Here is a 72,089-nt window from a genome sequence, read left to right as displayed (position 1 = left end):
TCTGGCCTCTAACTGTGCTGAACTGGGACTGTTAGCTCCTTGTTACCATTGATGAAATTAGGCTTAGGTAAATAACTTGCTCAAGGTCATATATCAAGGACAGGGTGGAGCCAGGATTCAAGCCCAAGTCTAACTCCAGAGTTAGTGCTCATCCCTGTCCACAGTGCTTTCTCACCAAGAGAAATGCTTTTTCTTCCCACTTTATGGGAGAGCTGAGTCTGGAAAAGCAATTTAGGAAAGTTAGGTGGCATTGGGGATGAAGGTTTTTCACCAGAGCTGGAATTTCAAGCAAGCCCTGTGTATATCTTTTTTTTTTTTTGGTGACGAAGATCAGCCCTGAGCTAACATCTGTTGCCAATCTTCCTCTTTTTGCTTGAGAAAGATTGTTGCTGAGCTGACATCTGTGCCAGTGTTCTTCTATTTTGTATGTGGGACACTGCCACAGCACAGCTTGATGAATGGTGTGTAGGTCTGCGCCCAGGATCTGATCCCACAAACCCTGGGCTGCTGAAACAGAGCATGTGAACTTAACCACTATGCCATCGGACCAACCCCTGTGTATACCATTTTTGAGACTGGCCTACGTGCACATACACATAGTCACACACACTTGCACATATTCACATCCATTCACACACACTTTCTAGCCCAGAGCCCGTCTTCAGGCTCAGCAATTATGTGTATTGTCACAGTGTTGGAGAGCGTCAATACCACAAGGAGCCCTAGGGAGGCACCAAATCTGACCATCTGATTCCTTCCTTTGGCAGATGAGAAAAGGGAGGCTCAGAGAGGGAAGAGACTTGTCTAGGTCACACACTTTACTGGTGGCAGAGCTAAAGGCCGCACGCCAGCCTCCAGATTCTTGATTCAATAATCCAGCATGAGGGAGAATTGAAGGAAGATGAGGCTACAAGAGGCATATCTGAGCAGATAGGAAGGTCGATTCTGAGGTTGCCCAGGCTTTCTTTCTCTCCTGGACGCCCTTCCTCTGCACCCCAAGCAAAACTTACCAGTCAGCATCTGAGAAATGCTTTGTTTCTGATGCTGGCTGGGCACAGAATCCCCTCGCCTCCAGATAGGTATTTATAGTAATGCTCAAGGTATTTATAGTTTTGCTCAAGGCCCCAAGACACCTGCTTTAAGGGGTCAAGCAGTTTGGATTAGGAAGGTTGAATTGTTCTTTCATTCATAAGCAAAACAAAACACAAAAGCAGAATATAAACAGGATGAGGCATGAAGGTTTAATTACCATATAGAAACAGGAGAATTTCTATGAAGGAAAAAACAAAACAAAGTACCACCATCTGCCAGGGACTGCCCTAGAGAGCAGGTGACCTGCAGCTGGGCCCAGCTCTTGACCTTCTCTGGGCAAATCTCCCAGCACCAGCCCCTGAGACCAAAGGGGCTTGAGATGGCGTCATGTGCCTAAAAGAGCAGGGTTTTGATATTGTCCAGCTTTCATTCTAAAGACACTTCTCCTCCCATGTTTCCTCCTAGACAGATCTGCGTTCAGATTTTGACTCTGTCACTTACTAAATGTGATTTGGGGCATGTTGCATGATCTCTCTAATCCTCAGTTTCCTCGTACATTTAAAGAGTACTGTTTGCCATGCATTGTGTTAGACACTGTTAAGACAAATTACAAACATTTGTAGAGCTCATTTAATAGTTACAAAACATTTTCATACCTATTATCTCATTTAACGTTTACAACAGCCCTTTAAGGGAAGTAAAACTCAATATCCCCATTTTACAGGTAAGAAAACTGGAGCTCAGAAAGATGAGTGACTTGTTTAAGGTTACGCCACTAATAGATTGCTGTGGACTGAACGTTTGTGTTCCCCCCCAAATTCATATGTTGAAGTCCTAATTCCCCTTGTGATGGTATTTGGAGGTGGGGCCTCTGGGAGGTCATTAGGCTTAGATGAGGGCATAAGGGATTAGTGCCCTTATAAGGAGAGAGCCGCGTGCGGCCCTCTCTCTCTCCCCCACGTGAGGATACCTCAAGAAAGTGGCAATCTGCAAACCAGGAAGAAGGTTCTTGCCAGACAAAATCTGCTGGCACCTTGATCTTGGACCTCGCAGCCTCGAGAACTGTGAGAAATCAGTGTTGGTGGTTTAAGCCACCCAGTCTAAGTTATTTTGTTACGGCAGCCCGACTCTGGGGAATGGGTACCGCCCATACACCACCAAGGCGACCAGTGCCAGACGCTGGGCTCTACCACTACAGCTGCTGCCTCTGCTGCCGGCCGCGGCTCACACTGATTCTGCACGGCCCCACTTCTTTGTCCTACTAGCTTCCGATTCAAAGTCTGTCTAAGGCAGGTATATCTGATTGACAGAACTTAGGTCATGTGCCATACCTTCATTGTAGGGGATGCTGGGAAAGTGAGTCTGGCGTTTTCAGCTTCTATAACAGGAGGCCAGTTCTGTCTGTCTCATAAGATGGGGAACTCTCCAAACACGGAAAGGTCCTAAAACTCGGCAGCCAAAACAGTGACAACTATTCACTAGCCCATCTCTTCTCTACTCTCTCCATACCTCTAGGTTATCCACCTCCGAACTTCAAATGTTATTTTGTCTCATTATACCTTACTAAAGGTATCCCAGGTCTTGTGGAATATCTAGCAAGAAGTTCTAAGTCCTTGAAGAATTTATGCTTTTACACAGGTGTGTTACTTGGGGTCTTCCACGAAGCAGAGCCAAGATAAGATTAAACATGCAAAGATTTTACTAGTGGAACAACGTGTGAAAAAAAATGGGAAGAGAGAGGTTGGGTGGAACATAAATCCTCCAAGCAAGTCTGACCCTAAGGAAGCAGAAGAGGAAGGGAGGTTGGGTGGAAGTGTCTAGATGAACGTACAGTCTAAGGAAGGTTGGGTTGTTGTGGAGCCAAAGTTGGCTGTCAGAGGAGACCCTTGCCTCTCAGGAATACACCTGCCTTAGTCTCCCTGCTGCACTCAGTCCTTGGCTGGGAGCAGCTCACAGGAGGTGAGGTCTCAGCACAAACTGGGCCGTGGACTTGACAGAGCAGTGTCTGGGGCTGTTGGTCTATTACGCTCCTATAGTCAGAGGACTGCAAGGCACCTTTTCATGGCCCCATAACATGCTCTTCTCTCTGCTTGCAATGCCTCTTTCCCAGCTTTTTCTTTTAGCCAACTCCTCTCGATCTTTTAAAACAGGGCTCAATTCTTCTCTGTGAAGTTCTCCTTGAACTCCCTCGTCACAGTCGTTCCACAGCATCTCCTACCCAGCAGTCTCCTAGCAGCCATCACACTCTTTGTAATTGTCTATCTAGATGCCCATCTCCTCCTCTAGACAGAGCCCCGCCAACAGGGAAACCATTTCTTTATCCCCAGCTCTTACATATCAGTATGTTGGGGCAGGAGTGGGTGAGAGAGTAGATGGGACAGATGGGTAGACGGGTTGATACCCTGTTATCAGGGTCCTTCTTTCCCTTAAGCAGCTCTGACAAGATAAGGTGTGCTACATTTTTCCTTACTCCTCCTCTCTCATATCCAACTCTGTCCCTCTCCTTGCCTCCATCCACTGCTACCATCCTAGTTCAGGGCCTCTTCTGCCATCTGACGTCTGGACTATGGCAGCAGCCCACTAACTGATCTTTTAGCCCAGTCTTTCCTCCAGTTCATCCTCTACACAGCATCAAAATGATGTTTCAAAACCAAAATATCCTTCAATACCTCTCTATTGAAAAGAGGGAAGTCCAAACTGGTCTGAGCTCCATGGCCTTCATGATCTGGCCTCCAGTGACCTCTCCAGTCTCTCACTGTGCCCCGTCCACACCCCAAGCTTCCACACCTGTGCTGCCCATCGTTTCCCCCGATGCTCTTGGTTGCTCCATGCCCCTAGCTCCTCCCTTCTGCCTAGCAAGGCACCACCCCACCTTTTAAGATTCTCCTCAAAGTCGTCTCTTCTATAAAGACTTTCTAATCTTCTCCCTAAGGAAAATTGACCAGTCCCTCCTTTGTGCCCCTATTTCACTTCTTATGCTTTTAGCCTGGGACCCATAACACTCCGTTTTTTCTCCTGCTCACCATGAGCTCCTTCAGGGCAAAGTCAGTGTTTTATTTGTTTCTGATTCTGTGGGGCTTAGCATAGAGCTGGCAAAGAGTTGTTAGGTGCTTAATAAATGCTCACAGTGATTGCAGGCATATGTGAATGAATAAGTGTTTGAAGGACACATTAATCTGAAATATTTGCATTTTAACTGAGGTTATATATATATGTATAGAGGCCAGGTCTTTTATTTTTATTTGTTGCTTGGTTGGTTGGTTTGCTCATTTGCCTCACACCTAAACTCTTCCTTATAGTTGGAGAGTTCTCCACCACACGAGTCTTGGAGGGAGGTGGATCTTGTCTCCCATCATAGAATGGAAAAGCCCAGATATTTGCTTTCGCCGCCCCCCCCCTCCCTTACAGCCAGGGCATGCACGTGTGATGTAGGCTTGATCAATCAAGTACGTTCTCCCAGAACTTAGAATGAGACACTTGTGTTGCAAAGAAGCAGGGACAGTGGAGAGTTCACTTCGGCAGTGGTGGCGGCAGTGGCGGTAACATAGGTTTCAGGGCAGCAATGCTAGCAGAGCAAGTGGTAGCTGCTGGGTCCAGTGTTCAGGGCACGGGCAGAGGTGACAGTGGTATCCTTATTGAATTGGTTCTACAGCATGATTTGGGTTGAGGTTGTACCTGCTTTGGCTCCCTTTGTTTCTGCCAATTTTTTTAACAGCTTTATTGAGATATAACTCACACACCATACAATTCACCCATTTTAAGGTATATGATTTACTTTTCAGTGTATTCATAGATATGTGCAATCATCACCATAGTCAATTTTAGAATTTTTTATCACCTCAAAAAGAGACCCTACCCTTTAACTATCACTCCCCTATCCCCCATCCCTTCCCAACCCTGAGTGATCACTAATCTACATTCTGTCTATAGATTTCCCTATTCTAGACTTTCATACGAATGGGATCATTTAGTATGTTGTCATTTGTGACTGGTTTATTTCATTTAGCATATTGTTTTCAAGGTTCATTTATGTTGCAGCATATATCAGAACTTTATTCCTTTTTATGGCTGAATAATATTCCACTGTATACCAGATTTTGTTTATCCATTTGTCTGTTGATGGACATGTGAGTGTTTTCCATGTTCTGGCTGTTATGAATAATGCCACTGTTGACATTCATGTACATATGATTTCATTGTCTGCCTATTTTTAGAACCTAATTCTCCAGGCTTTCTGGTGACTCCATGAGATACAGAAGATCATCTTAATGAATTTATTTCTTATTCAAATTAATCATGGGGTCTTTACTCCTTTATCTTGGGGCCAAGTTCTTAGCCACAGGACATAAGGCTATAATTGGCTAATGTGACACACTTCCCAATTAATCTTCAAAGTCTTGAGTTTAGCCTTTCTCATACTTTGATCTGGAAAATGAGTTCCAGAGAGGGAAAGTGACTTGCCCAAGATCACACAGCCAGTCAGTGGTACAGCTAGAACTAGAATCTAGGACTCTTCATCCCAACTTAATGTTCTTTCCTCTACACTATGCTTCCTTTTGTCAACTCGAGAAATGTTTGTCAAGCTCTGTGGACAAAGGATATATGGGAAAAGCAACGGATATAGAGTCCAAAGACATGGTTTCTATTCCTAGCTTTGCTACTTCCTAGCTTTGTGACCTTGGACAAGTTACCCAACGTCACTGGGCCTCAGCTATCTCATCAATAAAAGCAGAGGATTACAGGGGGAGTGCTGGATTAGATGGTGCAATCTCAGATGCCTACAGTCTCCTGAGGATGTTACCGTTCCACTTATTCCATTATATTTTATTCACTTACAACTTATTCCCTCTTAATTATAGAACATTTATTTGTATTCAAAAGAATAAATTTTGTTGAAATTTTAGTGCTTTCTTCCATTTTGTTGCTTTTTCATCTCACATCTTTTCTATGTTCTTCTTATTTCTTATTGTGCTTTATTTTCATAATGGCATCTTAGGTTGTATTCTTTCAACGCAGACACGCTGTACTCACTTCATTTTCACAAAGAAATGGATTCTTTCTCCTTTTTTTGAAACTCGTGGTCCTCTCAATCTAGCTTGTATTTTCTTCCTTTGGTTGAAGGTGTGGCCAAGAAATATTTCACTCATAAAGAAAAGGTTTAAGAAAAATAACAGTACAAGCACTTTGATCATGGTAAAAGACATCTGGCCTACATGCTGTGGGGGCCAGAGGGAGGGATAAGGGCTGAAGCCCACAGTAGAGCACATGCCCTGACAACAGATGGCAGCCAGACGTTTGGATTAATAAATGAAGCCTGAAATCCAGACTTAATGTGAAATTCCCTATTCTTTAAATTCAGGCAATTAATTCAGTTAAAGTTTGGGCCACAGAGTGTTTTCTAATTGGTTGTTGAGGTCCTATCTTCATTGCTATTCTTCTTTTTAGGTTGAAGTATTATATTAGTTTATATTAGTTTCAGGCGTATACCATAGTGATTCAGCATTCATATATGTTACAAAATGATCACCACAACAAGTCTAGCAACCATCTGTCACCATGCGAAGTTATTACAATATTATTGACTGTATTCCCCATGCTGTACATTACATCCCTGTGACTTATTTATTTTATAACTGGAAGTCTGTACCTCTTGATCCCCTTTACCTGTTTTACCCACCCCCCAATTCCTCTCCCCTCTGGTGACTACCAGTTTGTTTCCTGCGTCTATGAGTTCATTTCTGTTTTGTTTTGTTTGTTCATTTGTTTTATTTTTTAGATTCCCCATATAAGTGAAATCATATGGTGTCTGTCTTTCTCTGTGTTACTTATTTCACTTAGCATAAAACCCGCTGGGTCCATCCATGTTGTTGCAAATGGCAAGATTTCCATTTTTTTATGACCGAGTAATATTCTTTTGTCTGTGTGTGTGTGTGTGTATATATAAAACATCTTCTTTATCCGTTTATCTATCGATGGACACTTAGGTTCCTTCCATAGCTTGGCTATTGTAAATAATACTGCAATGAACATAGGGGCGCACATATCTTTTCAAAGTAGTGTTTTCATTTTCTTAGGATAGATACCCAGAAGTGGCATTGCTGGATTGTATGGTAGTTCTATTTTTAATTTTTTGAGGAACTTCCATATTGTTTTCTGTAGTGGCTGCGCCAATTTACATTTCTACCAACAGTGTGTGAGAGTTCCCTTTTTCCACATCCTCACCAACATTTGCTGTTTTTTGTCTTTTTGATAATAGCCATTCTGACAGGTGTGAGGTAATATGTCATTGTGGTTTTGTTTTGCATTTCCCTGATGATTAGTGACGTTGAGCATCTTTTCATGTGTCTGTTGGCCATCTGTATATCTTCTTTGGAGAACTTTCTATTCAGGTCATCTCCTGTTTTTTAATCAGATTTTTTTTTTGATATTGAGTTGTATGAGTTCTTTATATATTTTGGATACTAACCTCTTATCAGATATATCATTTGCAAATATCTCCTCTCACTCGTTAGGTTGCCTTTTTGTTTTGCTGATGGTTTCCGTTGCTGTGCAAAAGCATTTAGTTTGATATAGTCTCAGTTGTTTACTTTTGCTTTTGTTGCCTCTGGCTGAGGAGACAGATCCAAAAAAAGTATCCCCAAGACCGATGTCAAGGAGTTGACAGCCTTTGTTTTATTCTAAAGGTTTTATGGTCTCGAGTCTTACATTTAAGTCCTTAATCCATTTTCAGTTTATTTTTGTATTTGGTGTAAGAAAGTGGTCCGGTTTCATTCTTTGGCATGTAGCCGTCCAGTTTTCCCAGCACCGTTTATTGAAGAGACTGTCTTTTCCTCATTGTATAGTCGCGCCTCCTTTGTCATAGATTAATTGACCATATAAGCATGGTTTATTTCCCAGCTCCCTATCCTATTCCATTGATTTGTGTCTGTTTTTGTACCAGTACTATATAGTTTGATTACTATGGCTTTGTAGTACACTTTGAAATCAGGGAGCATGACATCTCCAGCTTTGTTCTTCTTTCTTAAGATTGCTTTGGCTTCGTTGTTACTCTTCATGTGAGAGAAGGAGCACCCACAGCTCCTAATGGGAGATGACAAAAGGAGAGGTGACTGCCATCTGCTGCTCATTGACAGTGTGTACCTGCCAGATCTTTATTAGGGATCAGGCGCCACCCTCAGAAAGCATCAGATCTGGAAGGCCTTATCATGGGCCCTCATTTTATGGATGGGGTGTCTGAGGCACATGGAAGTCTATCTTCTCAATTCCTGGAAGCCATCTAGAGAGCTCCTGGGCAAAACCCATGAGCAGCATCTGTCCCGTGGTGAGTGTCAGGGATGTGCTGGCACAGAGCCCAAAGTGTGGCTGGAGAAGGATGAGGGGAGAGGAGAAGGGATTGGAGTAGAGACACCAAAGGAAGTGGTAGGCCATTGCAGAGCTCCAGGAAAGGGACAAGGGCTAAGGTAAGAAAATGGAGAGAAAAGAGTGGTTTTGAGAAGCAGTACAGAAAGAAAACAGACTTGGGGAGACATGGGATGCAGAGAATGAAGGGATGGGACTGCCAATGCCTGCCAATGGCTTGTTCTTTGTGCTACCAGATTAATCTTTATAAAACTTCATTTTGATCATTCATTAACTCCAGCCTATTTTTATCTTCATATTGAGACTGGACACAAGGCAATCTGTCACCAGGTGGACACTTGAATGCCCCTCTGCACCCCCAGCCAATCTGCCCTACTAGTCTGTCAGGAATCCTAGACTGAGTAGGGGTCAAGAAGTCTCAGTTTGAGTCCCAAGTTCAGTCATTTTCTGGCTATGTGATCTTGGGGAAAGCCACTGAACACCTAAGAGTTTAATTTTCTCCTGTCTAGTTTACTCACCTGAACAATGGCTCCCTCTATGAGTCAGTTATGCTGAGCCAAGTGGCATCGGGCTAATGTCTGACATCTATCATCCTGTTTAATCTTTGCAACCCCAGGGGAGGGGTACTGCCATTACCCCCATGGTCGGATGAGGACACTGAAGCTCAGAAAGATGGAGTAGGTTGCCCAAGGCCACATAGCTAGTAAGTGGCAGAGCTGGAATTCAAACTCAGGCTGCTTAGCTCCAAAGTTTTATTGCTCTGACTCTCTGTGTCAGTTAGCTTTTGCCATAAAATGACTCACCATGAAACATAGTGGTTTAGAACAATGATCATTTTATTTAGCTCACAATTCTATAGGTCAGCTGGTCTTGGCCAGCTTAGTTGAAAGATGCTCGGCTCCCTCCTGGGTCTATGGTCAGCTGGCGAGTTGGGCGGTGGCTGGATGATTTAGCATGGCCTCTCTCACATGTTTTGTGATGGGCAGTCACTGGCTGACTATTAGCTGGAGCCCCTTGGTTCTCCTCCATGTGGCCTCTTGTCCTCCAGCAGTGCAGCATAGGCTTATTCACATGGCTGTTTCAGGATTCCAAGTGCAACGAGAGAAGGCAAGCCCCCACACTCAGGCATGTTTCTAGTCAAAATGGATCAAAGCCAAACCAGAGTCAGTGTGGAAGGGCACTTTCAAAAGATATAGATAGAGGGAAGAGGATAATTCCTGGCCATATTTACAATCTGCCATAGCTGCTAAACTATAATCTCTATCTCACAGAGTTGATCAAAGGGTGTGAATCATCTTTGTAAGCTTCTATAAAGCACTGTCCAGATGAGAGGTGGTGTTTAATTATTAGCACTATATTCCACTAATACCTCAAACTCAATATGTCTGATTATTATCTCCATATTACAGATGTGGAAACTAAAGTCTGGAGAGGTTAGGTGGCTTGCCCAAGGCGTACAGCCAGAATCTGAACAGAAGTCTATGTGTCCAGTGTTCTTCAGCAACTTACTTCTTTATTACTTTGTTCTCTAGTCAGTTTTCTGGAGTAGTTCTTGTTTCTCCAACTTAACTAAAAATTCCTTGAGACCTTAAAACATATCTTTTATTTCTTTTGTGGCCCTGTAGTGGCTAGCATTATACCAAACATATGGTAAACATTCGGTATAGAAATCAAATGACTGAATCATTCATTCATTTATTCACTCTTTAAGCAAACAGTTATTGAGCCCCAATTGTGTCATAGGTCCTGGACACTGGCAATACAGAAATAAGTAACACACCATCCCTTTCCTTAAGGAATTTGTTGCTTAGTAAAAGAAACAGTCAAATCAACATTTTAATCTTGTCTGAAAGAGAGAAGCTCAAAAGGTTATGAGAGCAAAGAGAAGGAGCCCTAAATTACCCTGAGAGTCAGAGAAGGCACCTGCCTTCTTAAATGCAGAAGAAACTTGGGAGGGTACTTCTGGAAGAGGGCACAGCATATGCAAAGATGTGTAAATGAGAAATAACATAGTGTCTACAAGGATTTATCAGCAATCTATGGTGCTGGAGCATAGGTAAGAAGCAACTAGGGTGAGAGGTGAGGTTGAAGAGATGAGAAGCTTAAACTTGATCTTGAAAGCACTGGGTTCTACCCAAGAGAAATGAAAACATGATCTTCCCTCTGCATGCGTACGTGTCTTAATATCCTCTTCTTATACGGACATCAGTCATACTAGATTAGCGCCCACCCTAATGACCTCATTTTACCTAATTACTTCTTTAAAGACTCTATCTCCAAATGCAACCACATTCTGAGTTACTGGGCGTTAAGACTTCAACATATGATCTAGGGGGGTGGGGACACAATTCAGCCCATAGCAGAAGCCATACACAAAAAACTACATGTTGTAGAGTTCCATTTGTATGAAATTTCTAGGAAAGACAAATTATAGAGACAGAAAGCCAATCAATGGTTGTCTAGGGTCCAGAGTTGGATCAGGGACTGATTGTATAAATGGACAATGAGGGCACAAGGGGACTTTTGGGGGGTGATGAAAGTGTTCTAAAATTGAATTTTTAAGTTTAAGTGGGGAGTAACATCAAAAGATCTCTGTTTTAGGAATATCATCCTGGAACTGGTGTTAAAGATGGACTGGGGGTGGGGGGCATGTTGGAACAGAGATGGAGCCAGAGAAGATGAGGATGAGCATGAATTTCCTTTATAAGCAGAAAAATAAGTTAAAAAAAAAAAAAGATGGATGATAAGGAAGGTCTGAAATATGGCAAGTACAAGGAGATCAGAGATGTGATGGAGGCATCTCCTCATGGAACACAGAAAGAAGAAATGGGGAGAATTTGTTTGGGAGAAGTCTACCATCTGATTTTGTCTTGGAATTCTAGAGTCTTGGAAAAAAATATTGAAAGGTAAGATACTTCAGATTAGTCAACCCAAAATGTATGGAGTGTTTACTAGATAAAACAGTGTGTAAAGACTATATATAGGAACATATGAAGCCCACCTTTGGAGTATCCAGCAAGCAGTGCTCTTTGCAGCTATCAGACCTGTTTAGGACCTGGACTTGGTCCTAACTTTTGCCCATAAAAGGCCACCCCTCTCCATGCATTTCTGATCATTGGACCTTTGAAGGAAGCTGGATTTCCCCAGTTAGCTTATCAGTAATGCTCACTCTGATAACAGACTATGAAACATTTCAGCAGTGGAAGGAAAGGTAGATAACACCTTCCACAAACAATATTCTGTAGATCCACAAAAGGAATTATAGAGCAGAACAACATTTAATTCAATTTCATCCGTCTATTCATTCAGCCATTCTGTTATCAGTCAACAAATATTTGCTAAGGGCCTACTCTATGCCAGCTACCACCATGCTGGGTGCTGGGAATCCAGGGATGAAAAGACCTTTGAAGAATTCCCATTCCGTGGGAACTGAGGATCCACTGCATGCCCTCCTCCTGCAGATTCAAGCCTGCAGTTTCTGATGCATCTCTGACTGAGGACATTCTATATGCAAAGGACCCCAGAATGCCTGTCTTACTTTTTTCTAAGACAACTGGCCACTGCCACCTCCCAAACCTGTTGCTTAGGCAGATGTGTGGTGAAGTTCATGACCACCCTCACCCCCACCCACCTCTCCATTTCCACTTAGTTAATGGCCAGAGTTGTCTCTACCCTCTATCTTCAGTTCCTCTTCTTACTCCTTACTCCTTCCTTCATTGCAATCTCGCTTTTGTGCCTCTCACTCCTCTGGCCAATGTCACCAGGGGCCTCCTGATTTCTAAATGCATTCCTCTCAATCCCTACTCAACACCACTTTGGGGAAGCATTTGACACTGTCAATAACTCCCTCCTTCCAACTCACTTCTCTTTTTGTTTCCATACTGCCCTCCCAGTGCTCCTTCTCCCTCTCAGTTCCCTTTTTAGGACTTTCCTCCTTTGCTTGTCCCTTAATTGCTGATGTTTCCTGGGGTTCTGCCTTCAGCACTGTCCCTGGGTGATCTAATCCCCTCCCATGGCCTCAGTTCCCATCTGTATGTTGTGGATACCCAATCTAACTGTGCATCTGAGCACAGACATATCCCACAGCATACTGGACATCTCCAGTGGGTGCACATTGTCCATTTCCTCTCTTATACCATGATCTTGTAAGTGTTAACTTCTCTGTTCCCAACCAGGGCCATATGTCTCTTGTATTCTACTGTATCTCACATATATAGTGAGTTCACTGAAGGAACTCAGTGGACAATTCAACAATGAATGAATGAGCACCTGTCCAAGAGGAACCTGTCCACTGGCTGCTCAGTATCCTGAAAGATATTGATAATTTGAGATTTAAAAAAACCCAAAAACCTGAGATAAGCTGAGCAAATCAGATTCAACCATTTAGGAATTACAAAATGGGGAATTGTTGAGAAAATCTGCAATGACGAGTCAAAAGCTGGAAGTGGTGGTAGAGATGAGCCACAGCAACCAACAGCTGTGCTTAAACTAAAATTATGAGGAAGTAGAAACAGTGGTTAAGCCAAAGAAGAAAACAGAAGAGTCATAGGGAGAGAAGCAGTGATGCTGGGAGAGAGACAGTGAGGCAAAGAGAGCATCCCACTCCATCAAGCCTGTGTCTGGAATGGCCTTTGCCCCTCCTTTACTCCATACTAAAGCTGAGGCCACATGGCAGATCCTCGGGAAGTCTGCCCAACCAACCAGCAGTGTTTGGGAGCTGGAGAGCAACGGTCTCTGAGAGAAGGATCATATGCTTCTTTCCAGCCCTGAATTCCACCTCCCTCCCCCAATTTTGATAATTCAGAAACAACGTGTTTGAGACAAAATTTCTCATAACCAATTTCTAATTATCTTCACCTTTATTATCACCCCTCCAAAGCACCCTTCCAGCCCCCAAGGGACTGGGAAAGGAAAGCAACATACAAAGCAACTGCAAGACAAGGGTGGGGGTGGAGGAGGAGGTGATGGTATCCCATTCTGCTCTTTTTCTGAACCTCCAGGCAGCAAAGGGAGCAATGTGGACCTCTGGTGACTGAGCTAAGGAATAAACCAGCTGGGGTGTGAGTGTGGCCTCGGGGTGCGGTGGGGAGGCCGTGGGTGTGAAACAAGGGAATCAGTGTCTGAGTGCCCTCTTGGCTCACCCACTTTGTTGTGATGACAGAGGGGTTTGACCCTGACTTTTGTAGAAGTGATAAAGAGTTTCAGAACAGCACCTGGAGGCTTACCTCACCCTCCCCTGGGCTCCTGCCTCCCTAGCTGTCAGCGAGGTTGATGTGTCCTGGCCTTGGTGGGTGTACATTCCACAAGACAGGCTACACAAGGTGCACATGTTCTCATGAAACAGCTTTTTTAAAAAAGAGGAAAGACAGGCTTGTGGTGTGCTGTAAAAGCTATAACGATGACAGCACTCTGAGTTCATTTCTTATATATTTTGCCTAAAGTGAAAGGAGAGATTACATGGTATCTAGTCTTAGATACCCAAGTCCATTTTCCCCACATTTCCTCTGATCCTCAGGCTGGGTTAGTTGCCTCCGCCGGGTTCCCACGGTCCCTCTGCTTCCCTCGTATTGTATTGCTGTTTACTCCCCATAGACTAAACTCCCAGGGGTGAAGACCATGCTGTGTTCTCATCAGTCACACTCCTGGTGGACAGGAGGCCTTTAGTAATATATGACAAATTAACGTATGAATGATCTAATGCTAAATACCTTGCTGTTAATAAGTCTTGGGCCCCTGGGACTCCGGAACAATCTTTGCACAGTTATGTGGGCCCCAAGTCCTAATTCTTAATCTTTTACTCCTTGCTTCTGACCTGTTACTCTGCCTGGAATGCTGTCCCCCTGAGATCTGTGTCAGCCCTGAAGCCCAGCTAGCTGGTGGGCTCCTGACGGCTCCTCCAGGCTCCCCTCCCCTCCTCCGAGTCTGGGGATCCCACCTGCATACGGGTTGACCACCCCTCCCCTCCCCAAATATGGAGCCCTGTCTAGATTTCCCACCCCATGCCCCTCAGAATCATTAGCCTCTCTGATGTCAGTCATTTTGGGATGAAGTGGAGATGAGGAGGAGAGGAAACTCAGCCTTCTTTTTCTGACACCAACCTTAGGTTCTCTTTTGAGACGGGGAGTTCTGGTGAGTCTTGATCCTCTGGCTCCCACTGCTGGTATCACCTGACACCACCATCCCCAAGAGCTTTGCCTGGCCTCCCTTGGTTAGCAAATACTTGGTTGATTGGTCTGGTTTCTGGAGAATGCTCTTGTTCTTAACATCGATGTCAAGCCTCATCCTTAAGGAACAGGGAGCAAGTTGTCTTTTTTTGCTTGTTTTAAAGAAGCAGCATTTCAGGTGTAGGTTGGAATCAAGGTACTATTCCTTGTTGGAGATTTGCCTTTTACATTTCACTTTTTTTTTTTTTGAGGAAGATTAGCCCTGAACTAACACCTGCCGCCCATCCTCCTCTTTTTGCTGAGGAAGACTGGCCCTGAGCTAACATCTGTGCCCATCTTCCTCTACTTTTTTATATGTGGGACGCCTACCACAGCATGGCTTGACAAGCGGTGATAGGTCCACACCTGGGACCTGAACCGGCGAACCCTGGGCCACCAAAGTAGAATGTGCAATCTTAACCTCTGTGCCACCGGGCTGGCCCCGGGATAACAGAATGTAACAGGGTTATGTGAGGATGAAATGAGTCGTTCTATGCGAGGTGCTCACAACATGGTAAGTGCCCATGGATGATAGTTATTATCATCTCAGCAATGCACACGAGCTGGAAGACTTTCACACCTAGGATCATGGAAGTGAAAGTGCAGAGGAATCCTCTTTTCTGATTTAGTTTTGACCCTAGAACTAAGCTTTCAGGCATTATCTAGAAAAAACACTAATTTTCTGGACACAGTCCTAGGCTTGTTTACTGGCATTTGCTAGCTGTGATTCCCTGCCTAAACCTAATCAAACTAACCTTCTTCCCCTGCGCCTCCAACAACTGCCCTGAAAACTTCCAAGATTAATTCCTCTTTGCCTGGATTTTATGTTCCCACATCCTGTAGATACTCAATATACCATTTATTACCTGGCTTCCACAATTCTCAGCAATTCTCACTTGACTGACGTGCACAGAGATTCTAACGTTCTGCAATAAAATGTGTTTGAGTTCACTGTATTTATTATTGGTTTTCCTATATGCCGGTATAAACTCATAATGAGACAGCAAAATACAGTGTTTAAGATCATGGATGCTGGGGACCAGCCCAGTGGCGCAGCGGTTAAGTGCACACATTCCGCCTCGGAGGCCTGGGGTTCGCCAGTTTGGATCCCGGGTGCGTACGTGGCACCGCTTGGCAAGCCACGTTGTGATAGGCGTCCCACATATAAGGTAGAGGAAGATGGGCATGGATGTTAGCTCAGGGCCAGTCTTCAGCAGAAAGAGGAGGATTGGTGGCAGATGTTAGTCCAGGGCTAATCTTCCTTGAAAAAAAAAAAACCAGATTGCCTGGGTTTTAATTCTAGCTCTGCCACTTACTCTGTGAGCTTGGGCAACTTACCTAACCTCTCTGTGCCAATGTTTACTTATGTGGAAAAAGGGGATAATAACATGCCTTCCTTTCTAGGGTTCTCTCTCTCTCTTTTTTTTTTTTTGGTGAGGAAGATTGGCCCTCAGCTAACATCCATGCCAATCTTCCTCAATTTTATATGTGGGATGCCGCCACAGTGTGACTTGATGAGCTGTGTGTAGGTCTGCACCAGCATCTGAACCCATGAACCCCAGGACACTGAAGCTGAGCACGTGAACCTAACCACTACACCACCAGGCCAGCCCCCTTTCTAGGGTTCTTACAGACATTAGATGGGTTAATATTTGTAAAGCACTTGAAACAGAGCCTGGCATATAGTTAGTGGTATATAAGTGTTTGTTATACAATAGTAATTACTACTTATAGAAAGCTTAGCTATCTGCCAGCCACAGAACGTGTTACCCTTTCATACCCTTAATCATGCAAGGTAAATGATTTATAGTGGTGTGCTAGAGCTGGTCTTTACTTGCTTAGAAGAGCCAAAAGTTGAAGATTCAGAAAGTTTGCAAGTCAGTTGTTAAACAGAGCAATTACTAAAAGTTAAATTATATAAATTTATAACTAAATAAATTATATTAAAAACAAAGACAATAAAGATACAAATCTCCTCACTTCCTAATTATTTTACTGCATTTTACTAGTATTTATGCTCTTGAGGTTATTTCTTTATTGTACTTTATGGCAGAAATGGTGCGATAGTGTGTATCTTTTCCTAACTCTGCCTTCAGTGACATCCATATTGGTAGCTTGAAGTCTGCTATGACGGGGATATTTACACCACAGAACTTGGCAACCGCTGCATATCAGGGCTTTTTTATTTCACAAATTGGTTGTTAAACATTTATCAGCACACCACTGCATATTATTGTCCCTTCTTTAAAGATGAAACTGTGGACTAGAGAAGTTAAGTGATTTGCCTAAGTCCACACAGCTAGGAAGTGGTAAAGCTGTGATTCAAGCACAGATTTTTGTTGGTTTGCTTCCTTGCTTTTTAAAAGAAAAATATATTTGCAAAACCCACATGCTTTCCATTCAGCTACCCTCCCCTGAGGTGGGAATGTTGAAGCTGGGTAGGCCTCAGATACAAATGGAAAAGCTATCCCTTCCCCTCCCACTCTGGCAACCCCGCCCTTAAGGTACAAGCCCAGCTCCCAGCCTACCCACGCCTGGGCACAGCTGGTCATCCTTTCTAGTACCATTGCTCCACCTTGGACTTGGAGATGCCTTTGTCGGTTATCTTAATTTGATAATTCCATTACTATCTTGCCTGGGTTCCATTTTTACCCATTACCCCTTCTTCCCAGAACCTCTTTTCTCTTATCCAAGGTTAAGATTAAACCCATTCTTTCCAACACCTGTACCTATTTTCTATTTTCCTAGTGTGAGAAGACTTGGCACAGTAGTTACGATTTCTCAAATAATCACTTTTCTTAAACTCTTTATTGGTGTGAACACACACAGGGAAAACTATACATATCAGAAGGGTACAGATCAAATCATTTTCACAAACTCAACACACCCATGAGACCTGCACCCAGATCCAGAACCAGAACATTACCGTTTTCTCCGAAGCCTTCCAGTTTCTACCCTCCCAAGGGTAACTGCTAATCTGGCTTCTAAAAGTCATGCAACTCTTTTAATATTGGCATATCTAGGACATGCCATGTAGGGCTAGGTGCTCTATACAGTATTTCATCTCTCCCTTTGGCATGGGGTTAGTATTAAGACTCTTCTCGGGTCAATTATCTTGACTTATTTCCCACTCCTGTGGAGCAATGACAAGAAACTTGAGTTCCAATCCCAATGCTACCACTGAACCCCGTGACCTGGAAAATCCATGTCTCCTCTCTGAAGCCTAGGCAATTTAGTCTATAAAATATGGACAAACACAACACATTTGCAGGGTTGCTATAAGGATTCAATGAAATCTCATTCTCAAAGCACCTAGTACAGTGTGCCTGGCATATAGTAATGTAACAGCCAACTGTCACTGATTTTATTGTGTGCAGACAGCACAGTGTGAGGGTTTTATGTATAGGATCTCATTTATAACTCTGGCCAAATAGAATTCTTTCATTTCCTCATCTGCTCTTTCTCTCAATCTTCCACATCTCAGTAGTCAAACGCTTTACCATTTACCTAACAATTTAGGTTCCATACCTAGGCATTTTCTTTGATTCCTGTCTTTCCCACATTCCACTCATCTAACTCATCAGCAGCTTTTGCTGACGCTAAATAGAAAACCAAAGACACTCGGTTCTCTCAATTTCCACTACTACTATCCTATTTTAATCCTATTTACCATCCTTACTTAAATATCTGCACAAGAATGTAAGCTACATGTGAACAGTTCCATGTACTATTGATCACAGCTGTATCGCCAGTACCCAGAATAGTGCCTGGTCGTTAGTAGGCTTTTGCTAACTGTGTCTGGAATGAATGCATGTTGCAACAAACTTTTGAAGTGGGTACTGTTATTATTTCCATCTTATAGATGGCCTTGCAGTGGTTAAATAACTCACTTAAGGTCACACAACAAATATCAAAACCAGGATTTCAAATCCAGCTTCTGACTCCAGATAACGGCTCGATTATCCACAACGCTGCTGCATTGAACTACACTGGCTTATGCTGAAGTCAATGATAAAGGATATTTTTTAGCGGATGTTACGAGAAATTTTAGTTGAAATTCCCCAACCTGCAAACTTTTCCTGAGAATAAAGGTCATGTGCCCCTTCACACAACCTTGTCGGCCCAGCATGATTTGGCTCCTCCCAAGTCTCTTCTCTCCTCTTTGGCCTCCTCTCTCAACATTCCAGCATAATGAACCCTTTTCTCTTACCAGCAATGCTCCTGCCGGTATCTGAAATGCTCTCTGTCTCCCATCCCCTCTGGAAGAACCTTTGCTAATGTCTCAATTCTGAGGGATTATAACAAGCAGTACTTTATCCCGGCTGGCATCACTCTACTAAAATTACTCCTTTATTTCTGTCTTTATTGTTCACTGCTGGGTCCCCAGTGCCAAAGAAGTGCCTCGATTAAATAGGTACTTGGTAAATATTTGTTGAATAAAGGTATGAAAGGGCAAGGATTATTTCATCAACTTTCATGTGAAAAGACTGTGGCTCCTTGAGGTGAGCTATTTTGCCGTGGATCAGTCATTAACTGGCAGACAGGAGATTCGAAACCTGGGCTCCACAAACAGCCCCTCCTGACCACGCCCACTCCCCCTCCCTCCTCACTTCCGCCCGCTCCCATAAGCTCCGCCCACTTCAGCCTGCGCCATCTGGGAGACTAGTTTGACCCCCGGACGGCCGCCGTAGCGCGTCGCCTCCGTTGCCGTGGGAAACGACCCGGGACCTGGGTGGGAGAAAAGACGTTTCCCGCCGGCGGGAGCTGCGGTTGTGGCGGCAAGGAGAGCTCCGAGGCGGCGGGGACCGGCGCCGCAGCACCATGGCGGACCAGCTTTATCTGGAAAATATAGACGAGTTCGTCACGGACCAGAACAAGATCGTGAGGAGCTAGGACTGGGGAAGGCGGGCGTGCGACTGGGGTCCTGGGCCCGGCGAGGGCGGCGGGGGCCTTGACCCCTCGGCGTGTGGCCTCGTGGGGACCGGCGAGGGGAGACAGGTCTCCGCGCCTCGGGGCGAGCGAGGACTCGCGGGAGAGGTCTGCTGGGCACGGCGCACGCACCAGGGGTCGTGGAGGTCACGCGCGGAGGGAGGGGCATCGGTTGATAGTATTTGTAGGGCGTCTCTACACCTATCTGATAAGGTGGTTGGTGTTTTAAGTCCCAAGTTTACAGTTGAGGAAATTACGTCTTAACTGGGTTAAGTGACAAGTTATTTCCTCTTCCTGGAAAGTTGGTGTTGATACAGGCTTGACCTGCCTCTCAGGGTGGAGTAAAGATCAAGTGAGACGATGGGTGTGAATGCCTTTTGCAAACCGTGGTGACTGAGTGCCTACTGTGAGCTTTGGATCCACATTATTGCATTTAATCTTTACAGTGACCTACCCAGAGCTAGAAAAGAAAGAGGTCAAATAATTTCTTTGGACAAATAAAGTAAGGATTTATACGAATTAGTAGGGGATAGACAGTTTTCCAACCTGGGTCCATCTCTTGCTAATGCCGTCTTCTGCATCACATTGCCTTTGCCTAACCTATCCAAGTCTTCTAATTATTGGAAACTCAACATTTAGAATTGGAAGATTTTGAGAGGAGAGTGACAGGCGTGCAAGGAAGCGACAAGTGACAGGAGAGTTCGAGAAAGGCTGGAAGGAAGATCAAGGCTTGATGCCAACAGTTCCCCTCTAACCTCTGATAAAGTATTCATCCACTTCATTCATTCCCAGGCCGCTGCACCACCAGTGCCCTTTGATGTTTGTTTGTATGGCTGCAACTTGCTTTAGAAGTTTCTGAGTCACACACTTCAAAGAAATCTAGCTTCTGGGTGAATTTGAGGATAATTTTTGGTGGTGGCCCCAAAAAAGGATAGGATGTGATAAAAGAGCCTTAGTAAAACAAGGAATGTGAAGAAAATGAGAGCCTTTTTCTTTCTGTGTATATTCAGCCTTTCTTTTTAGACTCTTTTGCATTAATTGGTCTGTGAAACAAACTTCTTAGTATTTGTAAGATAAATCTCTCAGTCCTGCCTGCCCAGATGGATGGTTCTTGGCAAAACTGGGGTGGCATCTATTGTAATTTATAAGATGTAATCATCTAAGAGTAGGAATCTTTAGAACCCCTTGGGACTGTCCTGCACTCTGGAGTCATCTAATTAAACGTTTAAAAAATTTCTTCTTCTTGCAGGTGACATACAAATGGCTGAGCTATACGCTAGGGGTTCATGTTAACCAGGCCAAACAGTAAGTCCAATTTTTTACTAATTTTAATCACATTGGAGTTTTTTGTTTTGCTTTGTTTTTCAGCTTTACAGATAACCTCTAGGTTAGAACTTTTTTTTTTTCTTGGGGAAATGGGAAAGCATACTATTTGTACTACCTTTTACTACTTTTGTTTATTATTTAGGAGATAAGTGGACTTCTGTTCAAATGTGTGGTGATACACTTACTGGATTTATTTGTAGCCTTGCTCTCTGGTTAACATCACTTTGTTATTTAAAATTTTGTAAATAGGCTAGCCAGTTCTGTTTATATCTGAGATGTTTATGTGTTATCTTATGTCTTCATTACATTTTCATACATACTCCTTAGGCCTGTCTCTGGGTGTTGTTGACATACTTCCATAATGAGGTCAACAGGTGTTTTAGACAGCTGTATAACAGATGAGACAGGGGAGAACTATTTCAGTGAAACTGAAAAGGGAGTGTTGAGGATGGCACAAAGCATTACCTTACTTGAATTTTGCCGTCTCACCTTTCCTTGCTGAAACTTGCAGGCCAACTTGAGGCTGAAAGGGAAAAACAAACTTTTGAATTAACTTCAAAATTTCTTGACCTGCAAATATGCAGATATTGTCTGTGTCCCAAAGGGAGGAATTGGTGAGCAGACTGAGGGCACGCATATTGAGTTAAATACTCATTTAATTTTTTTAAAAGGTGGTCTGATTTTTCCCTGTTCCTTGGAACTTTCTTTGAGTCATAGGAATGTTCCATAAATCTTGGAAAATCCCTGATCTTTAGAATGGATTTACTTGGCTTTATTTTGGTTGCTGTTGGACAGACCTAGGAGTCTGATTTTGACTGTGATGTTTATGCCTTCAAGAGCTGAAACTCTTGGCCCAGGGATGGGTTTGGGCTGATTTTGACTGTCTGAGATTGGTCTTGCTAAGACCAGTCCTGGCCCAAACCCAACAGGTTCAGGTAACTTTGAGAATGGACACCTATAAGAGTAGTTACTTGTTGTGGTTATGGATGTTTAAATATGAAGTGACATAACTATTATATAAGCCTGTTGGTTTTTTTTTTTTTTACTGTAGCTGCTCTTATTACCTATGATTTTTATAGAATTAATACACTGTCTAGCCCCTGCCTGTCTACCAACTTCATCGCATGCTGCTCTCTACCTCACTTATACTCTCGCCGTGTTTGCCTTTCTGTTGCTCATATAGGCCAAGCCCATTCACACCCTAGGACATTTGCACTGTTTCCTCTGGCTCAAGTGCTCTTTCCCAGTTGTCATCTTTCAGGTTTTGGCTCAAATTTCACATGTTACTTCTTGTAACAGCCCTTCCCTAATGCCCTATTTCAGGTATCCCCACCCCTCCCTAATTCTCTATCATATCTTCCTGTTAATTTCTTTCATAATTCTTTTTTTTTTAAACGGCTTTGAGATATAATTCACCTACCGTACAATTCACGCATTTAAAATGTACAATTCAGTGGCATTTAATATATTCACAGCTGTGCAGCCGTCACTACAAATAATTTTAGAACATTTTCATCACCCCAAAGAGAAACCCTGTATCCATTAAGTTCCTCACTATTTTCTGCCTACTCCTGTTCTCTTCCCCCCGCCCCCCCACCCCCCCTCCCCCTGCATCAGGCAATCACTAATATACCGTCTGTAGATTTGCCTATCCTGGACATTTTGTGTAAAGGGAATCGTACAATATGTAATCTTGGGTGTGTCTGATTTCTTTCACTTAGCATATTGTAAGCTTTGTCGATGTTATAGCATGTAGCAATACTTCACTCCTTTTTAAGGCTGAATAGTATTTCATCACATGGTCTGTTAGTTTCCTAGGGCTGCCATAACAGAATACTACAAACTCAGTGGCTTAAAACAATAGAAATTTATTGTCTCTCAATCCTGGGGGCTAGAAGTCTGAAATTAAGGTGTTGGTAGGGCCACACTCCCTCTGAAACTTGTAGAGCAGAATCTTTCCTTGCTGCTTCTTAGCTTCTGTTGGTTTGCTGACAGACTGCCTTTAGCTGCATAACCCCAGTATCTGCCTTTGTTGTCACATTGTATTCTCCCTGTGTGTCTGGATCTTCACATAGCCATTTTATAAAGATACCAGTCAGATTAGGAACCACCCTACTCCAGTATGACTTCATCTTAACTAATTACATCTGCAGTAATCCAACTCCAACTAAGGTTACACTGAGGTACGGGTGGTTAGGATTTCAACCTGTCTTTTTGGGGGGACACAAGACAACCCATAACTATGGATAAACCACATTTTGTTTATCCATTCATCAGTTGATGGACATTTGGATTGTTTCCACATTTCGAATATTATGAATAATGCTACTAAGAACATTTGTGTACAAGTTTTTGTGTGGATTTGTGTTTTCAGTTCTCTTGGGTATATACCTAGGATGGGAATTTCTGTGTCATATATAACATTTTGAGGAACTGAGGAGCTGTTTTTCAAAGTGGTGACACTATTTTACAATCCCACCAACAAGGTATGAGGTTTCTAATTTCTCTACCTTTTTGTCAGCTCTTTATTATATGTCTTTTATTTTAACCATTCTAGTGGGTGTGAAGTGGTATCATTATGGTTTCGAGTTGCATTTCTGTAATGACTAATTATGTTGATTATCTTTTCATGTGCTTATTAGCCATTTGTATATCTTTGGAGAAGATTCTGTTCACTTCCTTTGCTCATTTTTTCATTGCATTGTCTTTTTATTGTTGAGGTGTTAAAAGTTCTTGTACTTTCGGGTACAAGACCTGATCAGATATATAATTGCAAAACTTTTCTTGCATTCTCTAGGTTGTCTTTGCACTTTCTTATCTTGCACTTCACCCTTTGAAGCACAAAAGTTCTTATTGTTGATGAAGTCCAATTTCTTTTCTTTTTTCTTTTGTTGCTTGTGCTTCCTATATGGTATCTATGAAGGCTTTGCCTAACTCAAGGTCATGAAGATTTAATTCTGTTTTTCTTCTAAGAGTTTTGTGGTTGTAGCTCTTACATCAGTAATTATTACTATATTTGAAGTTTCTATGTATCGTATGCTTGCAAACGTAATAAAAATGCTTCAGTCCTCATGATAAAGAGTACACTGTAGTTTTCAAATCAGGTCTTGGCTCAAGCCAATTTTAAATGAAGCACTAAGATGTGTGAATAGTCACTTTTTCCTCCAGGAATCGTTTTGTATCTGGTGTAAGGAAAGAGTACAACTTCATTCTTTTGCATGTAGATATCCAGTTGTTCCAACATTTATAATTCTTACTACTACCTGACATTTTCTTGCTTATTGTATGTCCCACCCAGTAGAATATAAGCTTCATGAGGGCAGGGAACATGTTTATCAAGTTCATCACTCTTCCAGTAGCTATCGCTATGTAACAAATTACCCCCAAATTTAACAGCTTGAAACAGCCATTTTATTATGCTCATGAATTCTTTTGGTTTGGAATTTAGGCAAGGCTCAGTGAGAATGGTTTATCTCCATAATGTCTGGTGCCTCAGCTGGAAAGCCTCAATGGCTGGAGCCCAATCTTCTGTAGGCATCTTTATGCACATGTCTGGCAGTTGATGCTGGCCACCAGCTGGGATTTCAGCTGGGGTTGTTGACCAGTTATTGCATATGGTCTGTTTATGTGGTCTGGGCTTCCTAAGAACATAGCTTCTCCAGTTAGTCGGATTTCTTACACAGCAGCTCAGGACTCCAAAAGCAGTGCTCCAGCATAAGGCAGAAGCTGATTGCTTTTTCTGACTAGCCTCAGAAGTCAAGCCTGCTTCATTCTTTTGGTTAAGATGAATCACTAGCCCTCCCAGATTTAAGGGAAGGGGAGGGCTTCCCCCTCTCTGTGGGAAGATGTAGAAGGGCATGCAGGATGGGAGGTGTTGCAGCCCTCTTCGTGAAATGCGGCATGCCACAATTGTTATGTCTTCAGTGCCTGATTCATAATAGGTGCCAATAAACATTTGTTGAATGAGTACTAAGCCTTATGGTAGATACTTTCACAAACATTTCTCTCACATAGTCTTTATAACAATCCAGTGTGATGGATGTTATCAACTTCTTTTAACACATGAAAAAATTGAGACTTAGAGGGTCCTGTCACCTTTTTTCTTTTACCTGTAGTAGAAGCATTTAAAGTATCACTGTGACTGAGCATGGTTGTTACTGATTTGCTTGGATTCATTAAAGAAGTTTTTGTTCAGTTCTTACTGTATTTTTAGTGTTATTTTAGGCTTTGTCGTAAAACAACAAATCTGACCAAGTCTTTCCCAACATTGACTTAAACAAGTAATTTTAGGTTGTAAAAATGCTGTGAAAGAATTAAACTAGGTTAGGGAAGGCAGTGTAAACTATACTCTGTTTTCATCCTGGGGAAAATTATGAGTAAACCTGATTAGGAGGGAAAAATAATGAGTTAAAATAAGAATAGTTAATTATGTGTGTAGGAAGTGCATCTGGTAAGAAGTCATATGTCGTCACTCATATTTAAGAAGATTTTGTGTGTTTTGTTGGTAAAAATAAAATATTTAGTGTAATCAAATTAGATAAACATGTCTTAGAGACTCAACAGATATGCAGAAATTATTTTTTACAAAAAGGGTTTGTGCAGTTTGGACCTTCTTCTTACTATAAAAGAGAACTGGATTGATTTGGGGAGACAAGTGCACAGAGGACAATGACTGTGATGATATAGGCGAGAAGACGAGTTGTGGATAAAAGACAACGCATTTAGCCAGCAAGCTTGAGATCATCTTGGGCATGGTACCTGCCAATCATTTCTTCTGCCAGCATGGTCCTAAATAGCATAAATAAACCAAGATGTTTGTGAATCTGTGCTACCTCATCTTTCCTAATGTAGTTGCTACATGGAAGAAAACACTAAAGAGAACGAGATGCAGGAATCAACAAAAATGCTGAATATGGCAAATTTTTGTCCTCAAGGAGCTTATAGACTAGTGGGGATGGCAGATATATAAACTAAGTAGTTAGAACGCAGCGTGGTAAGTGCTGTAATAACAGATAAGGGATAACTTAGAAGGCAGGAGTACCCTCCTGGCCTGATGGTGGTAGGGAAGGCTTCACATAGGAGGTGATAACTGAGCTGCTAACTTGATGAGGAATTAGGTGGATGATATCTAAGAAGAACATTCCAGGCAGAAGGAAGGGCATACAAAGGAGCGAGGGGAACTGCAGAATGTTTCATAAGGCTGGAAATTGTGTGAGAGTGGGAGAATGGTGAGAGATACAGGGGCCAGAACAAGAAGAGTCTTAGATGTCATTGCTAGGGACTTGCAGTTGATCCTTAGGGGCTGGGGAGCTATTGAAAACTTGAAGAAGGAGTAATACTTCAGACAAGAATATCGGGCTACCTTTTTAGCATCACTTAATGACTAATAGGCATCTCAGATTTAACATGCCCCCAAACCTAACTCCTAATTTCTCCCCGCAACGCCTGCTCCTCTTGCTTTTCCCCATCTCCCTGAATGACACCTTCATTCTTTAAGTTGTTTAGTCTAGTCATCCTTGACTCCTCTTTCTCTCGTACGCCACAATCAATCCACTGGCAAATCCTCTTGTTTCTTCCTTTATAACATACCCAGAATTCATCCCCTAATTACTACCTCCATTGCTGCCATCCTAATGTGAGCCAGCCTGGATTACTGCAGTAGCCTCCTGACTTGTCTCCCTGCTTCGTCGCTTGCCCCTCGACAGTACATTCTCCACACAGCAGTCAAGAATCTTTCTAAAAGGTGCGATCATGTTATTCTGCTCTAAACCTTTAATGATTTCCTTGCTTAAAGTCCTACATAGGCCATTAAGCCCTATATGTCTGGCACTGGGCTCTCTCTCTCCTACCACTCCTCCTTATTCAACACGCTTGCCTCTTTTCTTTTCCTTGGACCTTGCTTACATTCTTGTTTCAGAACCTTTGCATTTGCTGTTTTCTCTGCTTAGAACATTTTTCCCCAAGATAGCCACATTGGTGGCTCTGTCGCTTCCTGCAGGCCTGTGCTCATGAGGCCTTCCCTAATCACCTTATATAAAATAGCAAAACTTCTCAGGTGCTCTCTATTCTTCTTACTTTTATTTTTTTCCTGTAGATTTACTACCATCTAACATATATTTACTTGTTTGTTTATTTTTTGTCTCTCTCTTCTACAATGTAAGCTCTAAAAGGGGAGGAAGTCTGACTGCTTTGTTTACTGCTCTATCCCCAAAGCCCAGAATGGAAAGTAGCCACTCAGCAAAGTTTTGTTGACAGAATGACTTGATTTGCATTTTTAAAACTTCATCAAGGAAGCCTTGTGGATAATGAATGGGAAGGGGGAGGGGTGGGAGGGAATTGACACTTGAAATTGAAACAGTCCGGTCAAGAGATTTGGAGGGCAAGGAATCAAAAATTACTTGGGAGGGAAAACTGATGAGACTTGGCAACTCACTGGATAAGGAGATGTGAAGGATAATGACTCCCAGATTTCTGGCTTGGGTGGTTTGAGCAGATGATGTTGTCAGGAATAAATGAAGCCATGAGGATGAATGAAATAGACCAAGGAGAATATGTGGTAAGGTGACCAGCCATCTTGCTGTGTCCAGGACTGTCGGTTTTAGCACTTAAAGTCCATGTCTCAGGAAATCCCTCAGATGCAGGCAAACCAGACGGTTGGCCACTCTGAAATGTAGAGTGAAAAGGTAGCTGAAGAGAGAATCCGAACAGTACAGAAAAGGAGGAGGCAGTCAAGTCTGTGCAGGAATGGGAGCAGAGGCAGTTAGAGTCGTCGCAGGAGGCCCAATGGGGATGGGATCATGGAAGCTAAGAGAGGGCACGCTTCAAAAAGAGAGTGCTCAACAGTGTAGGCTGAGTTTCTGTGAATTTTTGAGTTTCTAACTGTTCTTGGCAGAAATATGACATGTCATAGAGACTCAGTAAATATTTTTTGAAATAAAAGACACAAATGGTATATCTCTTCTGTTGTTGTTTTGTTAAACTGTCAGTTATTGAGGGAAGCCAACTTCTGATACTTGCTGGATCTTGAGGATAAAAAGATGTTTAGAGATGTTACTAAAAGCAGCATTATTTTTACAGTGAGTGTTTGGGAATCTCAGGTTAATGAATGCTCTGAATACTGGGCATTGTGAATAAGTGTTACATTCTACATTTCTGGAACAGCATTGAATCTGAATAATTGTAAAATTGGAATTTCAGAGCTGGACACTTGTGATCATCTACATAGTAGTTCTTAATGTTTTTGGAATAATCCTTTTGAGAATCTACTGAAAACCCTGAACTGTCTCTGCCCCAAAAAACACATTTTGCTTACAGTTTTGGGGCTGGAGGGTTATAGATGGCCACACGAATCCCAGATTAAGAGAATCACTGATCTAGTACAGGCCTTCCATTTTGTATCTCAGGATATTAAGAGGCCTAGAAAAATTAACTTATCCAGGATCACGTAGGTAGAGAGTGACTGAACTTATTCTTAATTCATTGTTCCATCCATTATATGTCATTGCCATTGTTTTAATGCAGGTTCAGTCCCTCTTGATCTATTATTAGATTTCTTTTATTTCAGTTGCTTGGTCTCTTTGCCAGTTCAATACAAGTTGACCCCAACTCCCCTGTCCCATCTAAAATCCATCTTTTTTTTAACTCTGTCCATAGACTGAGCAAAAATATACTGTAGAAAATTTGGACTGTTATATTTAATATATCTAACTTTGTTTTTTTTTTAGAGAGTTTATTTTTCTTTTTTTCCTCCCCAAAGCCCCCTGGTACATAGTTGTGTATTTTTAGTTGTGGGTCCTTCTAGTTGTGGCATGTGGGATGCCACCTCAGCGTGGCCTGTTGAGCGGTGCCGTGTCCTCACCCAGGATCCGAACTGAGGAAACCCTGGGCCGCCGAAACAGAGTGCAAGAACGTAACCACTTGGCCACAGGGCCAGCCCCCAATATATCTAACTTTAAGTCATGAATTAAGAGTTGATGAGGTAAACTGTTAGTAATGACTGACATGTCCTTTTGTTTGGAACAGGATGCTGTATGATTATGTTGAAAGGAAGCGAAAGGAAAATTCTGGAGCCCAACTTCATGTCACCTATTTAGTGTCCGGCAGTCTCATTCAGAATGGACATTCTGTAAGTTCTCAGAACCTTATAAAGAGCTTAAATGTGTTTGAGCTGTAAACAGTGTGATATAACATAACATTGGGAAAAAACCAACAAAATTTAGTATTATGGAAGTTCCAAAAAGTTACTTGAAGATGATGATGATTTTGGATTTTTAAAGTAAACCTATCACTGAGAAGTTTGGGTACTATCTTGGCTGTGATGCAGACACTATATCATTATTATGTAATTTTCCTAGGCAATGAAACATTGGGAGACTGCTTCTGTTATTCCTTCTTCCTCTTGCAGGTATATTGGGGACAATGGTGGTTAATTTCCAGCCTGTCTAAATGTCAAGCCGCAAACTCATGTGTTCAGAAAGTACAATTTTATTTTTTTTAACTGAACTTGATTTTAATTTGAGCTCTCATTTTGGTAGGCTTATGTCTAAGTGGCTGAAGGATGGGGGTGTTGGCAGGGGGCTGAGCTAATGCAGTGCAGAGACGTGATCTGGGAACACCGTTATCCTCCAGTGTTTTGTTGTGGTCCCATCTGGTATCTGGTCGTTCATCAACACACGTCACTGCTGCATTGTCATCATCCTAACTGCAAAGCTTTCTCAGGTCTGCTGACTTTCTCTTAGCTGGTTCCATCTCCTTCCCAGGAGCACAGGGATCATTTTACTACTCCCATGCCTTGGTGGGCACCAGAAGCTCTGCACAGATAACTCATTCCTTCTGCTGCACCAGACTGATCCTTGGGAACTTTGATAATTCCTCCTCTCTGGCTTCTTCCTAAAAGTAAGGCGCACCTCCTCTGTTCTCACATCCCCAAACCTCTTACCTCCCGCTACCTCCACAACCAGCCCTGTAGAACTTAGCCCAGGGATCAGGGCTTCTTCTCAGAGATGCACTAATATATAAGTTTTCCTCTTCCCTTTAGACTTTCCCTCAGACTCAGAAGTTCAGAAGCCTGATTTATCAGAATACTCACTGGATTTGTCTTGTAGCAGTAGAGTCCCAAGTATGAGAGATTTACAACTGGAATGGCAAATTAATAATTTACATGGAGAAATAAAACAAGGGATCAGATCCTTATATTTTCTGACCAACATATTCTTTCTTTGTTGGTAAGCTATTTGGCCAGCCAGATAATAATCAAGATATTTGCATGTGTAGGTAGAATCAGATGCCATTATACATCTGAAACACAAAATTAAGCAGACTGGATTCATTTGCTCTTGGACATAAACCTGCCATCAGAATCATCTCCATACAGGCTCTTGAATGGATACTGCTGAAGTTTGCATCTGAATGTCTTCTTTCCTTTGTTTCCAGTTAACCAGCCCTCTTCAGTCTTTTTCTTTAGTTTCACCAATACCTTCAGTCTAATCATAGTCACTTCTTTACCTGGGATTCATTGTGTTCCTCTGAAGCAGTGTTTTTAATTCTTTTTTTGGTCACCGATTCCTTTGAGAATCTGGAGGAAAAATATTGACATATTCATAAAATTTTGAGTGTTAACACATCTTCTGGAACAGGGTGCAAGGTTAAGGATTTATGTTTTAAGATAAAGTTGTAGATTTTTATTTGACCCGTATGACATAAGTTCTTAATTTCAGATCCTTGCGTGGTCTTTGGGGTTGGTCTTCAGGGTGTAGGGGATTCTTGGATGAACTCCTGAAAGGCATTCAAATTGTGTTCCTCAGGGCATTCTTTTGAAACTCTTTTTCAAAATGATGTGTAGTCCATAATCACTTAAAAATTTCTATGCTGTGGCTTGCTCAAAATGATGTGTAGTCCATAATCACTTAAAAATTTCTATGCTGTGGCTGTTTCTAAATTTGAGGGCATTTAAATTCCGCCCACCTTTTTTAAAACAGCAGAATGCTTTTTCAAATGACATCTTAATCAGAATCCTAATATATAAAATCTATTGAATAGGGTGACTGTGGTTGAAGTGGTTGTGAGAAGTTTGGAGCTCTGTACTCTCCCTTATGGCAGCCCCATAGGGCAGCTCTGTGGAAGCCTGTAGAATTACTGACCAGTGTAGATGCTTACCCGTGCCTTTTGTCTCAAAGAGAGCCCTTCTAAGGAAAGGCAGATGATTAAGCATAATGTCAGGTTTGGTTCTTGTTCCTTCTAATTTGTTTTTTAGATTTTAAGTGTTTCTAGAAAGAAAAAAGACATTATAGATCTTGTATGGATTTTTTTAAATTATAAGTAATTTTTATTTTTCCGATGATCATTGTTATTGTAAAAATGTTTAACAGCAGTGCATAGAAAGTGAAAGCCGCCTAATCTCATCCTGAGTCTTCAGAGAATTAGTTGAAAATTTCAAAGGACTGTTTGGTTGATTCTCTTTTTGTGATGTTAGTGGTTGTCGGCCTGATCCATTCTTTATGAAATTTCTCATTAACTTTTCATCTAGTGATTTTAGTTGAGATTGATTTTTATCATTGCCTAGATCATTAATTCACTAGGGGCTACAAAATGGTGGTGTTCTAATTCTGTCATTCTTTCAGGATTTATTGGCTGGAATTTTTCAATAAAGAAGAACTTTCTCTCATCAACTAATCATATTTCCCCTTTCTCTTTAACTGCTAAAAAACTCAGGGGGCTTATCCCCAGCCAGGCTCTGGGTTTGTGGATGCTGAACTTACTCCTGTGTCCACCTTAACAGGAACCCACTGAGTTAGAGCTCTACTCTGGTCTGTGTTGTTTTAGCACCAGCAAACTGGCATTTCCACTGTGTCATTTTTGTGCATTTTCAGTCTCCCCTGAGGCAGCATTTAACCACACAGAACTGTCTGGGCTGCCCAGATGTTTTCCTGATGGTACCAATTATTGTTTTTAGGGCTCTTGTTACAAAGTTACATAGATTTGAGTGGTTAGCTCCTAATGTTGTCTTTCTCATAAGCTCTGTAATTTTTATTGTACAGATTTGCATTGTACAAAAATGTACAGATGACATTTTTAAGAATGCCTTTTTTTTTAAGAGAAAACGCATTATGAAAACACCAATATTTTTTCTAACAATATGATTACTGAAAACAGTTTAAAATTTCTGTGCAGATCTTTTTGTCTATAGGATATATCCTATTAGGGATGCACAATTAGCCTGTGTTTTAGAATCACTTGAAATAATTCCTCTCTGTGGTTAAGCCACCAACTCAGTATCTAGTTAAATTTAAATTTTTCCCCCCACTTTCAGTTTTTAGATTCCCTCCTTTCCCTTAGAGGTAACTATTTTTATTGCTTTTGCATTCTTTCATTGTTTTTGTTGTTATATATATTTTTAATATAAGCAAATATATATTCATATTACTGCCCTTTCTTAGGTAAAAGTTTTTATATTTTACATCCTGTTTTGCACTTTGCTTTGTTTTTACATAACAGTAGATCTTTAGCATAGCATCACTCCATAGCAGATATAGAAATATTCCTCATTCCTTGTGACAGCCGCATGATACTACATGGATAGATATACCTTAGTTTATTCACCTGTTCCTTATTCATAGTCATTTGAGTTATTTACAATTTTTGGCTATTACAAATAGTGCTGTAGTGAATAACTTAATGGATATGTGTTTTGTGTATTTTTGCCAGTGTATTTTAGAGTTACATTCCTAGAAGTAGGATGCGTATGTACTTTGTTGGGTACTGCCAAATACCTTTCCATTTTTCATTCCCACCAGCAATGTATGAGAGTACCTGTCTCCACATAGCACGTGTTGCCATATGTTTCAGGGTCATTTGCATTTCTTTTTCTGTGAACCGTCTGTTCATATATCTTGGCCATTTTTCTAAAGGATTTTTAGTCTTTGTTTTCTCTGTTTTAGAAACTATACATGAACCCTTTGTGATATAAGTTGCAGATATTTTTCCTACTTTATCACTTGTCTTTGTACTTTGGTTAAAGGTTTTTTGTCAACTAAAAGTTCTTTGTTAGTTTTTATGAATTATTTCATTTATTTCTGGATTTTGAATTATAGTTAGGAAACTTTTCCTCATTCTCAGTTTATATCATTTATAGAAGGATTCAATCATATTTTCTTGCAGTGCATATATGATTTCATTCTTTATATTTAGATCTCCGATCCATTTCAAATTTATTCTGTTGTATGGCATGGGAGATCCAATTTTTATCTGATTCCGTATGATTGTACAGTAATTCTCATCACATCACTTACTAAAAAATCCTCTTTTCCTCACACTGATTTGAGGGTTTTTTTTGTATTGGTATCTATGCTCTATCATTTTCCTTACCCCGATTGAGAACCTTTAAAATAAGCAAGTTAAAAATGAGTCTGACTTTATTAAAATATAACGTATATTTTCAGGGTTACCTAATCTTCCTAATTTCACAACCAAGGGCAATTGAATTATTGTTAAGGAAACTTTAAAATTGCAAGTTGTACTACGTTCAACACTAATGAAGTGTTATTTCCTTACAGTGCCACAAGGTTGCAGTAGTGAGAGAAGATAAATTGGAAGGTAAGTGTTTCAGTGATTTAGCAAGTTTTCCTCTTATGGCATTAATGTAAGCACAATAAAAAAATCTGCCCCTAACATCTCATGTAATATATGTAGCTGTTTAACTGAAGAGCCGTATATTCCTTTTATTAGTAGTTTCTCAAACATGTTAAAATATGATACTACATCTGCCTAACTTCCCATTTTTAAGGCCAATAGCTGCTGACATAAATAAAGCACTTTTATCACAGGATTTCGAAGCTTGTGACAGACATACAAAACCTCTCATGAATACCATATGGAACACCTCATCAGCTGTAAAAAGACAGTAGTCTCTAAATATTATGTTGTGTTCCATAACAATATTTTTAGGAAGAAGATTAAAGAATGCTTTTCTAAAGTCAGAAAGACTTAATATAACTTGTAAATTAAATTTGTCCACCTGTTTCAAGACTATTAATGCTACTATTCTGGTTTTTTTTTTTTTTGTGAGGAAGATTCACCTGAACTAACATCCTTTGCCTATCCTCTTTTTTTTTTTTTTTGCTTGAGGGAGACTAGCCCTGAGCTAATGTCTTTGCCAGTCTTCCTCTACTTTGTATGTGGAATCCCTCCACAGCACCACCAAGGAGTAGAGTAGGTCCATACCCAGGATCTGAACCCCCAAACCTGGGGCTGCCAAAGCAGGGTGCACAGAAGTTTAACCACTTGGCCACAGGGCTGGCCCCTACTAATCCATTTTTTAAAAACCAATTCAAAGAAATTTTATAACATTGGGGAGTCCATGTGATCTTGGACCTATGTCTCAAGACAAAACCCTGTACTGGGGGCCGGCCCGGTGGCACAGGGCTTAAGTGCACACGTTCCGCTTCTCGGCAGCCTGGGGTTCGCTGGTTCGGATCCTGGGTGTGGACATGGCACCGCTTGGCAAAAGCCATGCTGTAGTAGGCGTCCCATGTATAAAGTAGAGGAAGATGGGCACGGATGTTAGCTCAGGGCCAGGCTTCCTCAGCAAAAAGAGGATTGGCAGCAGTTTGCTCAGGACTGATCTTCCTCAAAAAAAACCACAAAAAAACCTGTACTGTCATACTTTGTATATAAAGACTCCTGCCAGGGGAGTCATTTCTTACAAATTAACTTTGAGGTATTCAGGGTGGTGGAGAAGTCCATTGTTTTCTTTTTGAATTTCCATTGTGGTAGACAAAGCAAGATTTATTCATTCAATAGATATGTAGTGAGCATCTAATCTGAGCCAGGCACTAGAGGCTTGGAACAAGTTAGGCACAGTCCCTTCCTTCATGGAACCTAAAATTTGTTCTTGTGATGTTCTTTTGTGTTTTTCCTCTGCAGACTTACCTGGTTAGTAGTATTTTTGTTACAGAGTTGCTTTTTGTAAACTAAAATTGAATTTCATAAGTGAGTCTTCTTAGATAGAAATTACTTATTCCTTAATTATATGCTAGAGTGTAAGATTCTTTCCTAACTGAAAAAAAGAACATCATGGTCATCATCAATCATTCATTAATATTTACTGAGTGTCCACTAGATGAGTGATACCCTCACAGGTGCTGTACTTAGAACTGACTCACCACCACCTACCTTGTCATAATGTCCCCGTCGTGGACAGAAGAGTTGATGTTAGGCTGTATATGTAGCTATTTGGCCTTTTAGAACTTTTTGGACCACCACAGATTGCAAATGGCTTTAATGCAGAAGGGTTTCTTGTTAAAGTCCCCGCACGCTATGAAGTTTGTGTATTAACAGACTGCTTTTCCTGTTGACTTGTAGCAGTGAAGTCCAAGCTAGCTGTGACTGCCAGCATCCATGTGTACAGCATCCAGAAAGCCATGCTAAAGGACAGTGGGCCTCTGTTCAATACCGACTATGACATCCTTAAAAGCAACTTGCAGAACTGCAGCAAGTGAGCTCCTTAATGTTCCTTGTGGGCTTCTTTACGAATTGATTTTGTAAGATGTTTACACAGTGGCTGCCTCTTAAGAGTGAATGCCAAGTCTAGTAAAACCCCATTTATCTTGCAGTAAGACACATGCCTGGTTTTATTAGTACATCATAAGGTAAAAAATAGCAGCCACAACCCATATTGAAAACCCTAGTGGACTCCCCATAAATCTATTTCTCATGTATTTATCCTGTCACTGCCACCAGAAATGTTTGTTGTGCCCCTTGTTACTCCCTTACCCCAGTCTCTGCTTGTCTAAATCATACCCATCCTTCAAGAACCAGTTTAAATGTTGTCCTCCAAAAAACTGTCCTAATTTGATATCCCTCTACCTTGTGTCCAAAAGCAATTGAGCTTCCACAGCTGGGATCAGACCTTGCTCATTTTTTGTGTTGTTCACAGCACAGGGAGGTGATGGACTATAATGCATGTGCATTTTGGAAATTGATGTTATGGGCTTGAGTCATGGCTCTGCTGCTGGTGTGTGTGTAGGTGTGTTCATGGTGTTGAGGATGATGGCCATGTTTCTGACTTGGGCAACTCGATGAGTGCTGGTGCTATCTCTAAGAAAGGGAATATATGAGCTGGAGCAGGCTTTGGAAGAGAGGGAAAAATGATGAATTGTGTTTGGACGTGTTGAGTTTGAGAAGTCTGTGGGGAGTTCAACTGGAGCTGTCCTTTGTAATAGAGAGGTGAGTCTTGAGCTAAGGAGAGAAATCTGGAATGAGAAGAGAGACTTTGGAGTCAGAAAAAACAGGTAATTTAATTGGACCACAGCATTTGATACAGTCAGGCAGAGAGAATGTATAAAATGAAAGAAGGGCAAAAAGTAAACTCCAGGCCACAATTACTACCTGTGTAACCTTGGGTAAATGACTTAACCTCTCTGTGCTTCAGTTTCCTCATCAGTAAAATGAAGCTAACAATAGTACCAACCTCACAGGGTTGTAGAGAATTAAGTGAATTAATATGTGTGAAGCACTTAGGACAGTGCTTGGCACGTAGTAAACACTGTTTAAGTGACAGCCATTTTGTAAGGGAGGAGCAGAAAAAGAGGGGCCTAACAGGGAGCAAGCAGCCAGAGATAAGAGGAAAATCATGAGAGTGTATGGGATTCTAAAAGGTAAGGAAAGAGTTCCAAAAAGGAGGGACTGGTTGAGAATATCAAACCTTACTGAGAAGTTAAATAAAATAGGAACTGAAAAGTGTCTGTTGGATTTAGTGACAGCCTTGGTAAGAGCATTTTCAGTGGAGTAACCAGATTCTGGTCAACTGAGTAGATGGGGACATGAGGAAGTGAGACAGCAAATATGGGCAATTCTTTGCAGGAAATTTAACTGTAAGATGGAGGAAAAAGAGGCAGCTGAAGAAGAATTAAGACTAAGGGAGTATATATACATTTTTAAAGTTGAGAATGCCTTGAACTTGTATTGTTAGGGAAGAGGCATAAAAGAGGAAATGGTTGAAGATACTGGGCGAGATGGGATAACTAATAAAGCCAGGTCTATCAGGAGAAATAGGTATAGAATTGCCAAACAAGTTCCTGTAAGTTCCGTTAGAACAGGGATTGTGTCTATTTTGTTAACCGCTGTATACCCAAAGTGAGACCTGGCAAATGGTAAGCATTCAGTAAATAATTATTGAATGAATTAATGATAGACATTAGGTATTTTTTTCTTTAGCTCAAAACCTTGAGTGTAATAGGCATACAGATATTTAATAAATAAATAAATATAGCCAGAGAGTAGTAATTTATAAGTCTGATGTCTTTTAGGGAAGGATTACAAGAAAACATTAACACCCTGATATGTTTATGTAATCATATTATTAGATTTCAAAAACAATTTGTATTAAAATCTAGTTGTGGCATGTCAAGCTCTAAAAATCAGTTCTTCTGTTGTATCTAGCAAGTAAGCAAACGAATAAAAGTGACTCAAAAATTCAAAATGAAGTTTGCACAGGGATCTCTAAAATAAACATGGCAAGTAGAAATGTGCTAACAGGAAGCACTTTAATGAAACTTGACTTAAATACTTAAAGTATCCTCGGTAGAAATGTGAAGAATTTATCTCCAAGAAAGAAGTTGGTATTTGGTCCTGAGAATTGTAGGCCAGCTGAGATGTGACTCATTGTTTCGTGTGTTTTAAGAAGTGCTGTGACAGGAAGAGAGCTGAAACTTTAGGACTGAGCAGATTCTTCTCTCTTCGGATGTGTTCCCAGCCTGACTTGGTCTCTTCCTCATTGCCAGTTCCTGGTCCTGACCCTAAGGTGTGGAATGTAGACCAGATCGAGAAAGACTTGTCTTGGGGCCAACTTTAGATGCTGACAGTGAAATAAAACATTGCTCTTTTCCTTGTACATGGAGGCACTGCAAAGCCAGAGAGGAAGAGTGGTGGGTGAAAGGAAATAGTTTCCGTCTGTTCTTAACTCTGATGCACAAAATATTTGTGTTAATGTAGGGTTTTCTGATGTGGACCATAATAAATCAGTGGAAGATTTTTGGAGCTGTAGACTCTAGCTTTGGGGCTACTTAGTCTAAAGTTACTTCTGAAATTAAAGGATTTATCAGGAATTTTTTTCTTAGGCCAGTTATTCTAGCAGTTAATCTTGAAGCTTTGCCCTGTTGATCTATAATTGCTATCACCATGTAGTTTCTTAACTGCCGTCTTCTCTCATCCCAAGTTGAGGTGATACAGTGAAAAAGGGAGAGAAGCCAGAAGACTCACTTTCAGTAACTTAATCTTTTCTTTCAACATATATTTCCACGTGCCAGGTCTTGTGCTGGGTACCTGAAATACAAAAAATGAGGAACTCTCACACACCCCAATAAGCAAAAGACTTGGGGGGAGTAAAATCTTCTTTGTTAGAAAAAGTTAGGGAACTTTGCTTTAAGTGCAGCCATTTGAGAAGGCTGGATCAGTTACTCATTCACAGTGTGGGACATTATGTTATGGATTTGTGTGAAACCGTCAGATCTGCAGGGATTAGAGAAGAAGAGATGAGAATTCCCTTTAATATGCCGTGCAAACTGTTCCAAATTTCTTCACTTGCCTTTTGGCATACTTATCTGGTGCCGTTAGTTAGAATTATTAGAAATTATTAACAAATGTAAAGGACCACAAATTGTAAGAGCCAGTGGCTCTTTCCCAGCTTCTTCCATGTTTTAAGGCATGAAAGGGACAGTTGCCAGGAAATTTGTTAATACTTAAAGCTCTTAATTTTGATTCAGTTAGTATTTATTGAATATCTAGCCCTATAAGGTGAAAGTCTTTGAAAACTAGAGATAACCATTTGGTTTCCTAAGGATGGTGAAATTACTGATCTTTTGTTATTGTTTGGTATACTCCTACTTTTGCATTAGGATGCTTTTTTCAAAAAAGCAAAAATACTCAATATGGTATAGTTGAAGACAACTGAGACCAATTCTAGTTCTATTACTAACTAGTTGTATAACATAGGAAGTCATTCACTTCTCTCCAGTACTTGTTTCTTTATCTAAATGAGAGTTTTGCCCAAAATAAATTCTAAAATCCATTCTTGTTCTAAAGTTTTCTAATTTTATAGTATTAGCGTTAGAAGGTATGGTGTGAAAGAAGCAAGAGTTTGAAAATAAAGTTTGATATTGACATTAATGTAACATTTCTGTCCCCAGGTTTAGTGCCATACAGTGTGCAGCTGCAGTCCCTAGAACTCCTGCTGAATCCTCATCTTCTGAAAAGTTCGAGCAGACAAATCTTCAGATGTCAAGTGAGACACAAGCCAGTAACGAATTGACCGCCAATGGTCATGGCCCACCTACCTCCAAACAGACTTCCCAGCAGCCCAAAGGGATTATGGGAATGTTTGCCTCTAAAGCTGCTTCAAAACTCCAAGATGCCAACAAGGAAACCAAAACAGAGGCTAAAGAGGTTACAAATGTAAGTCTTCAAAGATATGCCTTCACAGCTTAGAGTGAGTAACTAGAAAAGCATTAGTAGACACAGTGGTGGTAGTTTAATTATGTATGAGGTTTGGCTATTTAGTTTTAATTTTTCTACTTTAGTTTGAATCCTTTAATTCTTGATATTCTCACCTGAAATAGTCCTTTTTTTTTTGATAATGCTTCTCACCAAGCCTCAGATTCTCCTGTAAAATGGTAATCCCTGCCTTGTGCGCATAACGAGATTGTTGTGAGAGCCAGTTGAAATAATGCATGTGAAAACACCTTGAAAATTGTAAAGTACAAAGAATTGTATATTAGAAATATGTCATTTTGGGAACATGTTATATTCTGGACTTTGCCATGCATGCATTCCTTCCTAGTATATTTAACATTCTTGTTCTATTTTATGAATTTTCTTGGTTTTTTTTCTTTATTCTCTGCCCTTAGTTTTTTTTTATTGTTCAGTCATCTGACCTAACTTAAGTGCATTGACTTAAGAAAAGTCTCATTAAGGGGGCCAGCCTGGTGGCATAGTGCTGTGCTTCGGTGGCCTGGGGTTCCCCGGTTTGGATCCTGGGCATGGACCTACACACTGCTCATCAAACCATGCTGTGGCGGCATCCCACATGGAAGAACTAGAAGGACTTACAACTAGGATATACAACTTATGTACTGGGGCTTTGGGGAGAGGGGAAAAAAAAGAGGAAGATTGGCAATAGATGTTAGCTCAGGGCCAATTTTCCTCACCAAAAAAAAGAAACAAAAGTCTCATTAAGATACTATTAAAAAATAATCCAGAAAAGCATAATTATTGTTATTACAAATATTACCGTCATTGTCATTTTAAAGCTCCACTTTGGGAAAGGAGAGGAGAGGTGGAGGGAAAACAGTAACGTTGCTAGAACTCCTACTGTGTGCCACTAGTTTTTTTTTTTTTTTAAAGATTGGTACCTGAGCTAACATCTATTGCCAATCTTTTTTATTCTTCTTCTTCTCCCCAAAGCACCCAGTACATAGTTGTATATTCTAACTGTAGGTCCTTCTGGTTGTGCTATGTGGGATGCTGCCTCAGCATGGCCTGATGAGTGGTGCCATGTCCACGCCCAGGATCCAAACCAGCGAAACCCTAGGCCGCTGAAGCAGAGCGCATGAACTTAACCGCTGTGGCCATGGTGCCGGCCCCACCAATTATTTGATCTCTGTTTAAATCCTCTTATCAATTCCGTGAGGGAGATACTATCATCTCCATTTTGTATCTGGTGAAACTGAGGCCTAGACTTAAGTAATTCGCCTTTATGTCATATTACTATTAAGTGCTGGAACCAGCATTCAAATCCACTTTTGATGATTACAAATGTAATGTTTTGGAGGTTTTTCCCCATTGTGTACCATACTGCCTCTGATCTGTTTTAATTCTGTCAAGTTAAGTAGTTTTTAAATATACTCAAGAAAAGTTTAGACACATTAATGAATAATAATTTTATAAAAACTATGAGAAACTAAGCTTTGGAGATTAACGCCAGATCTGTGTGGTCTGGATTTGTTCTTATATCTAATGCTTACACATTTCAGCATGATTATGTAGAGACGGTACCATCACAACGGTGTGCTCTGCTATTGAAGAGATTTTTTGACTGCTGTTTGAAGAGCAGCCTGAACATTAGAAAAAAATCATGTGCATTTTCTTGTTTGTGCTTTTAGGCATCTTCGGCAGGCAACAAGGCACCAGGGAAAGGGAATGCAATGAGCAATTTTTTTGGAAAAGCTGCTATGAGTAAGCATTTTTTTACCTTCTTTTGACTAATACATGACTGTTAACATTAATAACTTATTATATCTGAGGTGAAAGCTACCTTGTCCAGTTTTTACCCATCTGTACACTACCATGTAGCACTCCTGCATCCTAACATAAATTTGCAGTCTACTGACCAATATATTGATAAAAGTAACCCAACTGGAACACTTGGGTTTTAAGGGAGAGCTGGGTTCAGTTTAGATCTCTTGGAGGATAGTTTACTATTCCTATTTTTACCTCCTGCCTTGAAAAGAGAACTAAATACTTGTTTCATAGGGCTCTTGAAAAGGGGTGATTGAAATCAAAGAGAGGCTGCCTGGTTAGGCAGTGTAGTGTTGAGGTTAATATCTTGGATGCTGGGGTCAGTTTGCCTGATTTGACCACCATTACCTGTCTCCCAAGGGGCTCCAAAAGAAATCCTTTGCCTTTCTTTCGTTATTTTTGCAGATTACTCATAGGAATGAACTAGATAGCCCTCAGTGTGAATTAGAAGGGTCCAGGTAGTAATGGCTGTTTAAAAATATTTACTTCTTGGGAAAGCAAATCTCCTTTATTTAGATAAGAATTCTTTCGTATACAAGGAACCATTAGTCACATATTTTCATACTTCTCATATCAAGTACACATCCCCTGAGGGTATGTGGCAGAATACCAGGAAGAATGCAGGAGCCGCAGGATAATTATGGCACACTTTCTTGGAGCATCAGTTTTACAAAAATTTTGTGGGGAAACATTTTGTTATATGCCTATGTAAGCAAAATTAGTCAGAATTCTGCTTTTTTATGATGGTCAGATTGGTGGTTGGGGGAGGGATTTGGGCAACAGTTTCTTTGTCATAAAAGCTATCAGAGAACATTTTTATGTTTCTGAAAGTATATGGAAAATTTGCTAACTTTCCGGTTATTGGGAAACACAATTGTATTATTGCAGGCACAGTGCACAAGGGCTGCCTACTTCTGTGAAAATAGATCATGCTGATGTCATGGCCTACATGGCTGGTACTAGTCTGCTATACCCAATCAAATTGTGTGGTTTCTTTCAGCAATTTTGGTGAGGCCCACATGTTCGTTTTTTGTGTGTTCATAACCTTAAACATGAGTGAATTTTAAAATTATTATTTCTAAAATGCATAAGACATGAATATTTGCTAATTGTAAAATACAGTCAAACTATAGAAAGATACACTTATTTATTCATGTGTTTATTTAGCAAATATTTATTGAGCACCTACTATGTGCTACATAGTGATACAATGGAGAAAAGGTAGACAAAAAGGTCCCTGCCTTCATGGCCCTTATATTCTAGAGGAAGAGACAGACAAATACACAAAAAATAAAATAGTTAATGATTGTAATTGCTAGGCAGAGAATAACAGGATGTTATGATAGAATGTAATAGAGGGAGGGAGAAACCCTGCATAAAATAAAAGAATTAAATATTCACCTAATAAAAAGAATGGCTTATGAAACTCATTTATTTAACAGATGTTTTTTTCAAGGCTGAATGTTTAGAATAAAATTGTGAATGTTTTTATTATATTTGACACATGACAAGATTGTTGCAATGAAAATGAAGCTTGAGGTGGATGAATAGTTGATTGTGGGGACTTGAACCATTTAAAACTTAATGCTGGACAATAACAACTGTTGGCAAAGGTGTGGAGAAATCAAGTCCTCATACGTTGCTGTGGGGAATGTGAAATGATGTGCTCGCTTTGAAAAACAGTGTGGCAATACTTCTAAAAAGTTAGACGTAGTTACCCACTTCCACTTCCTAGATATCTACTCAAGTGAATTAAAACTGTATGTCCACACAAAAACTTGTACACAGATGTTCATAGCAACCTTATTTGTAATGGCCAAAAAGTGGAAACAACCCACAGGTCCATCATCTGATGAATGGATAAACAAAATGTGATATATCCATATAGTGGAATATTATTCAGCTATAAAGAGGAATGAAGTACTGAGACATGCTACAACATGGATGAACCTTGAAACATGCAAAATGAAGGAAGCCAGACACAAAAGGCTACATATTGTATGATTCCATTTATACAAAATATCCAGAATAGGCAAATCTATAAAGACAGAAAGTAGATTAGTGGTTATAAAGGGCTGGGTTGGGGGTGAGGAGTGACTGCTAATGGATACAGGGTTTCTTTTTGAGGTGATGAAAATGTTCTAAAATTGGATAGTGGTGATGGTTGCACAATTTAAAAAACCACTGAATTGTACACTTTAAAAGGGTGAATTTTATGGTATATGAATTATATCTCAATAACAAAAACCTTAATGTTTTCTATGTAAAAAAAATTAGAACATTGATGACAAAATTAAAAAGTCGTCATTTGTTGTCTTTCTTTGCTTGAAAAGGTATTTCATATTTTTTTGAGTATAAAAAGGAGTTGCTTTTAGTCAGATGATACATACAAGTGACTTGATCATTCAGGTAATAAGAAAACATGATTAAATTTTCCATAACAGTTGCCTGAAAATGTTGCAATAAGCCACCTCTTTCCCAGTTTTTTATCCCTTTATCCCCTGCTCCTGACATAGTGCCTTACGCTTAGTAGACTGTCAAAGGAATGATGGATTAATATTGCACGATAGGGTTATATATTGCCTGCTATACTTTATTTGTAGATAAACTTAAAGTCAATTTGGATTCAGAGCAAGCAGTGAAAGAAGAAAAAATAGTGGAGCAACCTCCAGTGTCTGTCACTGAACCAAAGCTGGCAGCCCCTGCAGGCCTCAAGAAATCCACCAAGAAAGCAGAGCCTGTTAAGATGCAACAGAAGGAAAAAAAAAGGTAGGAAAATTTTGTCGCTCATGGGGGAAGAGTGTCTCTGCTGGGGGTGAAAATGTCTGTTTGGGTTCATTGACAGCAGGCAGTTTTCAGTTCGGCACTAAATCCTGCTTACTGCCTTAGGGTGTATGAAGAGAGGAGCTCCACAGCTTATCTGGTGACGTGAAACTGTGCAGTCAGTCAAGTGATATGATTTAGAGCCCACAGCCAGTTTTTTGGGCCCCATTGATCCAAATTGATTGTCTTTTCTCCTTTACTTTGTTTTAAATTTGTGGACATGGCATCAGTGTTCCTGATTGTGTGTCTGTGTTTCACTTCAAATTGCCAAATGAAGATTACTGTTTCCAGTGAAATTTAAGAGAAAAAGTTCTTTGTTTTCTTTTTATATCAATGAGTTTATTTTTCAAGTGGTAAAATGTAATTAGAAAAGAAAATAAAAAGCACACAAGCTATTAAAAATGGATCCAGGAATTCGAGACACTACCTCATAGCTGGTAGGACTTAGTCTGTTGAAAGAAATTCTAAAGGACACTGTCAGCACTGATAGGCCCAGAAATACTTGACTTTTGTGGCAAGGTTGGGGCTACTCCAGTAGAAAACATCAACAAATTGCTGAAGTTTCAGAAGGTCAAGGCTGTGTTTAGTGAGCCTCACCTCTGAGGAACATGTGATATAGATGGATTAAAATGTCCCCAACCATGGTGCAACACTGATTGTTGATGGTTACTGCCAAGAATGCATTCAGTATTTCACCACTAGGGAAGATGTGGACTGTATGTTTTTAATAGATGCCCTTTACCAGATGGAGGAAGTGCTTTTCTATTCCTAGTTTGCTGAGAGGTTTTATGAATGGGTGTTGAATTCTGACAGGTGCTTTTTCTGCGTTTATTGAGATGATATGATGTTTCTGTTACTGTGGTGAATTACACTGATTGGTTTTCAAATGTTAAACCCAACTTGCATTCTTGGGATAAACCTCACTTGGTCATGATGTATTATCCTTTTTATATATTGCTAGATTCAATTTGTTGATACTATGTTAGGGATTTTTTGCCTTTATGCTTATGGGGGCAACAGATCAGTTATTTTCTGTCTGGTAATGTCTTTTTCAGATTTCAGTATCAAAGTGATGCTAATTTTATAAACTTAGTTGGAAGGAGTTTCCTCTTCTGTTTTCCTAAAGAGTTTGTATAAGATATATATTATTTCTTTCTTAAAAGTTTGATAAAATTCACCAGTGAATCTGGGCCTGTAGTTTTCTTTGTGGGAAACTTTTTATTATGAATTTGGTTTCTATAAATAGAGCTATTCAAATTTTCTTATGGGGGAGGTGGTCAGTTTTCTTTGTGTTTTTAAAGGAATTTATTTCATCTAAGTTGTTGAGTTTATTGGCATAAAGATCATAATATAGCCTTATTCTTTGATAAAATGTAGTGATAACATTTCATTCTTTCATTTCTAATATTGGTAATATATATTGTTCTCTTTTTTAATGAGTTTTATAAAAGTCTTATTAATTTTATTATTCCCAAAAATAACAACTTTTAGCTGTGTTAATTGTCTATTTCATTGATTTCTGCTCCTATTTTTGTTATTTCCTTCTATTTATTCTGGCTTTAATTTGTTCTTTTTCTAGCTTAAGGTAGAAAAAATAAGTTGATATTTAGTTACATAGAAATAAAGTACTTGAAAGCAAAAACTACATCTCGTACATATTTGTGTCTTTAGCACGCAGTAGGCCCTTGGTAAATTATTTGTTGATCAGATGAGTAGTGTGATGGACTATCCAAACAGAGGAGCTAAATAATGTCAAGATGGAGGCGAGGTTTTATATTATGTCGTTGGAATCACCTGAAGCTCTCATAGTCTGTGCCTTTGCTCTTATTGTTCTTTCTCTTTCAAATGTGTGTCTCCCTTTTCTCTCTGGTGAACTCCTATTTAGCTTTTAAAGTTTTCAAGTAAGACTCATGTCCCATGACATTTTATTTATTTGTCCAGTAAAATTTATCATTTTGTATTATACCTAGTGGTATTTACATCTGTTTTTCCTGCCAGACCTTCTTGAAAACAGTATTTTCTTGATCTGTGCATCTGAGTGTTTAGCAAAAAGCCTTGTCTGTAGGTAGTAGCTTCTTATTTAACGTTTGCTGAATGATTGTAAGATAAGGGATATAAGAGGAATTTAGAAAAATTCTTGATAACCTGGTAATAGCTTACAGTGGTCTTTAGAGAGCTAGAGAAATTTTTTATTCTGGTTACCCCATGAAGTGACCTAGTTGTGGTCAGTTAGCAGAGTATACTTAGAAAGAAGCCTTATTGGTCTACTTTAACTCTTCTATACTCTGGAATTAAGACTGTGAGTTATGAAGCAAGACCATAGTAGCATATGAATACTTATATTTTTATTTTGTGTAACGTGCTTAAATTATTCCTGGATGGCAACAGGGGGAAGCGAGTGGAGTTATCTGATGATGAGACAAAAGAAACTGAAAACATGAAGAAAAAGAGGAGAAGAATCAAACTTCCTGAGTCTGATAGCAGTGAGGATGAAGGTGGGCATTGCTATTAATTTTTGGCTAGGGGGATTGTCTCAGTTGGTTCAGGCTGCTATAACAAAAATACCATGGACTGGGTGGCTTAAACAACAGAATTTATTCCTCACAGTTCTGAAGGCTGAGAAGTCCAAAATCAGTCCACCAGCTGACTCAGTTCCTGCTGAGAACTTTCTTCCTGATTTGCAGAAGGATACCTTCTTGCTATATCCTCAGGTGGCAGAAAGAGAAATCATCTCTCTCGTGGCTCTTATAAGGGCACTAAACTAATGGCACTCATGAGGGCTCTACCCTCCTGACTTAATTACCTCCCAAAGGCCTCACCTCCAAATATCACACTGGGGATTAGGGCTTCAACATATGAATTTGGGGGCAACACAAACGTTCAGTTCATAGCAGGGGTCAATTCTTATTATGCTTAAGGAGCTAAAAAGTAATTTATTCTTGGTCACACTGACAGTAGTAATCCTAGCATTGAGAGACATAGCACCTATTTCTGTTTAAAATCTACTTTAACCTTTTGACCATGATCTTCTGGTAATTTGCTAAAATAACAAACACAGAGGGAAAGAGAACAAGGATTATTATTGTGTGTATTATTAAAGACCTTTTCTTTCTTAAAAATAAAATGGAGGTATTCCTTTGACTACCTTCATGTGAATGCTTTAAAGCAGGTGACATTGTAGGCATCAAGGGTGTTGGTTGTGTTTTGTACCACATAAGTAAAACCATGCTAAGATGCAGAATCTACAGTGTCTGTCATCGTTCAAAGGGAATGACACCATAGACCCATCCAGTTTTAGGTTGTGGGTACTGTTGTAAGATAAGCAAACAGAATAAGGACAAGATTCTCACCTGGAAAATTAATGTGCCTTTTAAAAGAATATCAAGTATTCTAGGAGCCAAGATCTCTTCCCAAATCATGTAAACGAAAGTGTAGAAAGAGGAGGCTAAAGAGAAAGATACCCAGGCTGAACTGATATGCCAGACAGCTTCTACCCTGAAAAGCCTACTTTGAGAATCAGTGGTGAAAGACTGGAGCTGCTGTAATCTATTCTCCATGAATTCATGGCATAATGAGTATAAAACATTTTAGTTAATGGCAGGCAGAACTCTGGGCCAAAGGGATTTCCTGTCACTTAAAGGTACACAGACAAAAGCAAGCAAACTGATGCTGAAAGAAATTAAAGAAGAGGAATGAATGCAGAAGAAGGAAGCTGCTGTGCTGCTGAAGGACAAAACTAAACTTGTTAGACTCTACTCTTAGCAGAAACTGCCGTAAGAAGAACTGAAAATGGTAGCAGAGTCTCCCCCCAAAGGGGTATTAGCTCAACCATACAAGTGAGTGAAAAACAAATTATGTGTAGAGATGACAGAAATGCAAAAGAAGTGAACTGAAAGAAGCTGTACAAGGAAGTTGAATATGTCTCTGATGGAGGTTCATCTTTGACTCTTCGGTGGATTTAGAGTTTTTAGTGACTCTCTGGAATGAGTAGGGGTAGGGCATTGGGAGCATCCCAGAGAGGTAGTTGCTGTATACTCATTCCATGTCATTTATCAAAATGCTTTGACCAGGACCACTGAAAGGAAGATTCCCACGTGTGTGGATGAAACCAGAACCATCAATGAACATTCTGATCAGTTAAGAGTTGAGGAAGTAGAGGCAACTGCATGCAAACACACAGGAAAATAATTAGGAAGTAACTCAGGACTATGTGCTAATTGGAACAGTCTTCCCTATTTCCAACCAGGAAAAGAAGTTGGGGAAGATTTTAGAAAAGTCTTTGAAGTCGTCAGCCTAATGTACATTAAAAAGGTAAACTAGATACTCTAGTATAAGTGAAGGAGTCAGCTCTAAGTCAAGGAATTACTGTGGTTGATTGAGTACTCATTACATACTTCTGAAATATTCTCTGTAGTTGTGAGCCTTAGCCCACAAAAATAATACCCGTGGGTGATTAGAAATATGAGTGGGGTTATTTAGTTTGGAAAGGAGTGAGAAGAAATGTGATAGAGGTGGACAGCCTATAATAACAGATGATATAGAGCAGAGGCTCTCAGATTTTTTCTCTGGCAAAGATAGTTTTTGGCGTCTGACTAAATTTATAAACCTTTGCCATTTTATTCCTAAATTTCTTCTTTGTCTCAAAGCCAGTGAGATTTTATTTTAAACCTTCACACAGTCTCTAACCTATTATTTTATGTCCGTTACACTGAATATGTGCTATGAGTTCAATATGCTGTCTTCAGCTAGAAGTTAGCAGATGAGCAGCAGGAGTGGAGGAAGCGGCAGGGACTGTGGAGTCAGACAGACCTGGGTTTAAGTCTTCCCTCTGTCACTTACTGTGTGACTTTAGGTGGATTACTTCTTCAGTTCCTTGTTTCCTCATCTCTAAGATGGGGATGTTACCACAAACTGTGTAGGCTTTTCCTGAACATCAAATAAGATAATGCTTCAAGTGCCAGGACAGTGCTTGACACGTAGTAGATTTTCTTGTTATTCACCTCACTTTTCCTATTGAGGTGTTCAGTAAGTGTTTAACAGTAGTAAATACACTTGCAAGTACCTTCTCTCAGAAAATTCCCTTCAACTTTGTTTCCTTCACTCTATACCCAAAGGCTATTCCTTTCTCCTCCTTTCTGGCAGAGTCATAAGCACCTTTAGCAGTTGTACATACTGTCTTTGTAAAGTAGGAAAATGCCAGACCCAGAAAGAAAGAACATTAAGAGAAATATCTTCATTGCTAGAAAGAAATAGGGTTTTTTTTTTCTATTTTATTTTTTATTGAGGTTATGATCATTTAAAACCTGGTGAAATTTCAGTTGTACATTATTATTTGTCACTCATATTATAGGTGTACCACTCCACCCTTTGTGCCCACCCCCCCACCCCTCCCCTTTCCCCTGGTAACCACTAATCTGTTCTCTTTGTCCATGTGTTTAACTTCCGCATATGAGTGCAGTCATACAGAGATTGTCTTTCTCTATCTGGCTTATTTCACTTAACATAATACCCTCAAGGTCCATCCATGTTGTGAATGGGATGATTTTATCCTTTTTTATGGCTGAATAGTATTCCATTGTGTGTGTGTGTGTATACACACACACCATATCTTCTTTATCCAGTCATCAGTCAATGGGTACTTAGGTTGCTTCCACGTCTTGGCTATTGCGAATAATGCTGCAATGAACATAGGGGTGCATGGGTCTCTTTGAATTGCTGATTTCAAGTTCTTTGGATAGATACCCAGTAGTGGGATGGCTGGGTCATATGGTATTTCTATTTTTAATTTTTTGAGAAATCCCCATACTGCTTTCCATAGTGGCTGCATCAGTTTGCATTCCCACCAGCAGTGTATGAGGGTTCTCTTTTCTCCACAACTTCTCCAACATTTGTTATTTTTTGTTTTGGTTATTTTAGCCCTTCTAACAGGTGTAAGGAGATATCCTAGTGTAGTTTTGATTTGCATTTCCTTGATGATCAGTGATGATGAGCATCTTTTCATGTACCTATTGGCCATCTATATATCTTCTTTGGAGAAATGTCTGTTCCTATCCCCTGCCCATTTTTTTTTTTTAAAGATTTTATTTTTTCCTTTTTCTCCCCAAAGCCCCCCAGTACATAGTTGTATATTCTTCGTTGTGGGTCCTTCTAGTTGTGGCATTAGGGACGCTGCCTCAGCGTGGTTTATGAGCAGTGCCATGTCCGCGCCCAGGATTCGAACCAACGAAACACTGGGCCTCCTGCAGCGGAGCACGCGAACTTAACTACTCGGCCATGGGGCCAGCCCCCCCGCCCATTTTTTGATTGGGTTTGATTTTTTGTTGTTGAGTTGTGTGAGTTCTTTATACATTATGGAGATTAACCCTTTGTCGGATATATGATTTGCAAACAATTTTTCCCAGTTGGTGGGTTGTGTTTTTGTTTCAATCCTCTTTTCCCTTACCTTGTAGAAGCTCTTTAGTCTGATGAAGTCCCATTTGTTTATTCTTTCTATGTTTCCCTTGTCTGAGAAGACATGGTGTCCAAAAAGATCCTCTTAAGACTGATGTCAAAGAGTGTACTGCCTATATTTTCTTTTAGAAGTCTTATGGTTTCAGGTCTTACCTTTAAGTCTTTGATCCATTTTGAGTTTATTTTTGTGAATGATGTAAAAGAATGGTCGATTTTCATTCTTTTGCACATGGCTGTCCAGTTTTGCCAAAACTGTTTGTTGAAGGAGACTCTTTTCTCCATTGTATGTTCTCAGCTCCTTTGTCAAAGATTAGCTGTCCGTAGATATGTGGTTTTATTTCTGGGTTTTCAGTTCTGTTCCATTGATCTGTGTGCCTGTTTTTGTACCAGCACCATGCTGTTTTGATTACTGTAGCTGTGTAGTATGTTTTGAAGTCAGGGATTGTGATTCCTCCAGCTTTGTTCTTTTTTCTCAGGATTGCTTTAGCAATTCTGAATCTTTGGTTGCCCCATGTGAATTTTAGGATTCTTTGTTCTATTAGAAAGAAAGAGTTTTAACCAATATGTTTGTCTTTGCTGACATTTTCAGACCTTGTAAATCGTTTATGAAGAATGTTAAGCACATGACCCTTGTTTCAGGTTGAGATAGGTAGTTTAAAAAAAATTCCTAGGAAGCTATGAATGATTTCCAGGAATTCTAATTACCCATCTCTGCCAGAAAACTCTCTGATAAACAGTGGTTACATTGCTGGATTCCTGAAATTAGTTTTACCACAGTTCTTATTCTGCTCCAACAAAGATCGCTTTCCTGGGATAAGTGATATTTTCACTACTTGAGTAACTTTCCTCTGAAGAGCTGCAAATTTATTACAAGTATATTTAAAATACACCAATGCATCAAACATTCCTTATGTTTATGTCACTAAAAATATATTGAGGGAGAATGCTTGGCTTGATGATAAATGGTTGGCAGACGGGCATGGATTCTAGTATATGAATGTGGGCAAGTTTTTTTTTTTTAAATCTCTGAACCTCAGTTGTATGAAACAGAAATAATAGTAATAGGGATTTTGTGTAGTTATGAGAATGAATGATTAATGTTTAGAAAGCCCAGAAAATTCTATTTGTTTTCCCTGTCCTTCCTTTCTTAAACTATTTTATGAAAAAAAAAATTCTAAACAAAGAAATACAAATACACAGTTTCAAAAATCAGATAAAATAGAAGTTTTATGATATATAGTAACCTCTCCTAACTGACTCAGCTAATTGACTGATGCTTCTCTGGTCAACTTTCTTCCATTTGCCTTCCATCTTCCAGGGATTTGTTGAAGTTTCTTATTCATTAAGAGCTCTTGGCTCCTCTTCTGTTCTCTTCCCTGTTACAGGGGGGTTACAACATTTATCCCTTTATCATCGTTATAATGTTTCTTTTTGGGGGTGTGGAAGGGAGAAGGAGGGATATGTTGAATCTTTCTTGACCTAGAAGCCCCTCATCCCAAATTTAGTTGAGAAAATGATTGTCTTCCTTTATTTAAAAAAATTATTGGTACGTGTTCACTGACAGGGAAATTGTGGTGCCTCTGCCTCTTGGAGCTTAGAGTCTGGAGGGGAATCTAGATAAACAGTTCCATACAGTGCAGTGAGAGGGGTCTTAGAGGGTGCCACTGGGATTAAGTGTTTTCCTTGGTTAAGTCAAGTGGTTACAGAACTGGAAATAGAATAAGAACTCCTAAATTTATTACTGTGAGTACTCAAAATTTCTTTTCTTTGGCTTCCTCACTATATAAACTTTCCTACTACCACTGTAACACATTGTGACACAGCTTTCTTAATGGCTATACCTTCAGAAAAATGGGTGCTTGGCTCTGTGGTTTGACTTTACTCTTGCTTGCCTGAGCTCCCATCGTGTTCTAGCCTCCAAGAACTGGGTTAATAACTGGACCACTTTCCTTTTATGTTTCTGTCTCTTGTTTCCCAGAGGTTATAAAGTTTTGGGGCCCATTTCATACTTGAAGTGTATAATTTATTTTTTCATTCTGGCTCCTGTTCTGCTTCACCTCTTTAGGTCATTTGGCCTTGAACCCTCCACTGTCATAATTTTTAACACTGACCTAATCAGTTGGGAGAATTTCAGATCCAAGACTTGTGCTAAGAATTTGAATACAGCCAGGAGATTCAGGGAGCAGGTGAGGCTAAGCAGCTACCCGGGCCCCCGACCAGCAGTTTCTTTGTTTTGATTAAGCAATAGGTCACCTGGGGATTTTCATTTCCCCTCTCATGGGTCTTATACTAAGACCACTGTTTCTGGAACTGTTCAGAAATGATGGGATCCCTCTGTGATGCTCTCTTCTCAAGTGGTACCATTTCCATAGCAGTATTTCTTTCCTAAAAGTGTTCTTTCCTGCTAATCTCAGTGTAGCAAAGCAAGCCTCGTCAGTAGGGCAATCACTAGAAATAGTTCCCATACAACATGGTAAGCAGGTCTTAATTGTTAGAGCTATAATTGTGATCATCATTTCAAAGATGATTTTTCTCACGAAATTGATGCTTTTAACATCAGCTGGAAAATTTCAGTCTAACAAATATCTCAGGTGATTGCAAATAATCCTCATATCAGTCACAAAGACTCTGGCATGGAACATTTGGTATAATCTGAGGATTATATCCACTTACTTGATCTTAAGAGGAAATTTCTGGCCCTGAGTGGTAAGGCAGCATGGAATAGTTGGAATAGTAAGGCTGTGGAATCAAACCGCCTTGGATTTAAAACCTTCCTCAGTGGCAAGCTCTGTGACCTTGGCAAGTTAATTAACCTCTCTGAACCTCTGTTTACTCAACTCCAATGTGCAAATAATAATATTTGACTCTTAGGGTTGTAGTGAGGATGAAGTGAAACAATGTAAGTGAAATATATGACCCATGGTAGATAATCAGTGGATATTTATAAAACAACTTTATACTCTGACTTATCTGTAAAATAAAAAGTTTAGCTAAGGTGATCTCTAAGGTACATTCCAGCTCTAATAATTTTTGATTCTCTGATTTTCTTTGTATAAAATTAATAAAACGTGTATTTTAAAGATATATGTATTTAAAGATATATAACTGCAGAGTCCTTGGTTGTCATGAATTACTGCTTGCAAAATCCCCTTTGCTGGACATGGAAGTTTAGAGAGCCAGTGGAGAAGGTGTTGCACCAGATAGTGCCATAGTTCTCTTCTCTAAGCTGGTTTCATTATTTTCAGTCGTACCAGACTCTCCTGGCGCTTATGAAGCTGAGTCACCATCCCCACCTCCTCCTCCTTCTCCATCTCCGGAACCAGTGCTGAAGACTGAGCCAGAGCCTTCTTCCATCAAGGTACAACTTTACTGGGATGATTGACTTTCCAAGTGTCTTTTATTGTCCAAGGACCTAGAACTACTCTGCTAAATCGGTTCACTCCTGTCTGCTTCACAAATGCCAGCAGATGGCTCATGTCTCATTCTGTTCTCCGCTAGGTAGTACAGGATGGGCCCTCTTCTCACCTGAAGTGAGAGTTCAGCTATAGGATGGCGTCTCAGGAAGGTTGCAGAGGTCAGTCCTGGGAGCTGGTTTGTTTTTCATGACCTCCAGCATCAGGGCTGCTGTGCTATATTCAGCTCCTTTTGGAATTGTGCAAAATGAGGTCTTGCCTGCATCAGAGCAAAGTGTGTGAATGATAGAACAGAACTAACAACTTATGCATATTTGTTGTTCTTCAGAAGCTCTCCTGGAAAAGGGCTAGATGAGAAAAGCTGGTAACAAGGGGGAAATGTAGTTGTGAATGATCCTCAGCTGCATCTTGTCTTTATCTGTTCGTGTAGATAATGAAGAGTTGAGAAGATGGGTGCTGACAAGTTTTTTTTCTTTATGACTGTTAGTTTTCCTTAATTCATTGTGTCAAGACTATGCTTTCAATTTTGCGCTGATTTCCCCATTAGCTGAAAAGAAAATGAGATGAAAGACCAGTGCAGATAACAGAAAATTGGTGTCAGTGATAACCTGTTTGAGACTAAATTAGATGCTTGTAATGTTGCAGTGTTAAGGCTGGAATAGCAAGGATCTACAGCAAGGGCACATGCTGTGGAAACCTCTGGGTTGGTTTAGGGGCCTTCCCTGTGTGCTCCCATAATGCCTGCTGCAGCCCTCCTTCAAAGCCCTTACCACAGCGGATTGCATTGGTCTGTTCTACTTGTCTTTCTCCTCCATTAAGGTCCTTCTCCTCTCGGTCTTTTAGCCATGGTGCCTGCACTACCCAACAAGAGTTTTTTAATTGAATGAACACAGGTCTTTGCTCAACATGCTACTTTTCTTCTCACAAACAATGAAATATTGAGCCTGCACATAGAATGAGCATACCTTGTCTGTGTGGTACTGTCGGCCCCCTAAAAGGAAGTGTGTAGAGTTCCTTGTTCAACATTTTGTCATCAGGGAATGTTGGAGGGTGATTGTTATAGATTAAAAAGCTTCTGTTATTTTTCTTTGTAGCTTCATTGGTCAGCTTAATGTTGTATCCTCTGATCTTCCTATGATCTTTCAGAGCTCAAATGGAGAAAACAAAAGAAAACGAAAGCGCGTGCTGAAATCTAAAACCTTTGTGGATGAGGATGGCAGCATAGGTAAGGAACATTTTTTGGCTCCAAATTCAGAGACAGAGTTATTACCTAAGAGAGGCACCATAATCCCTTAGAGAGCACTGTGCCTCCAGCTTTCATGTGCACGTGATTCACCCCCAGCTGATGCTGCGCCACTTGTCTGTGGCCCACACTTTGAGTAGCAGAGTATAGAGAACACTACAACTAAAGTTAGAAAACCTGGGTTCCTGTTTGGGCCATATGCTGTAAAAATAAGCTTTGAAATCTTAGATAAAAGTCACGTCACCTCTGGTGGGAAGTTTCTTCATCTGTGGAATGGAGGTAAATATCTATTTTTGCCTATATTTGGGGTTGCTGTGAAGATTCAGGTGAGGTAATTAATATGTCTAAAAACATGTTTAAGATAGAAACTACAGTACCAACTTAAAATGTTTTCATAGACGTTGAGAAACATTTATGGGTTTTTTTAGAATGGTTGTTTTATGCATTTGAACAGTGGAAAAGAAGCTCTTATAGATATTAGACTCTGAAGAGAGTGTCAAGAGTCTTCTTGGTATTTTGTCCCACTTGTTCTGCAGAGGGTGTGACTCCTCCACGTCGCCTCCTTTATGTTTCCTGTTTGTAAACCATGTTAGGTCTGTGGAGGTCTAGAGGGGCCTTAGGATTCAGGCTTCTTCTACTCTTTCCATAAGTGACCCAGACTTCTGTGGGGCTTTTAGAATTCAGCACTTGAGGCCTGCTACAGTCTTTTTGTGGTTGGAAAGAGTTGTGGGTTATGTTCTTAAACCTCTTGTTAGTTGGATAGCCTATAATTGTCGTTTTTCCTTTCCTGTGGCACCTGCCACAGCTTGGCTTTCCTAGAGAAGCATTTTTACCCTTTTTTTTTTTTGGTGAGAAAGATTCGCTCTGATCTAACATCTGTGCCAGTCCTCCTCCATCCTCTGTGTGGGTCGCCGCCACAGTCTGGCCCAGCAAGTGGTGTAGGTCCTCGCCCAGGGTCTGCACCCGTGAACCTGAGCCACAGAAATGGAGCACACCACACCCAACCACTATGCCACGGGGCCAGACCCTCCCTTTTTTGACTTTCCTTTTCTGGTCCAACTTTTTGTCTTAAAAAGATTGATTGACTCTGAAGAATCATCTTTTCCTAGGCAATGTGGTGGTTAAAATAGGTGAAGACGTCTCATGAATTGTGAGCCACTTTCCATTGTTTCCCACCTCCCACTCCTCTGAGAAGGCTTCTGCCGTTTGAATGGTAGCATAGGATTGGGGACTAAAACTCTTTGCATGTGGAAGTTCTGTCTTTACAGTGCCAAATTTCCTGTGAGCCTATGAATTCTGGACTTTAAGTGATCTCTGTCTCTCTTTTTTTTCCTTTCAGTCTTTTAGTAGTGCATTTTCAAGCCTCTTGGTTTGACTATTGGTGGTAATATATGTATTTTACTGTTGAATTTCTTATTATTTTTTTTCTTTTAAATTTAAAAGGACAAAAGCATCAGTGCCAGTTTTTTCCTCCTTCCTCTACCCCAAAAGAAAAATGTCAGATACATCTCTGTGAGAGTTTATTGGGAATTTGTGGCTAATTACCTATTTCTTTATTCAAAACAGTACTCAAATTTTGGCCAGGTATGGGCTGTGGACTTTTCTGCACTCCTGTCTCCAGACAGGACTATTAAGAGCCTTGGATGCAACAGTGAAAACTGTGCTCACATAGCACTTTTTTTTTACAGTTTTTAGTCCAAGCTCAACCTAATGAATCTTGGCTCCTGTTACCAACAAAGGAGTTCTGCTTTCCTCTCTCTGCTCAGACCATTCCAGATGTCCCGGTGCAGGGGGCTTGCCCTGTCCTGTGCTGGGTCAGAGTTGGTCTGTGGTTTAAAGGTTGATCTTTGCCTTTCTGTGAGTTTGCTACAGGGACTGGGAATTGGACCCCTGAGATAAGCTTCTGGACAAGGTGCATTTCTAAGAGTTAAATGGTTGGATGGAAAAGAATTCTGATGTTACCTGCTTAAACTGGGCCTTTTTTTATGGCAGCCCAGAAAAGTGGCATCATGTTCAGCTAAAATAAAGGTCCTGTGTTTTTAAGTTGAAATCTCCTTTTTCCTATACTTTGAAGTAGCTACAGCTTTGAATGTAGAAATGTTCCTTTTAGCTCTTAAGGTATACCAAGTGTGCTGCTTAAGAAATTTTGTTGGTGCTTCCCTGACTGGTTTTTAACTCCCCCAAGCAATGCACTCCACAAAATTGGCAGTGAGATAACCAGTGGTTTCATTAATAAGTAATGAAATAATGAGCTAATTGATGCTGGAGTTTAATATTATAGACATGTTGTCATTTGAATACAGAATATAGCTTATATAGCTTAATATCTTAATATAGCTTATAGCTTACAGAAGGAGCAAGTCATGCCACCAACTAGTAGTAAGTAGTTTTCTTTTTTATATCTGCAGATGGCTGTTCAGACTTCCCTAATTTGAGATATTGAGTAAATAACAGCACATAATTTGTTCCAATAATCCAATTACATAGTGCTTTTGAAGTTGTATATGAGATGGGGATGGTGTTCTGGGTTATTAATTGCTGAACTAATAGGTATGCCATGGAAATTCCCTAAGTATCTTACAGCAACATTTCTCAGACTTGACTGACTATGTGCGTTACTTGAAGATCTCCCTAAAATTCAAATTCTGCTTCAGTAGGCCTCAGGTAGGACCTGATATTCTGCATTTCTAATGGGCTCATGGGAGATTCCAGTGCCTCTGGTCTGTGGAGCCTTAAGGCTTTCGAGAACCCTTAATATATATTCGAAGCTTATTTGTGTTTTTTTAGCCTCTAAGTTGGCAGGAGTCAGCAAAGTGAATTCTAGGCTCTTGAAAGTAATGACAAATCTTAGGAACTCTTAGGGAGGGGCCTATTAATTATGCAATTTTAATTGGATTAGATGGTCAAGGTGAAGGAATGCTCCACTGGTAATAGCTAGTTGACCTCCAGCATGGCCCATTGTAAGGGTAAAAAATAGCACTGAAAAGTACTTGCTAAAGATTGCTAGGTGCATCCATACATTCTGGGTGGCAGTGCTATCCCCATTTTATAGGAGAAGAAAGAACAGTGATTCTCAAGGTGTGGTCCCCAGACCAGCAGCATCTTCATCACCTGGGAACATGTTAGAAAAGCAGATTCTTGGGTCCACCCCAGACCTACTGAATCCGAAACTCTGGAAATAGAGTCCGGCAGTCTGTGTTTTAACAAGCCCTCCAGGTGATTCTGACGCATGTTAAAGTTTGAGATTATAGAAACAGCAGACTAGGTATTAGAACACAGATCTATTTGATTCCAAAGCCTATGCCTCTAGAACACTTTGATAATATATTTTATTAGAAAGAAATGATCAATAAGTAAGAGCTTAAAACTGTCATTGTTCTTTAATGGGAAAAATACCTTTCAGTTTAATACCTTTCATTTATTATGCATATTAGGTTACTCTGTTCAGCTAAGAAAAGGTGTTTTCCTTTCCTGTTTCTCCGTCATTTGCTGCAACCAGGAATGCTGAGAAAGAATTTAACTGACATTGGTTACACAGCTGCTGCAGCTCTCTAAAGTCACAGGAAGGTGGCATTGTGCTGTTTCTTGTGGTTGGTGTACGCACTCCAGTAATATTGAAGAGTTCTTATCAGTTCTGTGACATCATTGTTGGAAGCCATTGTCCCTGCCCTTTGGGGCTTCCTTGTAATGACTCCTCCCTGATGTAATTATTTTCAAAGTTGCCATTGGAGAGGGTTCAGTGAATTTTATTGGTAGGAGAAAAGGTAAAATATGCCTGTGGCTTATAGGGAGTACGAGAATTGGTAACTGTTTCTCATTTTATCATCATCCTTAAAACTATCAGGTTTGTCTTCTGATTGAGTTTGCTTGGGACAGTTATCTTCATGTTGTGGACTACTACTAAATCTTGTGTCACTCAGAGCTAGGAACTGAACAATTGAGTAACTGATCTCCAATTCTCTGTACTTAGGATGTGTAGAGAGTGGGTGATGTGAGGATAGCGCTAGCCAGGAGGGTCCATGGCTGTGAGCATAGCTAGATAGCTTGGGGACTGGTAAGTAAAGCGGAGATTAAGACCAGAAAAACCAGCCATGTATATAAGCAGGCATTGTGGGTCAGGGAGGTAAGACTGAAGAAGTCAGTCAAAGCATGGAGGTAGAAGTAGGTATTTGAGATACCAATATAGAGCTCACAGGGTAAGCTAGCATAGACCAGTGCCTAAATACAGGATTTGGGCAATCAAATGATGAGGGCCCATTTAAAGGCTTGGGACACAGCAGTAGGGGAGTAAGGGTGAATGTTGATTCAGAGCCCTAGCTAGAGGCTATGTGAACTCAAGATACATACTTCCTATCTGAAGGTGGATCAGATCTCCCAGTGGGAGAAAGCTTAGGTGGTAGGTGAGCACACCTCCCTTGATCAGAGGGTCTGAGGGGTGAGTAAGGCATGTCAATTTCTTGATAGAGTAGTGTTCTGAATGACTCAATCCACTCATATTCCATTTTCCCATATTCTACCAGTGACTGAAAAAGTCTATGAGAGTGAATCCTGCACAGATAGTGAAGAGGAGCTTAAGATGAAGACATCCTCTGTACACAGACCCCCAGCCACAACTGTGAAAAAAGAACCCAAGGAGGAACGAAAGGGCGCTAAGAAAGGGACTGCTGCTCTCGGCAAGGCCAACAGACAAGCATCCATTACTGGCTTCTTCCAGAAGAAGTGACTTGCTGTCTCTGTTGGGTCAGAGACGTGGAGTGGTCAAGGGAGAAGACCAAGACATACGGACTCTCACTTACTGTGTAAGTTCATCCAGCGCCTCACCTTGCCTGTGTCAAAAGACCGTTCTTCCATCCTGTAAGGTTTATACTGCTTCTGGTTTTAACCAAAAGGAAATCACCTGGAAGCAAGAGGCAAAAGAATATTTAAAAAGCTGTTAACTTCTAATGACATTTTTTAAGCACAATCTTTGACCTGTCCAGGAGAAGAATTTACTCCAAAAATAAATTGGAACAGGTTTCAGAGTTATCACTGAAGCCGTTTAGTGGCTAATCCACTGCACCCTACCGGCCCTATGCCCTGATCTGTTATGGCTCAGGAAGTCTTCCTCCTTGTTCCTTTGTATTCTGTGGACTTGTGTGGGTATTCTTTTATCCCTGAATTTTACTGGATGTGTTTGCCACTCTCCCTATCATCTCTTCCCCGCTACCACACTTCTGTGTGAAGCCATTTTCCGTAAGTCTTTTAAATCTTGGTTGGACTAAAGGCTGAAACAAAAATCTCCCTGTAATCCTCTTTTCCTCCATTATGAAGTACACTGACACCAGGCTACAGTGTTCTACCCCTTTCACAAAAGCTCTCTCACTAGACCTTCATTCACAATTAGTGGTTAGGGAAAAGCCTCAGGCAGAGCACAAATAGAAATGTAATGATGTATTCATCTCCACCAGAAATTATTTAGAGTCAGCATTGATGATATTAGAGGACTTGTCGTGTTGCTGACACAGGGCATGCTTTATACTGCTCTTCATGATTTTGTCTCCTTCCTTGTCTCCCTTTCCCACTCTCAGTATCTAGAGAGTGAAACTCATACAGTGAAATGAAGGCTAAAAAGAAATCCCTTCCTATATCCAGTGTACCACAGTTAAGTAAAATTTCTGCTTCTCAAGGAACCGGAAAGTTCAGAAACAACAATTTTCCAGGAAGGTAATAGGAAGAGATAAAGCACACCTTTACATACAGATGTTCCTCCTCTGTATTTTTAACTCTCTCATTTGCCTAGAAGTACAGACTGTCCAAGAAGAGATGCAGAGACTGAGTTGTTGGTAATCTAAACACAAATAAAACATTTTCATTTGTTACTTATGGAAAATCATCTATTCCAGTGATAACTTTTAAGTGAGTTCTGTTATGGCCGGACAATGAACTCAGTGGATCGAGGTGGTGTGGTGGTGATCTTGCACAGTGAGCTCTGGGGAGAGGAACACAGGCTCGGATGCTGGCGTGACTCATGACTAACAGACGAGGGATGTCTGACTTGCTCCTTCCGCCTTAGCCTGGTGTATGTCGTAAGTGATGCAGTCAGCCGTCTACTGTTTAAGGTTAAGATTGTGACTGGCCTTGGATTAAGAGGAACTTCTTTAGCAAGCGTCACCCAGGGCTCTCCAGCCAGGCACCCCACGGACTTGATTAAGACCAGAGGTTTGGGAGATGAGTCCTGGCGTTACGTCTAGGCAGAGAAGGCAGAGGCTTTTTGTAGCAAGCTGAGTAAAGGTTGACATATTCCAAACCCCTTTCTTTTTAAAATGTAAAAGGCTGAAGAGAAGAATGGAAAGCGTGGACTTAAACCTTTACAAAAAAATTTCTGGAGAGGAATCCCTTTTAAATGGTTATTTTTGTCATTGCCTTTAGGACTACAAAATTAAAGAAAAAAGCAACAATCCAGTCTTTTTAAAAAAATTATTATGCTGGGATCTCTAATAAAACTGAATTTTGAATTGGAAATCTCTGGTGCCGGTGGAGTTCCATCTTTGAAAGGATAATGCAAATCCTGTGGTTAGTATGCCCAATATGCTGCCTAAATTCTGAGCTGTCTGCAAGGCTTAGGAAGTAGTAAGTGGTGGCTTTTTTTTTCTTTTTATACAAAACTCTACCATGTTATCCACATGAGTTAAATAAATTTGAGAAGCTGTTTTAATACAGTGCTTCAAACTAAATGTCTGATGAGTCTGTCATTTGACAGGATGGCAGCAGTGTGGGCAATTATTTAAACTCTCAACAGGAACAAGGCTGGTTTTCAGTTTATATTGTTAAAAGTGCATACCCATAGTCTGAGATGGACAAGTTATTTGCTGCCTTCATCATTTTTTCAGCCTTGTGGGAAATCTTAGTTTCAGCCAACCTCATTTTTTAGTTCCTTTAGAAGGAAATCTAGTCCTGATCTTGCACATTATATTAGTTTGGCTTCATCGCTTGTTAGCTGTGTGACCTTGGGCAAATTTCTAAACCTCAAGTTCTTTTTCAAAATAGAGCTAAAACGAGTTACTGTGGGTTGTCAAGACTGAAGTAATAGATATAGCATAATTTCGGTACACTTTGACAGCACATAGGTGCTCTCCAAATGGTGGCTTCCTTCCTGATGTCTTAATGATGCAGTCAGCTACCAACTTCCTGAAATGTTATCAAGGATGTGACCCAAATGTTATCCTCTCTCACAGTCATCATTCTGACTGTAAATGTGGTCAACGGGGGAAAATAGTTGTCCTCTTCTATGAAAGGCTTTAGAGAGAGTATTTTCCTATTGAAAGAAAGGGGGATTTGTAGATGGCTATATTTACTATTCACTAAAACATTTATTGTGTATGTACTATGTGTCAGGCCTCTGACCTGGGCACTCAAAGATATAATAGAATCCTAGAATTTGGCACTTGTCCTCCGGATCTAGTGGAAGAGACAAGCCAGTAAAATGAAATTATAGCGTCATACGGTGAGTACAGTGGCAAATAAGCACAGGGTCCTCTGAGAGCTCATAGTGTTACCGCACAAATGGGGTTCTCCTACCAGATGCACGTAAAAAAAGCCAGTTATTATGGCATCAGCTTTTTGGACAAGAAATGTAGCTTTATTTTGTGAGATTGATCTGCAAGGAAACAGGGGCATATATGCGCTCAGATCTGCCTCCCCGGTCCAGGGCTTGGGGTACAATTTGTGGGATGAAGGGCAGGGTAGTCTGAAGTGTGGAGATTGATGATTGAAGGTAAGGAAGAGTGAGGTAATTAATGATCTGCGCAAGCATAGTCAAGTTTCTTGCCTCTTCATAGGATGCATGTTTACAAAATGGCGGCATTACTGTGATCTGAGTGGAGTTTTTAGCTCCTTGATGTCAAAAAGGTCACTTGTCAAGCATTTTCATAGGCTCATTTGATGGGTTGGTGGGTTCTCCTGGCCTGAACTGGACAAGATGTCTTAGTTCCTGAAAAACCACTCTTAATTATTCTGTTGATAAGATGGGGTCAGTTGAACTGGTCCTGGAGGGCCCATCGTTACAATATGAGAGTGGGTGTCAAGGAAGTCTTCCTGGAGGAGAGGGGAAGCCAAGCAGTTTTTTGAAGGATGAGTAGGATTTTTACCAAGCAAGGAGGAATGGGAAGGACTTTCCAGGCAGAGGAGCATAGTTTTGGGGAGGAAATGGACTGTAGAATTTTGGAATAGGGAGGGCAGTATATTGAGAAATGAAGTTGGGGTCCTGCTAAGGAGTTTGGATTTTATTTGAAGACTGTGAGGGCCAAGTGAAGGATTTTAAGCAGAGGCGTAACATTGGAAGTCGGGTCTCATTTAAGAGTGACATCTGGCATTTTCCTTGATTTTATGTACCAAATAGTTGGTGTTTCTACCCGTACATGCACATTGTATCTTAGTTCTGGTAGTATTAAAGTGAAAATTCTAATGGGGTTAAAAAAAAATGTCATGGTTAAAATAAGGCTGCTTAATTCTGGCAGCCAGCATAGACAATTGCAGCGTTTCCCCTGTACTCCCCCATCAACATTAGATTTCTCCAGCAGAAATTATTTCAGTTTTTAAAAAGTGATTTCAAAAGCTGGTAGTTCTTCTCCGACACCCTCAATGATATGAGCCTCTACTCATCTCCCTGAAAAAGACTAAGGGTGGGGGGGATGAGTGGAACGGTTCTATTCCTTTTCTATCTTTGTTTCTCTAAGAAGACGTTAGTTATTACACAGGAGAGAGCTGAAGAGAAGGGCCATATAAGGAAATGAAATAGTTTCTCCAGGACCTGAGTAGAATGAGTGCATAATAATGTATTTGCCAAAAACGTACTCTGTGTCAAGACTCGTTTTGGTAAACTTGTCTCCTTTCATTGGTTCCGGGATCTTAGTATGCTGTAATGCAGCTTTTTACCACCATGAAACATTCTGGGGCTGCCTCGTTGTGAGAAGGCAGTATTGCTTTCTGAGTTATTGCCCTGGCGGCTCTGTAAATTAGTCCATGCTGTCACCATGCCCTTTCTGAAGGGCACATTGTACCCAAATGACTGCATGTAGGATTGACTCTTGCCACTCCCTGCTGCATGACACTTCTCACCACTTGTATCTCTGTCCAGTTTTTTTGTGTTCTTAAGTGTGGGCCACCCACAGATTGCCACCCAGGCTCTTTAGCTAGAGAAACTTGGTAACGCTTCTGATCCAAACCCACCTTAACTCTAGAATTCCCCTTTCATTTCAGACCCTGAATGTTGTCTGACTCCTCTATGCCTCTCCCCCTCTTTTTTCTCATTTGCTTTTGCCAGATTCCTTGTTTCTTGAGGCTTCTCCTTGGCTTCTCCCCCTCTTATTTTTAATACTCAAAGTTCTTCATGGCTAGTCCTTCTTTAACTGCTGTCTTTTGGTCTTTTAGGTTTTCTTAAAGTTCTTATTTCATGTCTTTTACTGGACTGCTTTTGAAGAATGGAAAAACCACGTTTAATATCTGCTTTGGATCATTCAAATCCAAAGCGTCAAGCAGTTGTTGAATGCTAGTTATGTTTAGTCCTGGATGAGATACTTCAGAGATTGCAAGAGCTCAGAGGTTACCACTTTAGAGTGGCAGGACGTACACACTGAACAGCATTGCAGAGCAGTTGAGACAATGTTTAGATGAGTGGTAGACAAGTGACTTAATTCAGAAAAGAACTGGGATAATCATAATGGACAAAATGTTATAGTCCTGTGCAAAGAACAAAAAAGGATTTAAAACAAGAAACAGGCTGAGGAAGGTTGACCATTTTAGCGGGTTTTATTTAGCTGTTTGAACGTCACTCACCATTTACACAATCGTGATGTAAGTAAACCGTGATTAAGTGAACCCTCAATGGATTTATTTCTGTCCTACCTTAAGAATATTGACAACATAGCAAGCAGGGACCAACAGTTATTCCAAAAGGCAGCTTATAGGATATATATTGGATCAGCATAAATTCAGCTCAGTTTTGTACACACTCAACAGTTTTGGTGTACTGGGGAAGTAGGGTGCTGTGATGGAAACAAACCAGGCTTGGGACGGAGTCAGACCCTACCTAAGGCACTGACCTTAGGTAAGGTACTCATCCTCTGAGAACTTCAATTTCTGCATCTTTACAGTGAGCTTCCACCTACCTTAAATGATTGTTTTAAGGCTTTCATGAAATACTACATGGGCAGCCCTTAGTATTCTGACGTATATTAAACTAACACAAAGCAAAATAACCCACATTTTTTGAGCACTTACTATGTGCCAGGCACTGTTCCAAGTATGTGAGTGTATTAATTCTTAATCCTCATAGCAACCCTATGAGATAGATACTTTTATTCCCATTTTTCACATGAGGAAACTGAGGCAGAGAAGTTAAGTAACTTGTTCAAGGTCACGGAGTTAGCAAGTGACAGAGCCAGGATATAAATTTTGACAATTTGGCTCCAGTGCCTGCAGTCTTAACCATGATGCTATACTGCTCTTGGCTACAGATTAGTTCACACTTCCATACAGCGCAATGATGATTGATGTTCGTTTTTATAAGTGAAAGTACAACTAGTTTTTCAGATCCTAGCTTGTCAGGTTTGAAGGCGATCTTAATGTTTATCTAACTCAACCACTCATCTGCTGCTTGAGTCTTCTCTACAGCATCCCAGCCAAGTGGTCTGAATCTATAAACAAAGATTCACTTATGTTCAGTATACCATACTTACTAACTTACAGTTACATAAGTAGACTAATAAATGTTAAGAAGAGTTTAAAGAGAGGCTAGACTAAAATTAAGTTTTCTGATTAATTTTAGATCACTAGGAAACTCTTCTAAATAGAGCATAGTTCCCTAAGCAATCCATTTAATTGGCCCCAGTTTCTATCAAGAACGCTGTTTTTCCTTGAAAAAGACTGTCCAATTTTTGGCCTTGCTTTTGACGTAACCTTCATGAGAAAATCAAGAGGAAAGTTGGCATTTTTTGCCCTATTTGCACCACGCTGCAGGTTCATAGGTAGAAAAGTGGCCCCAGAGCACTGGTTGCCCACTGATTGCACTGGGTTAGCCAAGGCAGTGTTTTGCATTTTGATTATCAAAACCAGTTTTTCCTAAAAGATGTGTGAAGGTTACATAAACATAGCATAATCATGATATTGTGCTTTTTTATTCTATCCTGGAATGGGATGTACAGGAAGCAGAACCATTTTCCTGCAAACCGTAAAGCCTGCTGTGAGTGTTCCCCTTGTCCCTCTTAGTTATATTCTACCTTTATTTATGCGGTGCTTTACTTTATCTTATTTCATCCTTGTGATAACCCACAAGGTTTTTCTCTCCCCTATTTTGCAGAAAACAAGCCCAGGTTATTTAGCTGGTATGCCCAATATCTCACAGTAAGGGAGTGAACCAGGCTAGAACCTGGGTCTTCAGACTTCACATCACGTGACTTTTCCACTGGAAGCAACCCCTAAGAAGAAGGATGTGTTTGTCGACTCCTAAGTGTACCCTGAATGAATGCTTGCTGATTTGCTCAACAACCATAGTGGCTGCTGTGAAAGATATAAGAGAAGCACATGACAGATTCTCTGCCTTTCTTGGCAAGACACGTGCATGTTTGCATTTCAGACTTTTGTTAAAAGTTTCCTTTGTGCCCAGCACTGTTGTGCTAGATGCTGGGGATACAAAGATGAATTTCTTGCCCCTGAGGAATTTACTACCTAGTGGAGGGTGAGACATAGACAAATAATTATAATGTGCTATAATAATAATATATTTATGAGTGCTTGTCACATGCCAAAATTTATGCTTGGTATCTAAATATATTTTCTGTAATCCTTACAACACTTTTCATTTATATATGAAGATAAGGAGGGTAAGAGAGTTTAAATGATTTGCCCAATAAGTGACAAAGGTGAGGTGTGTTATTTTTATTTTTATTTTTTTGAGGAGGATTAGCCCTGAGCTAACTACTGCCAATCCTCCTCTTTTTGCTGAGGAAAACTGGCCCTGAGCTAACATCTGTGCCCATCTTCCTCTACTTTATATCTGGGATGCCTACCACAGCATGGCTTGCCAAGCGGTGCCATGTCCGTACCTGGGATCCGAACCAGCGAACCCTGGGCCACCGAAGCAGAATGTGGGCACTTAACTGCTGAGCCACCAGGCTGGCCCCAAGAGATGTGTTTTTTTAATAACAAATTTATAATGAAAAATTGGAGGAACTAGAATACTTGAATGGTTGCAATTAGCAAACCTGTATAGGAAGCTGACTCCCTGTCAGATGAGTGTAACATGGAGGTTAGAACAAAAGGAGCAGCGTGAATTATACCTTTAAAATTGTCAGTCCCAGATGGGGATGATCTTGCCAGTGATTCAGGTCACCGAATCTTTTGGCTACAATCCCCTGCATCTATCTTTACATATGGGAAACCACACCAGTGCACTATACATTAGGCTAGAGACGGAGGCTTTCTCTTCTAGTTGGTGTCTGGCTGGCCTAGAGGGAGGGCCAGAATTTGAACTCTAGGCTTTCTGACTTGAAGCCTGTATTCTTTCCGCTGTACCATGTCGTTTCTCCTCTCCGTAAAGGGGATACATGCCCACAAGTCGGTGTGGGCCTAGGGAATGGTTGTCTGTGACTGTGACTGCCTTAGAGGTTAAGGATTCACAGAAGAGGAAGTGCTTATCTGAGGTCTTGAGAATAGGAGTTTGCCAAATGGGAAAGTGAAGGGCATCTCGGGCAGGAGGAACACATATGCAAGATAGGAGGCACAGGTACAAGAGAAAGCATGGGGTGTTTAGAGAGTTCTAAGTGGTTTGGTGAGAAGGGGTGATGGTGGGTTATGAGGCCAAGTAAGTAGGCAAGGGACAGATCACAGAGGTCTTTGCTAAGTAGTTGAGATCACTCTACAGGCAATAGGAAGCCATTGAAGAATTTTTAACGTGTCAAATTTGTACATTCAAAAAATCGCCAGAAGAGAAAATTACCGGTATGAAGTAGGCCATACGTAAGAGCCAGATTGCACCTGCATCTTGAGATAGAGCAAGCAGGGGAAGGTAATATGCAGCTGGATTCAGTTCAGTTTTAGGCAAATGACTCCTTTGATCCCCTTGGAAACTCAGGACAGGAGAGAATTGGGAGTGACTTCAAATGTGGAATGATTTGCCTTTTGCTGGGTCATCTCATGCTTGGAAATCCTCTGGCTCTTGTCTGAGCCATGGGCCGAGTTAAACCATGGAGATGGGATTGGTTCCACGGTTCCACTAAGGATACATGTAGGCCATTCTCTGACGCACAAACACGCAGTCTGATTTAGACCTGGAACTGACCGCATCTCCCTGGAATTCTTTGGGCCAGAATGACCCATAGTCCCAGACTGGGCAACTAAATTCCTCCTAAGTCATATTTATTGTGCACCTATTCCATGCCAGGTGCTTCGGTATACTTTATGTCATTTAATCCTAACAATTCTGTGAGGTGTAGATATCAGCCCAATTTCGTGAATTAGGAAATTGAGTGGCAGAGAGGCTGCCCCACTAGCACATGGAAAGCTGGGATTTGAGGGGCAGACTGAGTGTCCTGTCGTCTCCCATTCTTGACGTGAGTTCTTTTCCGGGGGCAGGGAGTGCAGCAAGCCTTCTTGCATATCGTAATTAAGGTGCACATCAGGCAGTCACTGAACAGCCGTTATACTTGGGACTGTACAGTGATATGCTTCTACTCTAGCAGTAAGTTTTTTGCTGTGAACCCCAAAGCTCACCCCTAAAATGAGGGAACAGCTACCCTGAAGCTCGCCCTCCCCTTTCTTAGAATCGTGCGTAGCTCACAGTGTGAGTTATGTGGCTTCCCAGCCCGTAAAATGTTAGAAGCAGCAGAGCAGCTAGCGACAGTTGCTTTTTGCTATCAGGCAAGTGCTTGTCACATCTTGGTTTTGTAGAAAGTACTTGGACTTTAGAGTCGGACAGACTGGAACTCAGTGCCCGTTTCCTACCAGTGTGACTACCAGAAAGTCACTTAACTTCTCTGAGCCTCAGTTTCCTCATCTGTAAGGTGAAGGTAATATCTACCTCAAGGACTAGAGGTAATACATATAAAGTGCCCAGTTCACAGTGGTTGGTCAGTAAACCGTGACTATTAATATTTTCAAACAGTGCTTTGGGCTTTAATCTTACCTATGTGAGAAGAATGAGTTGTCATCCTTCATTTATTTTTTTTCCAACCATCCTTTATTCGAGTGTCCACTTTATGTTACAGACAACACATTGGGCTATCAAAACTGATGTTATGACAAGTGAGGAGGGAGTGCTCGTGGACCCAGTGTTTCTGGGGGCATCCTTGTGATTCTGCTCACCTGTACAATCCACGACTCCCCTTTGATTTTGATCCGCCAGCACCCTTACCGTTCAGGGGGGCTGCCGTGTCACTCTGCGTGCATTCTATACTCTTGTTTCAACCACATTTCTACTTGAAACAGTTTAGAGGAAAGCCAGTGGTCTGAGTGTATGTTCTATTTCCCCAAGTACAGACATCAGAGGGTGCCTTTATAAGTGAAAAAATAAACATATCTCCAGCAGCGAAGAGGCCTCCCCCTGCCTCCCCTAATGATGTATGGGGTGCGCAGGCAATAGTCACGCCTGCAGTTTGAGCCCATCTGTTTTCCCTGTTCACCTCCTGAGTACTGTCCCCTTGTGGTTTGCATCATTCCCAGAGACCAGCCAACTCCAACCCTCCTCAGTCCACTTGGTCAATAGCTGTCTTATTTAAACACACTCCCTCGCTCTTTGGGCGCCAGATGTGAAGTTTCAAGGCAGTAGAGGCCAGGCTGGCTAATGCTATGACACCTGCTTTAGCAGGCAAGCCAGTCAGCTGCTGCTTCTGATGATGTTGGCCCTTTTTCATGGACAGCATGAGGGTTTCACCCCACTAAGCACACACAGAGGCAGCTGAGGGAGCCTCATAAATTATGGTTTTGTTTGTTTACTCAGGGCAGGCAGCGTGGTGTAGTGGAAAGAGCCCTGCACTTTGAAGCAAAAAACATGGCTTTGAGACTTCACTGGTTATATGATTTTGTCTTCAGAGCACCTCTTTCTTCATAGATATGTAAGATGTGAGCTAGAGATAAGTGCTATTTGGTTATCTGCCTGTTGGCCATCTCCTCCCCACGATGTGAGTTCTAGGAGGTCAGGGGCTGTCTTGGCCATCGGTCTATCTCCAGGACCTGGGACAGTGCCTGGAACGTAGTAGGCTCTTAGAAAACATTTATCGAATGAATGAATGAATTCTGAAACTGCCTTTTCCGCTCACTGGCCATGGGATCCTGGAAAAGTTATTTATCTTCTCTGGGCCTTAGTTTGTCAGCTGTAAAATGAAAGTATTAGATCTCTATCCCTGCCGATCTCAGATTATAAGAATTCATTCATTTAACAAATTACCTTGTGTCTCTGTGCTGGGCACTCTGCCAAGCCCTGAAAAGACAGTCATGAACAAGTCAGAAACAGAACCTGCCCTCAGGGAGTTCTGAAGGGGAGAGGCAGCCAAATAAATAATGGCGTACACAGGTATTTAAGGACCAGTGTGAGAAGCCTTACAAAGGATCTGCAGGGGGCACTGTGAGAGGATACAATAGGGGGACCTGACCATGTTGGGGGTCATTTGGGAAGATATCCTAGTGAAAGTGACATTTAAGCTCAGACTTACAGATAAGTAGGGGTTTGTCAGGCAAAGGGGGTACAGAATTTCAGGCAGAGGGAAGAGCATGTGTGAAGGCCCTGGAGGGAGGTGTGGCTGGAACACAGTGACCAACAGGGAGGTTGTGCCCAAGATGAGGCTAGAGAGGTAGGCTGGGCCAGACTGTTGGGAAGCTTGTGGCTGTGGTAAGGATTTTGTCATTCTAAAGGCCAAGGGAAGCCAGTGAAGACCATTCCTGTCATTACAGAGAGCTCACTAGTAAAGACAAAAGGGAAAGCTGGACCCCCTCCTTACATGCCTGTCCAAAGTAGAGAGGGCAGATAGTACCCCATTTTCTAGAGGAGGGAGCAGGCCCAAGGAGGGTAGGTGACTCACCAAGACTGCCACGCAGGGCGGTAGGTCAGCTGGGGAGCTTGATTCTGAAGTTTTAGTTCGCTCCTCTCGACACTTTACCACATTACAGAGTTGAGAGCTTTTTTTCTCTCTTATATCCTCCAAATTGCTAAATTTTGGACCTAAATACCTTGTAATAGTAACTCTCATCTGAAAACTGAATGTCTTTTAAGCAACTTTTAAGCAAGTCCAATAGAGACAAATTTCTATTGAGCGTTATGCTTGCATTTTGCCTAAATACAACCAAATTTTGATGTGTTGTGGGTTGGGGGGGGCGGGGGGGAAGATTGGCCCTGAGCTAACCTCTGTTGCCAATCTCCTCTTTTTTTTTTTCTCTCCCCAAAGCCCCAGTACATATTGTTGTACAGTTGTATATCCTAGTTGCAAGTCATTCTAGTTCTTCTAAGTGAGATGCCGCCACAGCATGGCCTGATGAGCAGTGTTGTAGGTCCATGCCTAGGATCCAAACCAGCAAACTCTAGGCTGCCGAAGTGGAGCATGTGAACTTAACCATTCAGACACGGGGCCAGCTCCTTGATGTGTTTTAAATTATCCTTAAGATAGATTCCTAGGACTAGAATTACTGTGTCAAAGAAAAAATTGTTAATAAACTCTTGACGCAGATTGCCCTCCCTAAGGCTGTACTGATTTTGATGCTCATCATCAGTACATGAGAATGACTTTCTCACTGCTTCCTAACAGAGACCGATCTAATTTTCCTTAAGCAAAACTGAATAAAGCTGAGTTTCCAGTCATACTTATTTTGCTCATTTGGAGACAGGAAATAACAACCCTGCTTTGACAGTTTTAATTGAGGAAAGAAGATGAAACTACAGAGATAGTGCCCAGGGGAGGCAGGAAACTGCCTGAGGCCTGGGAGAAGCCAAAAGGTGCCTCACATGGGGTCTGGTCATTCACTGACAGGGAGGTGCTCTTGCTTGTGCAGCTGCTGCTG

At 40.9% G+C, this 72,089-nt stretch overlaps 1 protein-coding gene across 2 annotated transcripts; it reads left to right on the top strand.

The window, feature by feature from the left end:
* Window positions 1–19,221: 19,221 nt before the first annotated feature.
* POLD3 (DNA polymerase delta 3, accessory subunit) lies at window positions 19,222–61,568 on the top strand. 2 transcript variants are annotated; one of them, XM_044752586.2, is made up of 12 exons: window positions 19,222–19,475; window positions 20,773–20,828; window positions 28,872–28,974; window positions 33,401–33,440; window positions 35,208–35,340; window positions 39,032–39,296; window positions 41,003–41,075; window positions 43,742–43,907; window positions 46,350–46,456; window positions 53,657–53,769; window positions 54,971–55,049; window positions 59,588–61,568. In XM_044752586.2, exons 1-12 carry the CDS (start codon window positions 19,416–19,418, stop codon window positions 59,788–59,790), a joined length of 1,398 nt encoding a protein of 465 aa, XP_044608521.1. In that variant the 5' UTR covers window positions 19,222–19,415; the 3' UTR covers window positions 59,791–61,568. The 2 variants fall into 2 exon arrangements, with proteins under 2 accessions (XP_044608521.1, XP_070346810.1); XM_070490709.1 differs by having other exon boundaries at window positions 19,282–19,631.
* Window positions 61,569–72,089: the final 10,521 nt, after the last annotated feature.

Source organism: Equus asinus, chromosome 20 (assembly GCF_041296235.1).
Source record: "Equus asinus isolate D_3611 breed Donkey chromosome 20, EquAss-T2T_v2, whole genome shotgun sequence".
Lineage (NCBI taxonomy): Eukaryota > Metazoa > Chordata > Mammalia > Perissodactyla > Equidae > Equus > Equus asinus.
This window is presented reverse-complemented; position numbering and strand designations above follow the sequence as displayed.

Bases quoted from the DNA above. Each gene is read 5' to 3' on its own strand.
- POLD3 (XM_044752586.2), top strand. From the start codon at position 19,416: ATGGCGGACCAGCTTTATCTGGAAAATATAGACGAGTTCGTCACGGAC. The intron at 28,975-33,400 runs GTAAGTTCTCAG...ATTTCCTTACAG, and splicing joins TCATTCAGAATGGACATTCT to TGCCACAAGGTTGCAGTAGT. The intron at 33,441-35,207 runs GTAAGTGTTTCA...GTTGACTTGTAG, and splicing joins GAGAGAAGATAAATTGGAAG to CAGTGAAGTCCAAGCTAGCT.